This window comes from Pisolithus orientalis (genome assembly GCF_024613125.1).
Source record: "Pisolithus orientalis strain OTSU chromosome Unknown F5J12scaffold_76, whole genome shotgun sequence".
In the NCBI taxonomy this organism is placed as follows: Eukaryota; Fungi; Basidiomycota; class Agaricomycetes; order Boletales; family Pisolithaceae; genus Pisolithus; species Pisolithus orientalis.
Genome location: NW_026260857.1, coordinates 1 through 72,089, shown reverse-complemented (window position 1 = coordinate 72,089; position 72,089 = coordinate 1). Strand labels below are relative to the sequence as shown.

The window sequence follows — 72,089 nt, the reverse complement described above, 5'->3', positions numbered from 1 at the left end:
TTTCTCATGTGTGACTGGCAGTGCTGATGGTTCCTGTGCATTCAGCAATTGCTCAAGTAGATCCACATTCATACCATCTGCTGGGGAAGCAGTTGGTTCCTGTTCATTCAGGAACTGATTCATCAAGTTGTTGTGTGGATCTATTACTAGAAAATTAGTTTGTTCATTAGCTTGAAGGGCAATTGTGCCAACTCACTGGCCATGATTCTGCCCTCTGCCAGAGTGGTTGGCACCCTTTCCTGCAGGAACTGATCCAGCAAGCTTTTGCATGAATCTATAGCAAAAGAACATTTGTTGTTGAGCTTGGAGAGAAATCATGTTCACTCACTGGCCATGATATCCATGTTTGATCCTGCCATATCTGCCCTTCCACTTGAGACAATTGGTGGAGGGGTTGGCTCTCACAACTCATGCAGTTGTACTAGTGTCTCCTCCAGATTTTTGGACTGCTTCACATGGGAGCTAGATTGCCTTGGCTTGATTGGTCTTACATTAGCTGTGGATGGCTTATGTCACTGGATCCAACAATGAAGACTACCTCACCTTGACAATGGAAACAAACTTGGTGGGACTGTTCAGTGGACATATTTGATGATGATGGGTTCACTGATAGGTCAATGATCAATCAAGATTTAAACTTGTAGGAATGATGGCAAGAATATCATTCACACCATGGGAAGCAAGGTTGGACAATGGCAGATGGAGCCAAATTTTGGGTAACAGCAATACATGGGAGATGAGCAGCAATATCTCCCTACATAGATAGCTACCAGTCACATCTGCATGGCAAATACATAGACCTGTCCTGCTCAGCTCTCTGCTCAATTGTCCTGCTCAACTGTCCCACTTAACTATCCCTCTCTCTGATATCAAAGATGCCTCTCACAACCACCATGGTGTCATGAGCTACCATACATGCCATACACTTGTATTCTAATGTGTCACACTAGGCTAAGCCCTCTATAGACCATACATGAGTTCCAAAAAAGGTTTCCACTCTGACTGCTTGAGGGATTTGACAACTACTTCTGCTTCTGATTGCTGCCTGTTTGCTTGTGTGATCTCTTTGCATCAGGAGATGGAACATCTGCATCTGGCCTTGCAGGGGCCTTTCTGACACAAGGTGACTTACAGGTGCTCCCAGGGATTCCCTGTTTCACATTCATGGATGCTGCATTGGTGGTCACAGATCCATTATTGTTGGACTTGGATGAGTATTTGGCCCCAGGTTGACATCAATTCATGTCTGGCTCACTCAATTCTGACAGAGCCTGCTTAACATACAGTGCAAACTTGTTAGCCATAACAGCCAATTCAACATGACCAAACTTGCCTTGTGTGTGCACTTCAGGGCAGATTTCAGCTTTCTGCCTTTTTTTCTGCTCATTGACCCCTCCTCAGTTGGGTGGTCAGTGAAAGGAATGCTCTCCAATCCATCTTCATCTGCATATTCTGAGTGGTCCTGTAGTTCAGTTGTGTACTTGCTCCCTGAGTGCAGATCAGGGTTTGCTGTGAATACAAGTTACAGCAGGAAGCTCACTATTCAGGGATGTTGCCAATTTCTTTGAATTGGATAGGGTGGGCAAATAAGTGTCTTCATCAGTTTCATCATCAGAATCATGGCTGTTGCTTTCCCTCCCATTATTGTCAGTTAGTGCTTTATTTCATGGATGATGCACTGGGGTTTTTGCATGGGCTGGAGGTGCAGAGAGCTGCTCACTATGGGAACCATCAGCTGGTGGGGGATTTGAGCAGGAACAAGAAGGGAATGGTATCTTGGCATGGTTTTGCCTCCTGCCAGATACCTGAAAACCAGAATTGCATTAGTGCTGATCTGTTGTGCATGAAAATCACACATGGCACACCTTTTTAGTGGAGGGACCATCTGTTCCAACATTGCTCACCTCAGCCTCACCATGATCATCCAAACTGTCATCTGCACTGTTGTCTGTGCTATCATCTGCACTATCATCTGTGCTATCATCCACACTATCATCCACCACTCCCTCTTCCTGTGCTTTACCCTTGCCCTTGACATTTTTCCTTCCAGGATTCTTTTTGCATTTGGGGGCAGGTGTCTTTTGGTATTTCTGCTGCCTCACAACCTGGAGGGGTACCAAAGTTCTATCCACCAGTGGCTGCAGCTCACCAGATTGATCAATCCATTTCTGAAATCCAAACACATCATTCAGATGGGATTCCTGTTGCTTGTGCCAAAAGGACAGCAGCTGGGTAGCTGTTGTTGTCCACATGTGACTTGGGTTGTGGTCAAAGGTAAATCCTTCAGGAAGATGGCAGGCTGCTATCATTTCTGCTTGATGATGACTGAAATTCTTGAACAGCACTGCTGATGAGGGATTTCTGCATGCTAATCCTGATAGCACTCATCAGAGATTGAGGACACTAAATACTCTGGCCACTCACAGTAGTGAGCAGTCACAAATCTGCAAGACACACAAAGCATTGGGCGCGATGTTTTATTTTCAACCAGGAATGGCGATGCCTCAATTTGTCTGATCGCGACTCGGAGCGCAGAGCTCACTCGTACAACCTGCCGGGCGCTGAGCAGCTTCCCAATATGTGATCCTTTCGTGGGTCTGTTAGGTGAGAGACTGATAATTAGCACCTACCTCAAACACGTGTACGTGGCAACGCCACCGTCATCGGGCAGGTCGTCATCCTCGAGTTTGAAATGTACGGGTTCGTACTCAATATTGGTTGCAAATACCTAGGGACCATGTAACGAAGTAGAAATACGATGGGGCATACTTCGTGGAAAGTCGAATTCTTCAGGCTTGGTCGTTATCGCCACGACTGCCACGTGTAGGAGGTGAAGCCAACCGTTACGAGTCACTTGTTGTGCCCAAAATGTTCGATAAGACTTAAAGTACCAGTTATCCATGCAACTGGAAGTATAAAAGAATGATAAAATCCTCACTTGAATCTAGCAACCCCCACAAAGTGCAAAAATGCAACTCACGACAACATTCGTTCTCCTTGCCATTGCTGCATACGTGCACGCAGATGATACGTGTATTCCATGTCCAGCGACGGTAGATGGCCAGTCCCTTCAAACCATTTGCAGTCTCGGGGGCGAGACCACTTGCGCGTGAGTAACCCATTTCGCATCGCATGGGCCCAGGGAGGGTTGCTGAAATGTATCTTTGTTCAGTTATACCGGGGGTAATGAAGTGTATACGGGCCCATTCTGCGTTTATTGGGTGCGTGCACGAACGCAGTCCGATATTTCTTGTGGATGACAAGCATCTAATAACGAGTGTGACAGAACTACGGGCAATACCTGGGCTACTGTGATTACGGTAACAGTGACCCCAATTGCCCGCTTAACATGGGACAAACCTTGGTTACCTGCGACCCAACTTATTCAGTATGCTGAGAATGCATGAGTGGGGATATTTCACTTTGAAGTTGTTGAGGTTTGATTAGAAGTGGCGGGAAAAAATCCAAGTGTTATGTTGTATGTAGCGGTGCCATTCATATGAATGAGAACGAGGAAGGAGTACAGTACTTCACACTGGCGCAGTGACGGAAAGACAACAGTATAAGTGGTAAAGAAAAAAAAAGAAAAGAGAGTACATATGGAACGGAACGCGATGGAACCCTGATGTGTTACGGAAGATGGGTTTACAGTGTAGGTACAAAATATAACGATGACATGGGTGCTGTTACCATGGGCTCATGTCATCGCGCAGTTCTTCTTGTGCGTTTTCCAATCCTTTACTTGACAATCTTTCGAACAGTACTTGACCCTCTTGCACCTGGAGCATACAGACAACGGAACGCCCCCTTTTCCACACGCGGCGCACCTTTTCAAGGGGTCAACCGGGTCGTCTGTCTTCACCTCTATTTTTTCCATATACGAGACAGCGAATAACGGACTGATTGCTGCCCTCGTCGCATACTTGGCCGAGACGCTGCCGTACCGTTCCCTCAACACTTCCGTCCCGATGCCCATCCCACAAGAGCACCACGGCACCTTGTTTGCGTCCGACCCGGCACCTGGGTAGAGAGGAATAGAGTTATGAATGAGGTACTCGCAACTTGGCTTGTGCTTCCAAGTGCGGCACCGCTCGATTAACAACGGAAGCAAATGTCTCCATGCTTCAGATTCGTTGGCATCTGTTTTGATAAAAAGTTTCCCTGCTATCTCTCTCAACAATTTGTCCCGAATACCATTCGACCCCGGTATGATCCATGAATCAGCTACGACCGTGTGGGAGCCAACATCAAGTCGGATATCGGTAACGAGAATCATTGCGTAGAATCCTTTCTCTTCAGGGTTCCACAAGGTAAACTCAGTATGAATGGGCCCTTCCAATCCGGTGGTGGAAGTGAAAATAGTGTAGAGGGAGTCCTTCAAATTCATAAATGTGTCAGGAGTAGATCCGGGAAACGCGCGCCGTTTACGCAACAAGCGCTCCCTTTGCGAAAACATAAATCGGACGTGGGTTCCAAGCCAGTCGAACGCTTTGCGACCCGTGGAGAGCTTGAAGGACGGGCAACGGTCCAAGTTCAAGCGGTGCATACTCCAGGGTGTCGGAATGCCACAATCAAAGGCCGTTCTGAAATTCTCCGAGATATTGGATTCTTCCTTGACGTTGAGTGTCAGTATCATTGGCGCAACCACCTGTTCCAATGTGAACCACGGATCATGGAATGTGCCTATGAACCTCACCTCGACATACTTTGACTTCCGTGCTATGCGAAGTTTGGCATTTGTTGCGTCGACGGGGAGAGGGAAGGGGATGATATGTTGATATTGATCCACGTGTATCTTGGCTTTATTCAGAGACCATTGTTCCACAGTAACTGCGCAACCGCTGGAAAGTGAAGCCTGTCCTACAGGGTCTACGATGTCGACGTGTGCGGTGAGGGACTGTATTCGGGTATTGGACTGGTCCATTTCTACATGGATCGGATGTCTCCGAGTCATCGCGTGCGATTCAGGAGGTACAAGCGGGGGCTCCCAGCTGATCCTATCATTGGCGGATATTGGTGCACTTGTTAGGACATGGGCATATCGTTCATCGGTCAACAGAGCCTTGAACAGGCACATTTCTAGCCCTAACTTTGACACCAATGGAGCAGTTCCGACAGTGGGACGGACGACTAGGCCAACTGTCCCTCCCGACATAACCATGAGAGAGATAGAAAGCATAGGAAAGGAGACGATCAAAGGCGACATGCCCTTGATCCCAGCTGTGTCTTCCACGACGACTGCCACCTTATTCTCGCCCTCGCCTGATACCTCAAGCTTGCCAAACGAAGCAGAGATACATGCGAAGGCACTCCAATTGAGGTTGAATTGTATTTCGCATTGCAAAGTTGGCGTACCAATGTCCGAAAGGTCAGATTGTATCTTGGCGATAGCGTGACGTGGAACGACTAGCACGACCGTTACGACTTCGGGAACCGCGCTCCACGTCCTGAAAATGGGGGGGTCTTCATTAGAGCGACATTTCTGTACTTCCGTAGGGTTAGACCACGGAAGGCGGAAACCTGCGAGGTACAGATGACAAGCCATTTCATGAAAAAAATTTCCTCCGCCCATAGGCGTACGGTCGTTCAGAATCAACTCCTTTAGATCATTGATGACTCGGTTCCAGTCGCAGCGGACTCTTGTGCTGATATGCGCGATCAACAGAGCAAAGCTGCGGCGGGTATAATGGATAATCCCTGAAAACTGTATCTTCTGCGCCATCTGAGATTCATCAAGAGACATGATGGCCCTCTGTTTTCCTAGATCTTGATCAGAAAACATCCTCGAGTATATGTCGAACAGAGTTCTGGCCAGTTGGGATGGGGTAAACGAAAGTTCGGCTTCTTGTAAACTATCGGAGGAATGTCCAAAACTGATACGTTTCCAAGCAAGACGTTCATGATACTGGGTGTAAGAGCGCAAGATGGCCTGTATCATGGTCTCGGAGGTGTTGGAACGTGTGTTGAAACGGGAAATATATGCAGAAGGGACGACACCTAACAGGAGCGATATGGTAGAGAGGTTACCGCACACTTGGTCCAGGATACGTTGGGCAGGTGAATCACCTACAGGAAGTAAAGCTTCTGTGTAGAGTGTTGATGAGGGAGAGTCGGAGAGGAGGGGAATGGTAACCGCGAGCAGGTTCAACAATCCGACATGATCAATGAGATTAGACGTGTCGATTACGTTGAACGAAGTCGGAGCAGGCGAATGGGCGTTCGGGGAGTATAATGTGTCGTCAAGCTGTACCACTGATCGCCTCCACGGCGCGATGAATATCGGAGTATGCCCCACGGAAGGCCTGCTAACAGAATAGAGTGCTTGACAGAACGCAAGTGCCTCGCCAGCATACATCCGCACCGTCAAGGATGCTGAGGACGCACTTGTATTGTGGACACGGCGTATGACGGCCTTGCACCAGGTGTTAAACTGCTGGCGAGCAGTCCGCACGATTTTGGGGATTACCAACCCTGTCTGGTTAGATAACTCCGGACCAGAAGATGCTAGAGCTTCAGCAAGATGAAAACTCGAGAGGGGGTCTGTACCATAGTGTACAGCGAACTCGTCTCCGAGCAGAGAGAATGCGAAGGTAGGGTTGAGGTGGTTTGCTGGCTTCACGTCTGGGAACCCGTCGTCCGTGACCCCAGTCGCCCAAAACTGCTTGAATTGTTCCGAAACAGCGAGTAGTGCTACTTGTGCGAGAGGTCCCGCTGAACGCACAGGAGTCACTACCATGCTGGCTTCAAATCGCTTCTGTACGCTTTTCATTCCATTCTGAAAGTTCTCCTTGAAACGCTTAGCTTGCGTAGCATTGAAGTTCGATGTCCCAAGCCAAAGTTTCCAGAATCGACCAATCTCCGAAAGGGTATCTGAGTTGCACATGCTGACGATGTGCGCATAAGGACCTTGTCTCCACGAATCTAGACTTTCCGCAAGCGGAACCAGCTTGCGACATTGTTCGATGAGCAACGAGAGCGATGTTTCATCCAGCATCATGTGATAAAATACGTTCCAGATGCTGGAAAGTCTATCTTCGGCGCCATGGTCGGCTAAGAGCGTAAAGAGTAACGTGTTGCGAGCTATTAAAAAATGACATGGGCAAAGTGATACTTGCTCAAATTTCCAGCACTTACCAAGGACAGCTGCCTCGCAATCGCAGCAGGTGATGTCAAGTTTGCGAGGTTCTATTATTCTTAAAGTCAGGGGCAAAAAAATTCACTGCATGATACGAGACCGTACCATTCGACAGCGAAGCATCAGCGTACACCGTGTACAAAATGTTCCTAGGATCTCCACCACCAAGGAACAGCACAGCCGCCTTGCGTTCTGGAGGCAATTCCTCTGTGAGGCAGATAGCAGAAGTGTTGCCGAGCGGATAGAAGTAAATCCGGCCTGGCCAGTACAAAACATGGGACATGGTTTGACTAGAATCACCGCTGTCTATGTGGGAGCTGGTGCAGCGCCAGCCACTTAATTTATCTTAGAGTTTGAGGCCTTCTATCGACGGCCTGCCTCATTAATACCATATGGCATGGTCACCAGACTAGGTGGCCAGACGGCGGTGGCACACTAGATTCACCTAGACTCGCCCGGATTAGAAAGGATGGAGGGACTGACTTACCGTTGCGTATCGGTGAGTTCCATAATCACGGACAACGTAGGCTGGCTATCATGCAGCGTGTATGTGACCAGTAGAAGGTATTTCACTTATGTAAAGTCACAAGCCAGATAGAGGGCTTAGGGTGGTAAGTCGAATAGGTCTGAAGGGCGAAGGGGGTTTCACTGCCGAATTCTGTAGGTACCATCTCTTTTCTTTATCCCATCTATCACTTTGTGCGCTCGCTGGTTAATCAAAACTCCCTCAGAAGTGGCGATCCTTGGGTGAGAGTAGCACGCCGTAGCACTGAAAAAGTAGCTACGAGACGTGGGGACCGCAGGTGGTCTCAGAGTCCTTGTGATCCATTGATACTATTTGATTAAGTATTGCATTGGAAGAAACACGAGCGCATGGGAAGTAGGAAACCTTTCCGTCCAAGGAGCTCAGATAAGCATGGGTGAAAGAGTTAATGCGTGGCTACCGCAGCCTACCGGAGACTGCTTATCGATTACCTATCGTCGAAAGCTTCGTAATACACACCTTCTGCGCCAGCTAGAGTCTGTGTCACGTCAGCATACAATGTTAGTGCAGCTCTTGCAAAATCCAACTAGAGTTGTTAGAAGGCACAGTGGAAACCAAGTCAAGTGTTGATGGTGTCGTCGGAGTCACGGACAGCCAAATAAACCCAAACTCTGGGATATCATTTTCCCACGCATTGTCCACCCCACCCACCATGCCGAGGGCACGCGTAGCCCGCACTCGCAATGTACAACGACGAACCCGGTCCCGCGACGAGGAAGAGGAGGAGGAGGAGGTAGTGCAAGCCACAGAACCTGTTGAGGATGAGAACGAGTCCATCGTGAATTTGTCAGACGATGAGATAGAAAACGACGAGAACACGCCCATCATCAACATTGACGAGGACGCGAGGCCCCTGCCTGCGCTGTCCTTTGCACCGCGTTCGTCGTTGCTGCGCACGCCAATGTCACACCACATCTCAGAGGATTTGGTCCTTCGCGACATAACAGACCAGTTCTTCTTCCCACCCACACCGTCGCCCATTCGCATATCAAAGAACACGCTCAAAAGACCTGCGCAGAGCACACTCGAACCACCACGGAGACCAAAGAAACCAAAGCCACCCGCGTACCCAGCCGACCCACCCAACTGGATACATCCCACTCTACCGTCGTCTTCTCTCCCGCCCAGCTCGCCCCTGCCCACGTCTGATAACGGACGAGCCCACGGTCATAATTCCAGTGCCCGATATGAATATGAACTCACAAGCACTCCCATTCGCCCATCCGATTCAGACCCATTTGGGTTTCTTGCCATCGAGCGCGTGCTCAAGGCACAGCGTGCTGCAGCCCCTCCACCTGTACGCAAACCCACATCGAGGGCGGGTATACGCGCCGTGAAGTCACCTCCGCGCAACACGGTTATCTTATCTAATACCCCCACCGCACCCGTACAGTCATCTTCTGCGCGGCCAGAAGAGCCCATACCCACCAATTATGAAGATATCGACGACTTGTATCTCGACGAACCCGTCGCAGGGCCGTCGTCTTGTCCACTCATACCTGCTGCGCCATTGTTGGGCCAGCAGAGTGCTCATGAACCAATGCCAGAGCCCCGCACCACACACTCTCAGACTACATTCCCAGACCCACTGCGCACACCGCGCAAGCGCAAAAGGGTCGCGTCTCTGACGCCAGAAGAGAGTTCAGCAGGTGGCAGTCAACCTTCTAGTCCATCACCTGTCAAGGTGTCCATTGTTTCTACGAGCGGGCCTCGTATAAGTGGACCAGTGCAAACTCGGACAATGGCGCAGAATGCTACCCCTGTGCGGAAGCATACGCGAGCTCAGACTGCCAAAGCTCGAGGTAAGCAGCCGATCGGAAAGGACAGCCACAAAGTGGCACCGGCTTCCAAGCGTGTCAAGACAAAGGCACGCAATTGCATACCTACACCATCTTCGACACCATCTGTTCATCATCAGAACACCGTCGAATCATTGCCGTCATCACACACGGCTACCCCTATCCGCCCGCGACGGCGGAGTGCGCGGCAGGCCGCAGCAGCCAACCATCCAGCACGAGATCGCAGTGAGACTGAACGAGGTAGTGGTGGCATTGGGAGGATGCGAACGCGGTTGAGATCCGCGACATCGAATGCAGAGACGAAGTCTAAGTCTCCCGTTGCGAGACCGACCACGCGCTCTGGTTCTCAAGCAAACACGGCAGTGCCTGCTAAACAAGTGAAACCTGCCAAGGTGACGAGGAGTACCGTGAAGACTAAAGAGGGCACCACCACCCGTGGGCGCGGTCGGGGTAAGACGGTCGGTGCAAAGAGCAATAAAGATGCCAAGGGGAAGAGGAAGTCAAGACCGTTGGGGGATGTACTTGGAATGTCAGATGATTCACGCGAGGTGGGAAACTTGTCTTCACTTTTCTAAGCTATGTCGATGCTGATGTTGTAGCAGAGATATGAACAGGAACGACGTGATCGGCTGGAGTATTTCAAGCGATTGGAGGGATATCAATTACAGAAGGAGAACGTGTATGTTGTATGATCATATGTACCACTACTATTAGGATAATGCGATGCGATTGGATTATTAGTCGAGTCTATCAAGAGATTTGAGTTATCTTTGACTGTCCGACTACGACGATGCTGTACATCATTGGGCTTGGTCTCTGCGATGAAAAAGACATCACCGTGCGTGGACTGGAGGTACGCTGGAAAGGTCGCATTATCACTGCTGAATAGCCCTGATGGGACCTGTATCAGGCAGTGAAATCGTCGTCGCGGGTATATCTGGAAGCATATACAAGCATCCTCTTGGTCAACAAGGAACGTCTGGTGAGTGTACCGTCCAACAATAACGTGCATGAATCTGGAATGACCACACTAACTACAAGGTATGAAAGGAATCGTTCTATGGAAAAGAAGTCATCGTTGCCGACCGCGACATGGTCGAGACACAGGCAGAGGAAATCTTAAAAGGGGCAGATAAACAAGACGTATCGCTACTCGTTGTCGGCGATCCTTTTGGGTAACGTCCTGCGTCTCCTCATCTCTGTCCATCTGTCTATCTAAACTATGCCCCGCAACCAGCGCAACGACTCACATCGACATCGTCCTTCGCGCACGCTCATCTGGCATCCCCGTTCGCGTGATCCACAACGCATCGATCATGAACGCCGTCGGTGCATGCGGGCTCCAACTATACAACTTCGGACAGGCGGTCTCTCTCGTATTTTTCACCGACACCTGGAAACCCGATTCGTTTTACGATCGCATACGCGAGAATATGGGGTTGGGATTGCATACGCTCGTGTTGCTGGATATTAAAGTGAAAGAACAGAGCGAGGAAAATCTTGCACGGTACGTTACGTGTTTTCTTGGCTTGGAAAAATAGGAATGACAGGAGAGATAATAATAATAATAAAGAGGAAGGAAGATATACGAACCACCTCGGTACATGTCCATTCCCCAAGCCGTATCACAACTCCTAGAGATCGAATCTCTCCGCGCCGAAAATGTTCTCTCACCAAAGACAACCCTTGCCATCGCACTTTCGCGCGTTGGCTGTGATGATGCTGGTCCCGATAATACGCGGCAGCGCATCGTGTGCGGGACGCTCGAGCAACTTAGTGAGCAGCCCCCGGAGAGTTTCGGAGAGCCATTGCATAGCCTGGTTATCATTGGAAAAAGGCTCCATCATTTGGAGGTGGTGTATGCGGAGGAGTATGCAGTGTGTAGGGAAACGTGGAGACGAGTTGCACGCGAGGTATATGGATGTGTGTTAGACTACACGGCCACACCTGAGATCTAAATGGAGCTAAACATGGGAAATAAGATGAATACTGTTGCATGCAGTGTGGGTTTGGCTCATTCTGGATTAGGCCAGGCAGCATTTACACAATCAGTTGCAATAGACACAATCCTAGGGACCTATTTTTTCTATTAAAAGAAAACTGCTGTGGATGCAAACAAAAATGCATCTGGATGTTCAGAAGCAGTGCTTGAATGTAAGGGTTTGGTCTGACACTGTTGACCATATGTTCAGACAGTGAATTCTCTATGACAGTCTTACTTATCTTCTCATTTGCTTCTTGATCCTACTTTACCTGTATGAGTACTCTGACATACTTTGTGCCTGTTCCCTAACCTATAAAATGGCCCATGTTAACCAAGGTATGAGTTCTCAGTGCACAAAGTAGTCACTATATTAGTACCTAATGAAGGTATGAGTTTTATGCTACATCAGTACCAAGTAAACAAGTGGAAATATAACTATGCTCACCTCAGTGCATGAAGTAGTCACTGAGGCAGAAAATAATGGTGCAGAAAATTTATAGTACTGTAATTAATAAGCAGAGTGATGTCAGAATTTAATTCTGAAGGTCAGGGAGAAATTCTGAGCCCTCTGGGCAAAATTCTGAGACACTACCATAATTCCAGAAGACATTCTTGACACTCCCCCTCAATCAGAATGAAGTCCAAGTGGGGATGCAAAATGTTTCACCTTGATGCTCAGTAAAGGGTATCAGCAAACATGTCCTCAGTAGGACAATAAATAAGGTGAAAAGAATGATTTTCCACAGCAAAATGAATGAAATGGTATTATATGTCAATGTGCTTTGTGCAAGCATGGTAGCTGCCATCTTTGGTGAGTGTGATGGTGGATTGGCTGTCAGAATACAGCATGATAGCATATTTGAGTGGGTGGAAAACTTCCCTGATGAATTGTTGAAGCCATAAGCCCTCTTTGGCTGTGTGAGTTGCTGTGATGTACTCTGCTTCTGCAGTGGAGAATGTGATGAGTTCTTGTTTCTGCAAAGCCCAGCTGATAGCTCCTCCATCTAGTAGATATACATATCCACTGATAGCCTGTCAATGCTCCTGCAAAGCTCCATCTGCATCAGTATAGCCCTCAAGGCCTTGTTCTGTATTTCCAAATGTCAATGTGAGCACTTTTGTGCCTGAGATATGCCTGTAGATTCATTTTATGGCTTCCCAGTGAGTCATGTTGGGTATTGAATTGCACAACTGTGGAGACAGTGAATGCAATGTCTGGGTGCATTCCAACAGCAAGGTGCATGAGGGAGCCTACAGCAGCACAGTAGGGTATGTTTTTCATGTGTGCAGCTTCTTCAGCTGACTGTGGAATTTCCCCACAAGAGAGTGAGTTTTATTCCAGGGTCCATTGGGATTGTGGAAGGCTTGCAGTCAGTGAGGTTGTATTTCATCAGAATTGCCTCAATGTAGGACTGCTGGGACAATGATATGGTGCAGGCTTCTCTATTCTGTGTCACCTTCATCCCAAGTAGCCAACTGATGGGCCCTAGGTCAGAAATTTTAAAATGAATGCTAATCTCCTGTTTGAATGAGCAGATTAACAATGGTGAACTGCCTGTTACAGTGTAGTCATCAACATGGCTGGTGAGAATAAGGATTTCTGATCCAATGCAACCATAAAATACTCCCTGGTCCACATGTGCTCTAATAAGTCAAAGACCTACAAGGGTAGCACATAGCTTCTGGTACCACCAGAGTGTGCCTTGTTTTGAGCCATGTAGTGTGACATTTAGCTTCCAAACTGGGCAGGAAAAATTCTGCCCTACAGCATAGCCCTCAGGGAGCTCCATGTACAGTCTTCACCATCTCTGAGTTTGCCATTTAGGAATGCCAAGTGAAAATTGAAGACATCAATGTCCCAGTCATTGCATGCAGTGATTGCAAGCATAGTGCCTAGTGATGTGAATCTTGCAATGGGAGCATAGGTTTTGTTGTAGTTGACACCCTGTATCTGAGAGTATCCCTTGGTGACTAAGCAGGCCTTGTACTTCTTGATTTCTCCTGCAGCATTGCATTTGATCTTAAAAACCCATTTGCATCCTACAATGTTTGCACCTTTTGGGCACTCAATGACATCCCAGGTGTGTGCTTCCTCTAGGCTCTTTAATTCTGCATTTATGGCATTTTTCCACTTCAGCCAATCAGCTTGGGAATTTGCCTCATGTACTGTAGATGGATCCAGGCTTTCAGCTTCAGCCATCCCTGCCACCATAGCATACATAATGTTAGTGTCATCTTCATCAGCAGCTAGTTCATCATCAAATATGTAGGTAGCATTCTCTTGGGATTTCAGGCTGTTAGGGTTGCTATTGCTCTGTTGGAGTTCTTTTACAAAGTCAAGAGGGATGTGTCCATCATGAGTTCCTTCACTTGCATGTAAGCACCTCATATAGTCTGATTTGAAGTGCTGGTGAGTGGAATGATGAGGTTGAGCTGGAGGTGTTTCAAAATTATCTCTGAGTGGGTCCAAAATGGGTCTTGGAATTTCCAAAGTTGCTTCTGGGGGTTGCTTGACTGTCTGCATAGCCTCAAAATTTCCTTATGAAGCTTTGGAATTTCCTTTTGAGGCTTCAGAATTTCCCTACTCCCCCTTGAGCAGCACACCATATGGTATGGACACATCTTGGCACTCAAAAATGACACTTCATTCAATTCCAATTGTTCATGTGTCAGGCCAGTAGCTGCAGTGGCCATCACTCTCAGGGTCAAAACCTACCCAGTGTCTGTCTCAGGCTCACATGTCTAGCTTGGAGCCAGAGGTGTCATGGACCTTGACACAACATCCCCAGACTGGGATTTTTGAGAAGTCAGTGTCACACACCAAAGGTGTTTGGTGACATGGACATGGATAATGCTGATGAATGGAGATGAAGACTATAGCCCTCATGTGTAGAATGACAGCCAGGAACATTGGCAGTCATCCTTCACACAAGAACAAGTCATCAATGCCAAAGAAAAAGAGGAAACCAAGTTCAGCACCAATAAAAATTCTTAGCACCCATGTACAGCATTGTAGTTTTCAATATATCTCCACCATTTCAACAGATACTGACATGATTCCCCCACTTGCTTATAGTGCTCAGGAATTGATCCTACCTTCCAAAATTGGGAAGGATTTGCACACTCCACATGTTTCTACAGCACTTTCTCCAACAGATGCTCATTTCACTAATTCTTCTGATATGGCCACCTTGTCAAGTCTGGGCCTACTCCAACCAACTCCAACACTAGACAAAGTCTGGGGAGAGGTTCAGAAGCCAGTCTGACACAGAGGAACAGAACTCCAACTGGCAGAGTGTCAGCAGGGATGAAGTCTGCCAAGACAGAGGCAGAGCAGGTGAGGGTGTCAGGTTTAGCTCATGTGCTACCCCCTTGCATGATCTCAGCCCTTGTATTTCAGAGGTAGAGACCAGATGGATAGTTGGAGGTAACTCTGACAGACAGAAGACAGAGAGAGAGGGAGTAGGAACTAAGTTGATATTCAAAGAATGCTCCTTGACTCTGCTCCACATGGCACCCTGACCAGGACCCTGAGAGAAATTTTTTCTCTGGGACTCATTGCACCAGCTAGGAAAAAGTAGAGCCCATTGCAGGAATAGTGACAATAAACAAACAACCTACCAGTCCTCAGAACCATAACCCATACTGTCACTCACATCCTGCACTCTCAATACACCACAACCCTCACTGCATGACCTTGACAGGATGGATGTCCTTGAGGTCAAACTCCCACACCATACCAGGACCCCCACAAGCACCTCATATGTCAGGCCCCAGCCTAACTGGTAAATCCATCAGGAGCAGTGGATTCTCCTTAGATGACATTATCAATGACCTGGAAGCTGAAATAAAAAACATAGAATTGGCCAGATCATATCTGGACTAACTATACACAGTCCAAGGCAAACCAGCCACCACTGAACACATCTCATATGTGCTATTCTACATCTCACAAACAAAAGGAGTGAATAATACACTAAGGTCAGCCATCAGAGCCACAGCATATGTACTTAGTTAGGGAACTAGCTGTATTGGTGATTGCCAACACCATTGTCAAAGCCATATCAACCAGCATAGAAAACTCAGTCATTGTGGCCATCTCCCCACAGATAACCAAGATCCTATTGACCACCAACAAACTAGAAAAAACAAGAACACAGACTCACTGAACAACAACCTCATGGAAAAAATGGAGTTAATCACCAACATGACCAGTAGTGCAGATACCCACCATCTGGAAGGGGAGGTTCAAAGCATAATTGCAGACATAAACACAATGAAGACAACAATGGAAGATATGAAGAATCTACTCAAGAACCACATGCCTCCCCCTACAATCTACATGCCATACAGGGATGCCCTAGCAACAACAGCAACTAACTCCAACCAAATCCCACTGGGCAAATGTCTATCACCAGAATATGCTAAGGCCCACACCACTGTAAAAGAGAGACAACTACTGATCAACCCCAGCAGCAATCACCTCACCCTCAATGACTCATTGTCAAGAGAGTCCATAATAGAAGCAATCAAATTAGCATTGGAGGCAGTAGAACAAGTTGACAGCCCTGACCTACAACTCAAATCAATCATGCAGCTATGCAACAATGGAATACTCCCAGAGCTCAACACCAAAGAAGCCATAGTGTGGATTAAAGAACCCACCAATAAAGCAACCTTCCTTGCAAAACTAGGCAGCAAGGTCATGATCAAAAACTGCCACTTCAACATAGTAATCTTGTTCCTCCCTGTCTCAACCAACACAGAACTACTGGACACCCTCCATGAAATGGAAAGTATTCAATAATTAATTTAGTACCTTTAAGACCATTATTTTGGTAACTTAATTGAAACTGATTTAAAAATTAATATTATGCAAATAATAAAAAATAGCAAGAACAACATATTGCACAAATCAATCACCCATATCAAATGGATCAAGATCTGGCCAAATGCTCCCCCAACCAACAAGTAGCACTGTGAGTCAAAGTGTGGAAAGGTGGTGAAAACCAACCAAAACCAACACCAAAGACAAATATGAGTGAGTGGTGGTTTACCTCCATGGAACCTGGAGGGCAGAGAAACCTGAAGTGGGGGAAATTTTGATGGCAGGTGCTCCTAGTGCAAGTCAATGACAAGTTACACAGGAGAAGATGAATGAATGCTGATTGAGAAGGGGATGTTGAACAGAGTGAAGGTGTTCAGCCAAAAGTACTTGGGAGTAATGGACTTCAATAGAATATGCTCCTGGCACAAGTCGATGATGAGTTACACAGGAGTGGATGGATGACTAAGCAGACTTGCTGACCAAGTGTGGATGAAGCTTCAGATAATGATGGAGGTAGATAGACCCCTTTGTAGAGCCTCAACTACCAATGATATGAATGAAGACAGATAGACTCTTCTGAATGAGCCTCAACTGTCAATAACGAGTTATGCTGAGCTGAGCTGAACTGACTGCTGAGTGAATGGCTTCTGGTTCACTGGGGGTGTAGCTAAGTACATGGGGGGTTATATACTGTGGGGGGAGTGCAGCTTGTGACAAACAAGGCACAAACAATTGGTAAGTAATGAGTAAGGACTGAGTAATCATGATGAGTAAGCAAGAAATGAAAAGTAAGCAAGCAAAGAAGATTGGTAAGTATTGGCAATAAACAAGTCAAGGACAGTCAAAATATCACAGAATGAGTCAAATGGAGTCAGAAACTGAGTAAGCACACTGATATCACATTAGGGGGTGGTGATGCAAGTCAGATCTTGGTGGAGACATCTCTAGATCCAAAGATGGCATGACAGATGGATGGTGTTTCCAGATAGGGAAGTATTAATTCCAGAATTGAAGGGCATGAGTCAGGTGTCAAAGGGGCTAGGGCATTGGGGGTCTGTGGGGCAATGGGAGCATAAGTGATCATGTCTCCCACCCTTTCATCCTCTCAGCAAAGTCAACAAAAGCTTCATGAATGGGGCTCTAACAGAGGAGGAGGAGAAGGGGGGACATCTTCTGCTGGATCTTGCAGTAAGAAGGCAAGATGCACATCATACTCATCATGAATGTGATCAGGGAGGCTGGAGAACAGTAGACTATGCTGCAGCTGTCACAATGCAGGAAGAATGATGGATGAGATTGGAATAAAGACAGTGCAGGGAGCAGGGAGGAACAATCCATATGCTTCATCAAGAGGGGAGACCAAAATGACCACATAAGACCTTTCTAACCAAGTGACAGACCTGAGGTGACCAAAGAATGTCCTTCTGGAAGTCATACTGACAAGGAGAACACACTGACCAAGCTACATGGGATGAGATGGGTCTGACAATGATGGGATGAACCAGGGGGCTTCAGGACAGAAGCTGGTGGGAATGCCTGGCAGATATACATAGCCACTGTCTCTGGCAAATGAGACAAGTGACACAATTGATGAAGAGGTGGCCATGATTGATGGACTTAGCAAAATGAGTGTCTGATGGATGGAGTGCTGTAGAAACACACAGGGTGTGAGGATCCTCTCCAAATTTGGAAGGCAGAACTGCATGGCTGAGCACTTTAAGCAAGTGTGAGAACAGAGTTGATATCTTTGGAAATGGTGGAGATATGATGAAAACTGGAATGCCATACATGGGTGCTAAAAACCTTTAATGCATGCTTAACTTGCTTCCTCTTTTCTCTTTAGCACTGACAACTCATTCTTGTGTGAAGGATGACTGTTAACATCCAGCAGTCTTTCTACACATGAGGCCTTTAGTCTTCATCTGCATGGCATGGGCATTGCATGCAACTCATTGATGAGTTAGGCAGAGTCAGCTGTAACCATGTCCACAACACCTTTGGTGTGTGACAGCACATGCACTTTTTTCCCTCTCTTCCCCTGAAATTGCTAATCAGCTACTCAGAGACAGCCTCTACTGGGGCCTTGACAGGCTACACCCACACAAAGACAAAAAAGAGCCAATTAGATGCCTTAGATGCTCACCAGGGACTGTAAACAGACCACAGACACATGTGGCATATGTGCCAAGGATCACTGCACACAAGACTGCAATTCCATCACAAGCTACTGCATCAACTGTCAGAATGATGCCCACACTAGCATGACAGAAACTGCCCCAACCTTGCCAGAAGACATCATGCCATGGACAAGTGCACCCCAGAAAACTGAATGCCATACTTCCCAACCACAGAGGAATGGACCCACATTGAACTACCCCCACAACCAACAAATCCCATTGTACCAACAAGACCCCAAAACCTGCAGCCTGCAACCCAGGGCCAACTCAGACAGACAACATTGGGAGAGGCAGCAGTTTTCCACACCATACCACTTAGATGCAGCCAAAACAACATCAGAGGAGGAAGAGGAGGCCCCCTCATGTGTCACCACATGCAACATAATCTCCCACACCCCCCAACCCCTGCCCCAACCCAACCTCCCCCCATCCCTGCCCCCATCACAAACCCTCCACCAGGCAATGCAATCCCCACCCCTCCCATAACCAATGTCTGAACACCATATACACAATAATACACTAACAAAATTATGCATCTGGCAACAGAACCTCAATACCTCCCACATAGCCATGCACTCATTAATTAATAGCCCAATAGCAGACAAATGGGACATAATATCTCTACAAGAGCCACTGATCAACCAGATAGGCAACATGCAAGCTAACACTCACTGGAGAGTGGCATACCTGACAACCAAAGTGACACAAAATGCTAAGCCCTGAGCAGTAATGTTAATCAACTCCCAAATAAGTACTAATGCCTGGGAACAGGTTCCCTTCCCATCCCCAGATGTCATCATAATCTGTATGGGAACCATGAGAGGCACCTTCATGCTCTTCAACATATACAACAACTGCAAGCATGATTGCACTGTAGACATGCTGAGTGCATACCTTGCTGCCAACATCAAGGACCTATGCCTGATGGAGAACAACCAGATGTTGTGGCTGGGAGACTTCAATAGACATCACCTGCTCTGGGACAAAGATTGCAATCACCACTTGTTCATGGTGTAGGGAATGCAGAACTTTTCCCTATGAGAAATCGCTCCTCTAGTGTGTTGAAGGGAAGGTTTGAGGATGGAGAGTGTAGGTGAGGGTTGAAGAGGGTTTGGACTTAGGGGTTGTGGCTGAGGGAACTTGGTGTCAAAAGGTCGAGAACTGACTAAGCACATGAGTGGTCACAGCACATGCCACATCACATGGATGCTACAGTACAGCATGGATGAGGATTACTGTACTACATGGCACTGTCTATTCTGTGGTCCTTCTTTGGAGAGCAAGAGTCACTGCTTCAGCTCTTTTGTCAAGTTTTCTTTTTGGTCTAGAAAATCCTCCTGGATGAGTTCCCTTTTTTTCATCTAAAGTACTTATCCTGCATCCAGACCAAAGCCCCTTCAGGGTTGACCTGACTCAAACAGAACCTAGCTCTTCTGGAGTCAGAGTTCTCAGCCATCAGAAATCAATTTCTTACACTTGGAGCCCACCATGAGGGGCTTCCAGGATATCAAGTACAACCTCAGGCAAACAGAGGCTAGGATTGCCCACAAGGAGAGACACAAGAAAGTGAAAGAAGCACTCAAATCAAGGAAGAAAGTGATGCCTCTCTGTTTAGCTAAGTCATCTCTAGAGATTCTCCCTACTGAAGTTCCTCTTCCAGAATCCCCAGAACCAGAAGAGCTGAAACAGACCCAAGAAGCTAGTTTCACAGAATACCAAACACCAATGCCAGTTATCAGATCAAACTCAGAAACATCATCTGGTTTGACAGAAGAAGCAGTGAAGCTCCTACAAGAACCACCTTTGCCACTCATGGAATTGCCTCTCACAGTATCCATAGAGGAGCCTGCAGAAGTTCCATTTTCCATTCCTACATTTATAGGTGCAAAAGTTGACACTACTGGGATGACAGGTGACCAACAAGCTTGTCAAAGTTTGTGATGCCTAGGAAAGAAAAGGAAGAAGAGTTACTGCCATTTATAACCTACTGGGACAAAGGAAAGGAAAGGGCAACAGAGCAGTTGCCAGACAGAATCTATGTTAACAACCCAAAAGTTGCAGTCCACCAAGGACAGACCAGAGAAAGGTTGACAGCCAGAGGAAGGTTGCTCTCAAGGTCTAGGATGAGGTGAAGTTGAGACATAAGTCAGGATGTAGGGAGAGGTCATCCTTGAGGTCAAGGTCAAGACACAAGCCCAGGTACAGATTGACTCCCAGGTTGAGTTACAGGACAAGGCACAGGTCAAAGTCCTGTCACCATGGACATAAAAGATCAGACAAGTCGAGAAGTAGACACCATAGGAGATCCTATTCCACAGACAGTTTGTTGAGTGACTCAAGTGAGGAGGAGGAAAGGAGAAGAAGGTATTACAGGTGCAAGGAGAAAAAGCATGAGAAGGAACATTACTTGAGGTATAGGTCTCTGTCTACAGAAGCACAGGAGCTGAGGAAGAGAACAGCCCAGCCAGAAGAACTATCTGAAGGGCAATGTATCCTTAGGCTTCTTGGACAAGGTGCCCTTGCATCCAACAAGCCCAAGCCACTTGAGAAAATGCACTCTAGATCTTCAGATAAAGTGCCCAAGTTCTCAGGGAAAACAGCTGATCTGGTTTGCTATCTGGAAGAAATCCACTACCTGTGCAAGAAAGCAGGGTGTACAGATGAGTATGAGTGGCCAAAGTAGGCTATCTGGTATCTAGACAATGATACAATGAACCTGTGGATGCAACTCCTGGAAGAGATGACAGGTAAATGGGACAAGCTCATGGAAGTGCTGGCAAATGTGTACCCTGGTGCAGGAGAACAAGAGAAGAGATACATTAAAGTGGACCTGGCTGACCTCATTTGAGTGCAGTCCAGGAAGATTATAGTGACAGAAGAAGACCTTGGAGAGTACCTTTGGCAATATGAGACCATCACAGGCTATCTCAACAAATGCTACAAGCTCACCCAAGAAGACTACAATAGTTACTTCTGGGAGGGCTTGGACCCAGAACTTCAGAAAGACATGCTCAAGAACTTGAAGTTTAGGAACAGCTTGTATGATTTAGATGACCCCTGGCCTATGAACAAAGTCCTACAGGAAATAAAAGAGCTGTTGAGGCACAGATACCATACAATGAGAAGCTGTGCTGCAAGGAGAGGCATTATTCAGTTATCACCCAGGGAGGAAGCCAGGAGGATAGCACACAAGTTAGTCCAGAGGCAGCCTCAGGTTTGAGCAGAAGCACAGGCCCAGCAAAGGGCAGCACTTGTACAGGCCAGAAATGTTGTCAAAGGAGCACATGAACCACCTCAAGAAATAATCTGCTTTTTCTGTTTCCTGCAAGGACACTGCACAAGAACTTGTTGCATACTGGAGAGGTGTCTCATGGCTGGCAGATGTGTCATTGAAGATGATAGGGTAAAGTTCAACAATGGCATGTGTGTTCCTTGAACAGATGAACCAATGTACCAGCTAATAGATGAGTGGATGGCAAAAGACAGGAGGAGGAGAGAAGAGCAACAAGCACCCATCATCCATATTGAGCATGAAGAGGAAACTCCAACAAATGCAAATATGTTTGTAGCAGCACATAATGCTTTCCAATATGTTGGGAGAGCTAGGATCAAAGAGTTGGCTTCAGAAGGAGAGGACATGGCTGAGGAACTCATCTCAGAAACAGAGTATGAAGCATGACAGGCAGAAGTAGAACAAGCATTTGCAGCAGCATGAAGGGAAGAGAACAAACTGCAGCAAAAGGCCCTGAAGTTCAATGGAGTAGCAGTACCTGGAAAAGAGAGATGTACAGTGACCATGACAGCAGAGCAGGCAGGACCTAGTTGGTCTGGCTCAACAGATGCTCCCAAGGCAAGTTCAAAGGATAAAGGGAAGCATCCAGACAGAGGTGCTGGTGGGTCACTAGGACCTACCTCTATGCCAAAAACCCAGCAGTGTGGCACAGAAGATCAGGATGTGGGAAGGAAAGGCTATAGGTATATGAGTCTGTTCAAAGACCCTACAGCAGTGACAAGGGCTTTGAACCAGTACTTGGGCCAGACCATTATGATTCCTGGCAGAGATCTACTCACTATAAGTCCAGACATTCAGAGGGAGTTCAGGGACCAAGCAATGATGAAGTGAGTGGTGCTTTGTGCTACCTTCTCAGGCATGTTGGGGATGCTAGAAGGATTGGTGCAGTCAAATGATGTGAGGGCTTTTGAGTGTGGTGTGAGTCAAAGTGTGGTTCAGTGGTGAAAACCAACCAAAACCAACACAAAAGACAATAAGAGTGAGTGGTGGTGTGCCTATGCAGTACCTAGATGGTAGAACCTTCTATATGGGTGGGATTTTTCAAGCTACAACACTCAAAGATGAGTGCTGAGGGTTGGGGGGTGCTCCTGACAAAGAAGGAGCAGGAATGTGAGAGGAAGCAATAGGGTAGACTGCTGTCAGCCTACAGAAGGATGGATGATGACTTAATTCAATGTTCTGAGCTGCACTGAGCTCAGGGAGGACTTGGAGTGAAGCTGATTGATGATAAATGATGATAAGCGAAGTAGATGATAGTTAGACCCTTGATAAAGTCTCAACTATCAAAGCTGCTGAATGAATTACTGAGATGATGAATTGTGAGCAAGAGGGGCTCTCTGGTGTCTTCTTCTTATTCAGCTATCTAAGTACAGTGATTTATATACAGTACAGGGGTGTTGCCTATGGAAAACAAGGTGCAAACACTTGGTAAGTGATTGGTAACTGATGAGTAAGGAATGTAAGCAATGGGTAATCATCTTAGAAAGCATTGGTGAGCATTGGTAAGCATAAGTAAGCCAAAAAGTGAAGAATCAGTAAGCAAAGTCAAAAGATTGGCAAGTATTGGCAATAGGTGAGTCAAGGACAGTCAGAATGTCAAAGTATGAGTCAAGTAATGTCAGGAACTGGGAAAGCACACTGGAATCACATTAGGGGGAGGCTGTACATGTTACATCTTGAAGAGATCACTTCTAGGCCAAAGTGGGATGACAGAGAGGCAGTGCTGATCTGATGCTGATATAGTACATCCAAAAGTGTACAGGGTGAGTCAGATGTCAACAGGGGTCAAGCTTTGGGGGTCTGTGGGTGACAGGAGCATAGGGGATTGCAACTTTCCCCCCCCAAACCATCCTCTCAGTGAAGCAAACAAAAACTTCATGAATGAGGCTCTGTTGGAAGAGAGGATAAAGGGGGAGCATCTTCTGCTGTATCTTGCAATAAGGAGGCAAGATGGGCATCACACTCATCATGGATGTGATCAGGGAGAGTGGAGAACAGTAGATTATACTGTAGCTGTTGCAATTTTGGAAGAATGACAGATGAGACTGGTATGAAGACATTGCAGGGAGCAGGGAGGAAGGATCCATATGCTTCTTGGACTGGAGAGACTGAAACAACCACATAAGACCTTTCTAAGTGAGTGACAGACCTGAGGCAACCAAAGAATGTCCTCCTAGAGGTCATACTGACAAAAAGAACACACTGTCCAAGCTGGATGGGCTGAGAGGGGGGAGATGAGGGTGGGATGTACCAGGATGCTTCAGGATGGAAGCTGGTAGGAACTCCTGGTAGATATACATAGCCATGGTCCCTAGCAGAGGGGACAAGCAAAATGACTGATGTGGAGGTGGCCATATCAGAGGAATTAGTGAAATGAGCATCTTTTGGAGGGAGTGCTGTAGAAACATGTGGAGTGCACAAATCCTTTCCAAATTTGGAAGGTAGGATTGCATGGCTGAGCACTACAAGTGAGTGTGGGAATGGTTTTGGTATCTGCAGAAATGGCAGAGATATGTCAAAAACTGCAATGTCATACATGGGTGCTCAAGAATTTTAACTGGCACCTAACTTCTTCCTTTCTTTTTCTTTGGCATTGATGATTCATTCTTGTGTGAGGGATGACTGCTGACATTTCTGGCTGTCCTTCGCATGAGGGCTATGGTCTTCATCTCCATTCATCAGCTGTATCCATGTCCACCTCACCAAACACCTTTGGTGTGTGACAATGTCTGAGGGCTTCTATGGCTGTCTGGGTGCATGGAAATGACCTCCTTGAACTTGTCTCTCATCTGTGGTAACTTGTCTCCTTTTTTTAAAGAAAAAAACTGTACACAAGTAGAACTACTGCTGACTAAGCAACCAAAAAAGCAACATCTAAGTACAACTCATAGAAAAAAGTCTCTAGGAATGAAAACCAAGTAAAACAAGGAAAATAAACCAGTTCTCCTGGTAGGGAAATTACATTCCCTACAGTGTTCTGTTTCTCCATTGGTCTGGGGATGGTATGCCATTGAAAGGGTGAGGGAGTATCCCAGAAGGGATGTGAGTTCTTTTGCAATTGTTGAGGCAAACTAAGGGCCTTGGTCAGATATAATTTTGTCATACAACCCAAAGTGGGAGTAGACCTTTTTGAAAAAGAGGGCTGCAATATTGGCAGTGGAGGCAGTTTTCTTCATAGGTGCTAAAATTACCCCCTTTGTAAGCCCATGGTCTACCATGACCAAGAGGGAATCATAACCCTTTGAAAGGGGTGGGTCAGTAACCAGATTGCAGGAGATCTGTTGGAATGGGCAGGTCAAGGTTGAGGGGATGGGCATGAGGGGTGGTGTTGTCAGGTGGGCATTTACTTTATTTTGCTGGCATGTAGCACAGCCTTCCACATATTTTCAGATGTAAGAAGTGAGTCCAGGCCACCAGAACTCAGAGGAGACAAGTTATCAGGTTTTCAGGACACCAGGGTGTCCCATGGAAGGGTGGTCATGGTGGTTGGACATGACAGTCCATTGAAGGGTAGGGTCATTGGGGATGTACATCCAGTTCTTGTAGAGTAGCACTCCATTATTGAATTTCCAATCAGAGAGGTGGGATTTGAATGGAAGTGGCATATCAGTGTTTTTAATGGCTTGAAGGGCTGTTTGGACCACAGGGTCTGACATGGAGGATGAGGCAACCTTCTGGGTGAGGTTGGTATTGGTGAGGTTGACAAACATAGTTTGAGGGAGGAGGGTTACTCCTTTGTCATCATCATCATCATCATCATCATCATCATCATCATCATCATCATCATCATCATCAGGGATATGGTTGGGTTGACAGGAGAGTGCATCAGGGACTGCCAGGTCTTTTCCTGGGATGTGTTTGAGTTGCAGATTGAAGTCTGTGAGATCAAGAAGTGAGCAAGCCTGGCAACAGTTCAAATTCTGAGGGGCTTTGAAGTAGGTTAAGTTTTTGTGGTTGGTGAAGACCTTGACTGGGAATGGAGATCCATGGAGATAATGTCTCTGGGTCTTTAGTCCTCAAATAACCCCTAGCAGTTCTCTGTTGTAGATGTCATGGTTTCTTTCTGCAGGGTTAAGCAATTGAGACATAAAGGCACAGGGTTGCCACTGGCCATTTGAGTCTTGTCTTCTTGGAGGAGAACCCCTCCAGTTGCATACTTAGATACATCAGTGGTAATTGCAAATGGCTAAGAGGTATTGGGCATTCAAAGGGTTGGTTGAGCCATGAAGATCCTTTTCAGGAGTTCAAAGGCATACTGACATTTCTTTGACCATTCCCAAGCAATGGTCTTTTTGGTTAGGTCAATTAAGGGTCAGGCAATGTCTGAGTAGTAAGGAATGAATCTTCAGTAGAAGTTGGCAAATCCTAGGATGGATTGCATGTCCTTGACTTTCTTTGGAACAGGCCATTCTGCAATGCCTTGGACCTTGACAGGATCCATGGTGACAATGTTTTCTTTGATGATCATACTGAGGTATTCCACCTTAGTGAGATTAAAATGTCATTTTTCAAGTTTGAGGGGTAGAGATAGTTCCCTCATTCATTAGAGGACCTGATGGGTCCTCTGTTTATGTTCTTTGGCATTGGTGGAGAAAATGAGAAGATTGTATTGTCTATGTAGAGGACCAGCCATCCTTCAGTGATCATGTCTCTAAAAGAGTCATTCATGAATCACTGGAACATGGCAGGGGAGTTGCACAATCCAAAGAACATGATGGTGGGTTCAAAGAGTCCTTTGTGTGTGATGAACACAGCTTTCCACTGATCTCCTTCTTTGATCCAGATGTTGTTGTATCCAGATCTCACATCCATTTTTGTGAAAATAGATGCTCCTTTGAGTTTGTTGATGAGATCTGAAATTAGGGGAAGGGGGTATGCATCCTTTACCATGTTCTTGTTCAGATATCAGTAGTCCTGGAATGGACAAAGGGAGCCATCCTTTTTCCCAACAAAGAAGAAGGGTGCAGCTTAGGGGGACTTTGAGGGGCAGATCTTTCCTTCTCAAAGGTTTTCTTCAATGAATTTCTCTGCAGGCTCTCTCTCAGAAGGAGAGAGTGGATATGCTTTGGCCACCTTGGGGACAAAGTCCTTTACAAGGTTTATGGCATGGTCATATGGTCATGATGGGGGAAGTGTCCCATCAGATGGTTTCTCAAAAACCAAGGCAAATTTGTTGTATTCTTCAGGAAGGACTGCCTTTGGTTTCTTCTTTGCTTCTTTTTGGGCCAGTTCCATGGCAGTAGTGATTTTTCTAAGAAGGCTATTCTTTGGGTTGACCTTCTTAGCTTCTTCAATGAGTTTTCCAAGTGCCATCATGAAGTGAGCATGTATAGTCTCATCTTCTGGTTCTTTTTTTCATAATCCATGAATTTGTTTATCCCTTTCATTTTAACAGGGGTAACAAGATTTACAGTGGGTTCTTTGATAGGAACAGAGGTGATGTTTCAAGACAGGTCCTTTGGCCTGTTGGTTTTCTCATCAATGGAGAGAGTTCCCATTCTCCAATCAACAATGGGGTTATTTTCTTGCAGCCAAGGGAGACCAAGAATCACATTTTCTGACCCACAATTTATGACATGAAAGAAGGACTGATGGACAAGTCCTTCAATCTTGAAGTAGAGGGTGGCAGAAAACAAGATTTTTCCCTGGGAGTTCTGGGATCCGTCTGCATTTTTAGCAAGGATGGGTTCAGCAAGTCATTGAGTGGGGATTTTATGCTTTTGCATGAAGCCCCAATCAATACAAGATATTTCAGCACCAGAGTCAACCAGTGTGGTAGTGTTGACAACATTTCCAGTTCTTTCTGATGCATGAAGGGAGATGGGAATTTGCATAGTATGATCTGGAGTTGAAGATACTAGTACAGGTGCAACAGAAATAGAACTGTCCTTTTTATTGGGAACATCTGGTGTCAACACAGAGTTCCCTTCTAAAAACCCTTCCCAAGAGCCCTAGCAAGGGGTAAGGCAACAGAGGGTCCAGCAACTTTTTCTTCATCATCACTCTCTTTGATTTCAATGATATTTCTTATCTTTTTGACCTTCTTCTGGGGGGTCTTCCCTTTGTCTGGACATTCTCAGGAGAGATGTCCCTTGTTTCCACAACCAAAAAATCTTCCTTCTTTGATGTGTTGGTCTCTTTCTTCTCTGGAGAGTCTCACTCCATCCATGTCCATAGCATTTGGATCTTTTTCTTCAGCAAGGCTGTTCTTGGGGTAGAACATCCTCTTTTCTTTCTTTCCAGAAAGCTCATTTACCTTCCTCCATTTGGCATCAAACTTCTGTGCCTGTTTGTACCCATTGTTGATCTTTTCCAGGGTGGTTTCCATCATGTGGATGCAGTTTGCAATGAACAATTTGAGTCCTTGAGAGAAAAACTCAATCAAGGTGACATCCTGGGTGATGGTGAAATCAGTGGCAGTGGTGCAGAAGTCAGTGATTTATTGTTCCACTGAGTCTTTCTGTTTGAGGGTGCATAATTTGGAAATTGTGACACCAGTGGAGTCAGGGGAGGTAAATGACACCTTAAAATCTTTGATAAAATCAGCAAAAGTGCTGAAACTTGAGGGGGTCTTTTCCAGAGACACCTTCTGGAAGGTTGTTGCCCAAGAGCAAGCAACCCCTTCCTTTATATACAACAATGTGTAGACCACCTTTTTGGTGTCAGAGTCATATACTTCTTCATTGACCATGAGATAGGTCTGGACTGAAAACAGCCAGCTCATGGCATTCTTCTGGTCTCCATCAAAATTGGATGGGGCACCAATCTTCAATTCAGTTGCTTTAACAGTGGTAGTGCCTGTTGTTGCCTTTGATGATGAACTGAACATTGTATTCTGGGGCAGGGGCAGGAGTGCAGGGGTTGTGGTGGGGGTAGGTACTGTGGGAGTACCAAGAGGTGCAAGGGACTAAGTGAAGAGGTTTGAGAGGATACCTGAGGTAAAGCCTCTATCCAGTTGTTTGGGTTTGTTGGAGGAGGTGTCTGTGACAGTGCTCTCCTGTTCCTCATCAGATGATGATTCTTCTGGTGTGGGTCACAATGGGCCCAACATCAGTTATTTTGGGGGTTCATGGTGGTATGCTAAACAGTGACCTTCAGCCAATAGGCTGTGGAGACTTGAGCTTTTGTTATGCTAAGACTGCAGTCAAGGTGTAGGTTGAGCTCAGTCACAGACTATGGTTTCTACCTAGCAAATGGCTAAGGTAACCTCTGTAAATGACAGAGGATTTGGCAATTCCAGTAAGAGTGGCCTGGGTTAGGGACACTGAGGGAAAAGTTCTGAGGAACACTGTGTATGATTGAGCAGCTCAAGTCTGGGGATCCAGGGCTTGAGCTGGCAGTCTAAATACTACAGGAGAATGGACCATGAGGGATCCACATGTAATGAGGTAACTATGCCATTGGTTGAGCAATGATGACACATTTCCTAAGCATGTTGCAAGATATAAATGCTAGTGGTGGAAGTAAAGGGCTGTTGGATCAATGAGAAGATGGCCAAAAAAGAGAAACAAGTCCAACAGAACCAAAATGAGGCAGGAGCAAGGTGAAAATAGGGGTGAAATGTAACACATTGTCCCTCAGTAATTCATTCAGCAGTTTCAATAGTTGAGACTTTATTAAGGGTCTAAGGTAGGGCACAAACAGTTTCAACACATGTCATGTGACAAAGTGTGATAAAACATGACAAAATGAGGGAAAAACCATAGGAAAACAAACACTAGCTAGAATTACAAATTGCAAACTGTCAGATTGTCTAAATCATCAGTACTGAGATTTTGACAGTTTCAGAATATCAAAATTAGTTGCAACAAAGGAGATAGTTTTATAAAGTAAAAGTAGTATTGTTAAGTCTAATATCATGTACAAATATTGTCTGAAGCATTGCCACACTCTCCAGTGCATTGGTTGGCCCAATGCCCAAGCATTTGAGGGAGGGCACAAGTTGGCCTTTCCAACCTTGGATGCTGGGCAAAGAAGAAGAGAGTGTCAGACTCCATTGAGGCTGAGGAGAAAAAAGATAATGTAAGTCTACTCACCACATTGTGCAACTAGAGCTGTACTGGTGTAAGATTCCCCTAGATCTCTGTGAAATTTCATGTGGATCAACTAAACTAATTCTAATGCAAGTACCATAGGTTAGATGAAGTATCATACAACAGTAATGCTATGATCTTCTAATGGACTACACCAAAAGTCAGAGCCTTGGGTTTCCTATTATGGAAGCAACACTCCAGAGCTGCCACACTCTGGGCCAGTGCTAACTTTTTGCGAACTCTCTGTCACACTCTGTCACATCATGTGATATGCATCAAAACTGTTTGAGCTCTACCTTAGGTATTGTCTACTTTGCTTATTATCATCTATCATCAATCAGCTTTGCTCCAAGTCCTCCCTGAGCTCAGTATAGCTTAGGACATTGAATTAAGTCATCATCCATCCTTCTGTAGGCTGACAGCAGTCTACCCCATTGCATTCTTGCTCCCTCTTTGTCAGGAGCACCCCCAACCCTCAGCACTCATCTTTGAGTGTTGTAACTTGCAAAAACCCACCCAAATAAGAGCTTCTACCATCTAGGTGCCACATAGGCACACCACCACATGCTTTCTTTGTCTTTGTGTTGGTTTTGGCTTGTTTTCACCACTGAGCCACACTTTGACTCACACTGTTTCACTCACACTGATCCTGCAAAAAAAAGATATTGAGAAACTCAAAGGTGTATACCATGCATCAGAAATCCATGTGCAAAAAGATGCTTGGCATGCAAGGGCAAACACAGATCATGTTGAGAACATTGTTTCATTGGGAGAAGCACATCTATTTTCATGGAAGGCAATCCAGCAGTGGTGGGAGCACCAAAACTTTGCACATTCTACATTAGAGCTATTGGAAGTGGTTTAACTTGGAGATATAAACTGATAGGCAATATGTGCACTTAAACAAAATATTCAGCAAGAACATTACATGAAGAAAACATGGATACTAGAAAAAATTCAGTTGCAGCATTGTAATGGGAGTAAGTGTTGTTCATGTAGCATTTATGAGCTCAATGGGAGCAGGGATACTCAAGAGTATAGATTGCAAAGTTGATAAACTGTCCAGTTGGCAGTAGGCTGGCAAAGGAGGGTGCAGGTGCAGGTGCATGTGGCAGTGTGAGTATGCCAGGTACAGGTGTGTGAGGAGTGAATGTGTGTGCAGGTGCTACCTGTGTCAGAATGCAGAGTTCTGAAATATGAAAACTATGTAGAAGTCAGTGGACATAGTATGGAACAGGTGTCAAACTATACACCTTGATGTTCCAAGTATTTGATATCCTTTTTCTTTGCCTTTGGCAGGCTGCCCTCACCCTCACACACCACCACTAGTAAGCTTACCATCTGCTTTCTGGTTCTGAATTGCTTTGGCAGCCTCTGTGGCCTGATGTTTGGCCTGACAGTTGGTGACTGCCTTCATAGGCCAGATATCCTTGTTCTTCATCCCTCTTCTTCACCAGTGTCAGTACCTCTCCACCATAGACTTCAACAAATGCCCAGAATGTGCTAAGCATTGTTTGCAGGTCATCCAACACCTTCAGGCAATGATTGGAAGTGATGGTGGTGAGTGGACCATCTGGAAGTAATGCAATGCCAGTGAAACAGGAGTCAGGATAGTCTTGATTGTAGGCATCAGTGTGCCATCAAAATAAGGTCTAATGAACACAAAGAAGGTGTTCACCTACCCAATCAGTGCTTTCATGGGCCACAGACATCATTAGCCATTTTCCAAAAGCATTGAGTTGTTGACTGGGCTCATCCTTGATGGTTTCAATTGTGGTGGTCAGCTGAGCCATAGCACTGTTGGGGGAAGGACAGGATTTAGATGACATGGCTTTGCATGTGCAATTGTCACAGCACTGTCCAGTAGGTGCTGGAAGTGGCATGTTGAGCTGGGCATGTGGGAAGATAGAAGTTGACTCACACAAACAGCCAGGTGGGTTATCAAAGAACTTATCAGTGATTTCCTGCTGGCATCCTTAAGTCTCAACCCATTCATGCAGTGCAGGTTCCACTTTCTTATGGTAGGCCATGTCTTCCTCTTCATTATTTTTGCCATCAACAATTTCCACCTCATTGGAACTGACACATTGCAAGGCAGATGACTTGACTAACAGAATTGCCCACACTTGTACATGAGAAGACTGCCCTACATGACCTGCATGCTGTTGCCATATGGTCAAAGGACAGCAGCACACCAACTGAATGGTGAGAGTATATGTCAGGTATATCAAGCCCCTAATAGTTTTATTTATCTTTATCATTGCTGATAACATACTGGACGTGAGCTTACCATGCCACTGATCTCCATCACAATGAGGACTCTGGTCTGACCACCTTGGAAGTGCTGTAGTACTAATTTCTTTGACCCCAATGATCATCAAGTGTTTAAATAGTCTACACTCTGTCAAAGGTGTGCAGGTAGTATTTCCTATGACCTTCTCCATACTAGCTAACTGTCTAGAACTTTATTGATGAAAATCAGAGTGTGCAGAAGATCATTGCTGCTCTCCATGCCTTCACAAACAAAGTCCAGAGTGCTGATATTGGTAATATTTGGTATGATTTTGCATTCTTGTGTGACATTGATCCAATGATTTCCTAGATTGAGATAGAATGATTTGGCTGAACTGATGTGTAGAATGTGGCAGACTTCAGCAAGGACAGATGGGCTCATTCTAGCAGATGTTGCATATACTGGTATGTTGAGTGGGACAAATGACCACAATTTGTCTAACTCACCATACACAGGTCAAAAGTCACCACCCCACTGTGAGATGCAATGTGCCACATCATCAACATTGCTGAGCATATGCTTATGGTATGCTGATGTCACTAGCAGTGAGTTGGGCTGACTATTCTTGAGCACCATCTCTGGAGACATGAATATAAATTGATAGCTCATTTCCCTCAATTCTTGTACTGATCTTCAGTGATATGTGCAGGGAAACCATAGGTTCAAATGTCTCCTGAACATCCCATCCTTGTCTGCCCCATCTCAGCCTATCCAGCTTGGACAGTGTATTCTTTTTGTCAGTATGACCTCCAGGAGGACATTCTTTGGTCACCTTAGGTCTGTCATTCAGTTAGAAAGGTCTTATGTGGTTGTTTCAGTCTCTCCAGTCCAAGAAGCATATGGATCCTTCCTCCCTCCTCCCTGCAATGTCTTTGTACCCATCTTGTCCATTGTTCTTCCAAAATTGTGACAGCTACAGGATAATGTACTGTTCTCCACTCTCCCTGATCACATCCATGACAAGTATCATGCACATCTTGCCTTCTTGTTGCAAGATACAGCAGAAGATACTCCCCCTTCATCCTCTCTTCCAACAGAGTCTTGTGCATGAAGTTTTTATTTGCTTCACTGAGAGGACAGTTGGGAGGAAAAGTTATGATCCCCTATGCTCCCATCACCCCACAGACCCCCAAAGCTTGACCCCTTTTGACAACTGACACCTGACATCCCCTTTTGGATGTCCTATATTGGCATCAGATCAACACTTCCCCTCTGTCATCCCACCTTAGCCTAGAAGCAATTCCTTCAAGATGTGACATGGACAGCCTCTCCCTAATGCAATTCCCATGCACTTACTCATTCTGACAATGCTTGACTCATACTTTGGTATTCTGACTGTCCTTCCTATTGCCAATACATACCAATCTTTTGACTTTGCTCACTAATTCTTTGCTTTTTGGCTTATTATCCTTACCAATGCTCACCAATGCTTTCCAAGTCAATTACCCACTGCTTACATTCCTTACTTAACAGTTACCAATCACTTACCAAGTGTTTGCACCTCATTCTCCCCCTAAGAAATGCCCCTGTACTGTATATAAATCACTGTGTTTAGATATCTGAATAAGAAGAAGACATCAGAGAGCCCCTCTTGCTCACATTTCATCATCTCTCAGTAATTCATTCATCAGCCTCCATTAGTTGAGATTTTATTGAGGACCTAACTATTGTCTACTTCACTTATCATCATCTATCATCAATCAGCTTTTCTCCAAGTCCTCCCTGAGCTCAGAATAGCTTAGGACATCAAATTCAATCATCATTCATCCTTCTGTAGGCTGACAGCAGTCTACCCCATCCCAATCTCTCACATACTTGCTCCCTCTTTGTCAGGAGTGCCCCCAACTCTCAGCGCTCATCTTTGAGTGTTGTAACTCACAAAAACCCATGGTACTGCATAGGCACACCACCACTCACTTTTGTTGTCTTTTGTGTTGGTTTTGGTTGGTTTACACCACTGAACCACACTTTGACTCACAGCATGCCTCTCAGAATTGGTATGCCTGTGGACTCCATGAGCAGCAGTTATAAATGGAACCAAGGTACAGTAGCAGATCCATCCAGCAGTCTGATGTGAGTCAAAGCATGGAAAGGTGGTGGAAACCAACCAAAACCAACACCAAAGACAAATACAAGTGAGTGGTGGTTTACCTCTGTGGAACCTGGAGGGCAGAAAAATCTAAGGTGGGTGAATTTCAATGGTAGGTGCTCCTAGTGCAAGTTGTCAACAAGTTATGCAGGAGTAGATGAATGGATGATGACTGGGAGGGGGATGCTGACTAGAGTGATGAGCTTCAACAGAATGTGCTCCTGGTGCAAGTCATTGATGAGTTATGCAGGAGTGGATGGATGACTATGTGTGTGTGCTGACTAAGCACAGATGATACTTCAGATAATGAATGGAGGTAGATAGACCCTTAATGGAGCCTCAAATACCAAGGATGATGATTGGTGACAGATAGACCCCTTCATGGAGCTTCAACTGTTGATGATGAGTTACTTCAGAGATGAACTGAACTGACTGCTGAGTGACTTCTGATGATGATTGACTTGGGTTGTGGCTAAGTACATGAGGGTTTATATACTGTAGGGGGAGCACAGCCTATGACAATTGAGGCACAAATGCTTGGTAAGTAATGAGTAAGGACTGAGTAATCATGATGAATAAGCAAGAAATGAAAAGTAAGCAAGCAAGGAGGATTGGTGAGTATTGACAATGAATGAGTCAAGGACAGTCAAAATATCACAGAATGAGTCAAGGAATGTCAGAAACTGAGTAAGTGCACTGATATCACATTAGGGGGTGGTGATGCATGTCAGATCTTGGCAGAGACATCACTAGATCCAAAGATGGAATGACAGATGGATGGTGTTTCCTGATAGGGAAGTATTAATTCCAGAATTGAAGGGCATGAGTCAGGCATCAAAGGGCTAGGATATTGGGGGTCTGTGGGGCAATGGGAGCATAGGCGATCACATCTCCCACCCATTCATCCTCTCAGCATTCATCCTCTCAGCAAAGTTAACAAAATGCTTTATGAACAGGGCTCTGATGGAGGAGGAGGAGAAGGGGGGACATCTTCTGCTGGATCTTGCAGTAAGAAGGCAAGATGCACATCATACTCATCATGGATGCAATCAGGGAGGCAGGAGAACAGTAGATTATACTGCAGCTGTTGCAATGTGGTGAGAGTGATGGATAAGATTGGAATAAAGACATTGCAGGGAGCAGGGAGGAATGATCCATATGCTTCAGCAAGTGGGGAGACTGAAAAGACCACATAAGACCTTTCTAACCATGTGACAAACCTGAGGCAACCAAAGAACATCCTTCTGGAAGTCATACTGACAAGGAGAACATGCTGACCAAGCTGCATGGGATGAGACAGGGCTGACAACAATGGGATGAACCAGGGGGGTTCAGGATGGAAGCTGGTGGGAATGCCTGGCAGATATACATAGCCACTGTCTCTGGCAAGAGAGACAAGTGAGATGATTGATCAAGAGGCAGCCATATCTGATGGATTTAGCAAAATGAGCATCTGATGGATGAAGTGCTGTAGAAATGCATAGGGTATGAGGATCCTTTCCAAATTTAGAAGGCAGAATTGCATGGCTGAGCACTTTAAGCAAGTGTGAGAATGGAGTTGATATCTTTGGAAATGGTGGAGATACAATGAAAACCAGAATGCCATACACAGGCACTAAAAACCTTTGATGCATGCTTAACTCACATCCTCTTTTCTCTTTAGCACTGATGATTCATTCTTGTGTGAAGGATGACTGCTCATGTCCAACAGTCTTTCTATACATGAGGGCTTTGGTCTTCATCTGCATGGCACCATGTGCAACTCATTGATGAGTTATCCAGAGTCAGCTGTAACCATGTCCACAACACCTTTAGTGTGTGACACCACTGAGAGGATCAGCAGTGATGAGGACACTTAGGTAGATTCTATGTAAGTTTACTTTTTAGGATTAAACCAAAACAGGTGAAATCCTGCCAAATTTGGATTTAATGTGACTTGATCCCCTTGTGACCAGGGAAAAGTCTCCAGACATTCTGTAGCATGGAAAATTCCAACACTAGCTAGACAGTGCCAGAAGAATGTCTTGATACTAACCAGAGAGATGATTTCTTGAATTGTGGTAAAAGAGAGAGGCTTAACAGTACAAGTCCAATGTTTGTCATTGTTTACATGATGACAAATCATCTGGAAGATCATGTGGTTTATTATGTAATCATATTTTCCTATCCCTCCTGAGATCTCAGCTTCTGGTTCTCCAAATACCTGTCATGACCATGACATTGGCATAAGCCCCTAACATCTACTCCACCCTCTTCTGATGCATTCCTGTGCTCCTCTGACCCTCCTGACACATCTCCACACCTCTCTGAGGTCCCCTGCCTGCATTCCAACCAAGTCCACTCACCTCTGCTCTCAGGCCAGTCATGTGGAGGCCAGACCTTCATCTGTGCCTCCTCTGAGACCTTGGTTGGCTCAGCAGGTTGTCAGACTTGCAACCCTGCATTCCAGATAGGGTGCTGCCCTTGTATCAGTTTTTCTCTGTTCTTCCACTCCTTCAGTATATACATACCCTCTCTCCCTCATTGTAGTAGTTTCCTTGTCTCAGTTGAGGTCCCCATCATCCCTATCCTCTGTCCCTTGTGTCAGAGGTACTGCTAACCTGTTATATGATTATTGGCCTGCATTTTACATGGCCCCACCCTTGACCTACATCATACAGTGGCTCAAAAAACTGACTGCATATTTGGACATTTTTCACTAAAGTCAATACTGCCCCATATCCCCTAACCTAGGCCCTAACCTATAAGTGTATGAAACAAAGCCCTTACCATTGGCTCTCTATTGGTGCAGGGGTCAAGGGTTTTGGATAAGGTTTGATCAAATGGCAGCCATTTCAAAATGGTGACTCATGCAGTCAGTTTTTTGACTTTATATCAATTTAAGTATCTAGTACTTCATATGAGCTCCTTCGGCCCTAATAACTGCTTCAATCCTTCTAGGCATGCTTTCTATCCATTTTTGACACTGCTCCTCATCAATCTTCGCCCACTCTTCCACCACTCTTTCCCACAGTCAGTGAATGACTGTAGGAGCACTCTCATAACCTGAGAGGCATCTCTTGAGGTGATTCCAAGTATGTTCAATGGGATTACAGTCTGGAGATTGTGCAGGCCAGTCCAGAAGGTTGATTTCCTGTTCTTCCAACCAAGTTTGGGCTCTCCTAGAGGTGTGCTTGGGGCCATTATCTTGTTGAAAGATTATATGACCTTCTGGAATTCCAGAATCTTCCAAGCTTTGCAGCAGTCCCTGCTCCAAAATGGCCACATACTGTTCAGCATCCATCCATCCTTCCACCTCACTCAAAACCCCTTCTCCATTCCACCTTCTGCAGCCCCATTCCATCAGTGAACCACTTCCAAACTTAACTGTATCCTTGACCTCTCTAGCAATTAGCCCTTCACTCTTCTGTTTCCACACATACTCTTTCCCATCTGACCCAGTCCTACATATTTAGGTCTCATCTGACCATATAACTCTCATCCAGTCCTCCACAGTCCAATTCTGGTACTTGAGAGCAACAGCTAGCCTTCTCTTCTTGTGTCCATTAGAAAGCAAGGGCTTCTTTTTCTTGACCACACCCTTTACAGAGGCTTCCTTGAGGCTATTTCTAACAGTCTGTGGCAGACAGGAGTATCAATAAGAGAATTGATGAATTGAATGGCATGGACAGCATTTTTGGCCTTGCCAGTAATGATTTGCTGAACAATAGCCCTTTTGTTGGTAGGGGTAAGCTTTAATGGATGGCCACCACAAAGCCTAGTCCTCTCTGGCTGAAGTTTCAGAAGGACCTGGCATACTGTAGACTGCCCTAAGCCAGTTTGGGAAGCAATTTTCCTGGTAGAAAGATCAAGAGAGGAGAGAGATATGTTGCTCTTTCTTTGAGGTGCAGAGATGGGTTTCATAGTGATGGTGGGGTTTATTTATAGTGTCTGACACTCAATTACATAAAGGTGACATAATAGAACCATTACCAAATGTATGCACTAATATTACAGTATGCCAGGGTCTAATATATGTAATTGGAACCTAAAGTCAAAAGACTGACCACATGAGTCATCATTTTGAAATGGCTGCCATTTGATCAAACCTTATCCAAAACCCTTGACCCCTGCACCAATAGAGAGCCAATGGTAAGGGCTTTGTTTCATACACTTATGGGTTAGGGCCTAGGTTAGGGGATATATGGGGCAGTATTGACTTTAGTGAAAAATGTCCAAACATGTGGTCAGTTTTTTGAGCCACTGTATATCAGGCTGCATAGTACCCCAACATAATTAGTATGAATATCAACAATAAAGTCCCCACTTCTGACTCCCTCTGAGTTCCCTCCAGAGTTTCATCTCCACTCCTCTGAATCTGCTCTGCCTCTGAAATACAAGGGCTGAGCTCACACAAGGGGGCAGTGCACTAGCTGAACCTGATGCCCTCCCATCCAACCTCCAAACTCCAACTCTGACCTCTGTCTCTGAAACTTCCCTCCATATTCCTCCACTCCTTGTTCATTGGATATCTTGCCACCCAGTGGTCAGATTTGCTTCAGACTTTTGACCCCTGTACTCTGCAGCCCAACCCACTCCTACTCCACCCCAAGAGGAAGTCAGGGGTGTTGTGCAACTTTGACAATATCCTTTTCAATTCAAAAGTGAAAAAACCCTTTCAATGGTATTGCAGTTTTAAATCAATGATATCTCCACTGACTTTCAGCTGAATCACATGACAAAGGTACCATTCTGTAGCCAAGAGCAAGTACTAAATTTGGTCCTAGAGAAGCAAAGTGAAATTTTCACCCCTTTTTGTGCTACACTCCACAACCCCATTTAGAGCAAACAATGAATGGGTTTTTGGAGTCACTGTACTGATGGTCCAAGAAACTGAAGTTCTGATTTCACTTCAGGTGTTTTGATGACTTGAGAAAATCTGATATCAAAAATTTCAGACCAAAATTCAGAATGTCAGAATAAAATCAGAACTTTAGAATTTCAGATCATCAGAATGCCATAAGTGAAAATCAGAGCTTCAGAAATTTTGTCAAGTTGCTGATGTTTTGATTATTTTTCTCAGTTTATACCTGCTAAGTCCATGACAAAGGTCAGAGGACTGAAGACCAAAGGGTGACAACTCTGAGTCTAACATGTGTGCTAGACTCCTGCACAAGTGAGGTCAAAGTCAGAGGTTGAAAGCCAAGGGGGTCAGATGTGAAAGTTGAGAGTCAACTTGTACTTAAGCCAGAGGGTTCAAGGGGAGACTAATTTGATATTCAGACTGAGGTCTAAGTACAGAAGTAACTATGATTTATATACCAAGGACCTGTAACCCAAAGACTGAGGTTACCAATGGGTCACTAAATAACAGTGTAAAGTGTCAAGCTTAAGGGATAAGCAAGAGTGGAAGGAGTTAAAGGTCAAGGGTCAATGACAGGTGCTGCCTCAGCACAAGCAAGGGCTGTGCAGAGAGCTAACTGGAAAGAGAACAAAGAAAACCAAGTATCACTGGCATTCAGCATGTGGTCAGTGTTCACATTCCAGGGCCAAAGTGCCAATTTGTCAGCATATGACAATACCTCACTTGTATACCCACCTAATATGCAAGCTTTGGGAGAGTGAGATATTGGCACCTAGGTGGTGGCCATATGAGATGGAGTCATAAGGATTGCCAAGAGTGTAGATCATACAGTTCATTGCTTAATCTATCATGTACAACCATGCTTTGGCCGAAAGTAGGGAATAAGAAGAGGTGAATATGTGAGGTAGAGGGCTTGACATCCCTACAGCAGTTTGAGCAGCTCACTGCCTTCCAGAGACATACCCCTCATGGCACATCAGGAGTGTCAGATATGTATATTGATACAGCATTATGCTCATCAGGTGACACAATTGAAAGTGAGATGGTGAGGATGCAATTATTTGAGGGAGGTTGGGCTACATTGTCCTGGCTGTTGCTATTGCCATTGGGCAGGACAGGTTAGATTCAAGATCAGTGAGATGTCCACATGGAACTCATGGGCAGAACTGTATTTTGGGAGATTTTGTGCAAATTGTGATGATTTCCATAACATAATATGTATCATGTAAGTGAGAATGTCTGTAAATATTTATTACTGATACATTGTATGTAGGTCAGACAAAAACTAAAGAATTGCACTGAAGCATTGCTGCCACTTGTTGCCATGAACCATCTGGCTTAAATCCAGCTCTATTCCACCCCTTGGGATGACCATAGTGTTCCAAATTGAATAAAATTTGTTCCAGAATGTTGGAGGTATCCAAAGCAACAATCTGCCCTTTGGACCTCTGATCCAGCCATTGTTGAAAAGTTTAACAGGTTGATACTTCACATGCACATCTTCCTCCAGAATGCCATCAAGCAGTTGTTGAGTGTCATGCAATGCATGCAAAGAACACAATGAAAAATGGATTAGGAATGCTGCATTAGATTTAAGTTAGCTGAGTAAAGTCAGAGGACATAACAAGTGGAGCTACTCGCAACTGACAACCTGTGGAGGAACATTTGCACCACTTGGGTTGGAGGGAACAGTTATCACCTGCCCATCTTCATTGCTACAAGTAGCTGCCACCCTGACCTCTGACCCCATGACAACCCTCTTGCCATCAGAGGAGAATCCAATTGAGTACACCCTTCCAGTATGCCCCTCAAGAGGGCCACCAATCTGGACACCTCTCTCAGCATCCCAGATCCTCACAGTGTTGTCCCAAGAGCCTGAGACAATTCTCTTGCCATCAGAGGAGAATCCAACTGAGTACACCCTTCCAGTATGCCCCTCAAGAGGGCCATCAATCTGGACACCTCTCTCAGCATCCCAGATCCTCACAGTGTTGTCATCTGAGCCTGAGACAATCCTCTTGCCATCAGAGGAGAATCCAACTGACTTGACCCAATCAGTATGCCCCTCAAGAGGGCCACCAATCTGGACACCTCTATCAGCATCCCAGATCCTCACAGTGTTGTCATAAGAGCCTGAGACAATCCTCTTGCCATCAGAGGAGAATCCAACTGAGTAGACCACTCCAGTATGCCCCCTAAGAGGGCCACCAAGCTGGACACCTCTCTCAGCATCCCAGATCCTCACAGTGTTGTCATAAGAGCCTGAGACAATCCTCTTGCCATCAGAGGAGAATCTGACTGAGTAGACCACTCTAGTATGCCCCTCAAGAGGGCCACCAATCTGGACACCTCTCTCAGCATCCCAAATCCTCACAGTGTTGTCATAAGAGCCTGAGACAATCCTCTTGCCATCAGAGGAGAATCCAACTGAGTTGACCCCTTTAGTATGCCCCTCAAGAGGGCCACCAATCTGGACACCTCTCTCAGCATCCCAAATCCTCACAGTGTTGTCATAAGAGCATGAGACAACCCTCTTGCCATCAGAGGAAATTCCAACTGACTGGACTGAGCTAATGTGTCCCTGCAATGCAACCTGAGCAGCTGGCCATTCCTTTTGCCTTCCTACAGCAACACTGACAAGGTGTGAAAATTTTGGCATGAGCATTCCAGAAATCTTTGTGTTTGAGGGTGTAAAATGCAATGCAGAAATATAACAGTGGGGGGTGCTGTGGGAGATCACACTCCCAAAGTTCTGCACAAATTTGATCCCATCTTGTGCTAGCATAAGGGCATCCTCAACATCCTCCTTGCCCTTGTATATTATATTAGATAGCATCATGCACAACACTACTTTACCCACCTGTAGCCATGATATAGCAGAGGCAAGTGCACTCGCAGCATGTCCAAGTCCATCAAGCAGACACAATGCCTCGAGCCAAAATAGCAGCTTTTCACATCCAACAAAGGTCTTTACCAGCATTGCAAGTCTTGAATCATAGTCAGCTCTCTGCAGATGGTGTGCCCAGCACTGACATGAGTAGGATAGATGAGGTGTGATGTTTTTGCTAACTCTCTCCTCCAAATCAGCAACTTCCAAGTTGCAGGAGTAGGAACTTTCTAATCCACAGATATTGAATTTCAGGTCATTGCAGAGGGTGTGCAACAATGCAAAGGTGAGGTAACTATGAACACCAGTGCTAGATGCACCAATAAAGTATTTCCCACTTCATGAAGCATCATCAAGGAAGTCATAGAAAGATACATGGAGAGGTCGAACAACAGTGTGCCTGTCTGATATCCCACTCAATAGAGGTGCCATAAATTCAAGAATGATGATCATGTTGAAATGATCTTCCTCTGAGGGGAAGTGACTGCACATCTCATTTAAGGTATCGAACCACAGAGGTGCAAACATTGACATGACCTGCTGCATCATGGAGTGGAACTGTGCCAGCATAGTTGTCAGCATGGTCTTGTCCACAGGTACCATATCCTCCAGGATTGTTTTGTACATGACATCCAACTGGGTCCCCCCACCTCTGACACAAGGGAAAATGATCTCCTTGCAATGCTCCATGACTGTTTGACCCAGCCTATTTGGCTTAATGAATCTGCAGGCCAGATGAACCCACTCAAATAGACCATTTGACTTCTGAGCAATAGTCTGGACTTCCAAAGCTCCAATCTCTGGAAGATGTTGAAGCTCAGTGGAAACATACAATCAGATGTCACACTCAGTGGATACTCCAGAAATGGCATCCAACGAGGCAGCTTTAACATGCACAACGGTACTCAGGACATGCTCAATGTCTGGCAGTGGCCTAAACATCAGAAGGATGCAGAAATTGGAAGGCAGATGAGCAGCTTCTGGCGAAGTGAAGAGAGATAGGATGTGCTCCCTCGATGTGTCCAGCCTGCTTTCATCCAAGGCATCAATCAACATGACCACATTGCCAATGATCTCCCCATTGACCTTAGACAACAGCTCCAAAACAAGCTGCTCCCACTGCTGCACCACATCTGGAGTGGTTTTGAGGGAATGGTCCTTTGACATGGCCTCTGCCAATGCTCACTGAAACACTGGGTCACGATCAGCCAGATTGCAAGCAATCATGGCCAGAATCTTCTCCTCAGTGTTCAGCCTGTCTCTCATGAGTGAAGCAAAAGCAAGACCTGAGTCCTCCCACATCTTTGATCCACAACACAATTGTATGAGCAATGGCTGATTTCCCCCTTTCCACCTGTCCATGAAGCCACAAGATATGAGGAGCATCTATGTTAGGATTGCTGATCCAGTTGATGATCTGCTGTAAAATCTCCTTCCTTGTGCCATTGAGGCATTTCTTCATCTTGTTCAGCTCCATGCCCCCTGCATAGGCCATACCATTGAGATTCAAGTCTTCAAATATGTGGTATGTGTTAACCTGAGTGTCCCAGATGGCGTGGTCACAGTACTGTTGCATCAAGTTGTCTAGAGTCTTAGAGTAGCCATTCATGACAGTCTGCATCTCAGAGAAAATGTTCTTCGCAGTTCTTTTCCCTGAGGGCATATTATATCAGGACATGGTAACCGAGACAAGGATAGGACCTACAGAAGCTTTTTGTTGCAGAATAGCTGTTGATAAACTGCACAGAGTCACTTATCGCTCATGCAATCTTCGCAAGGGTATCTTTCATTTCATCAATTTTGTTTATGCTATCTTTTTCTGTAAGGAATTCGTAGATGCTTTGTACCCTGTCAAGAAGACCAGATATCATGCTGTCTAGATTTGCTTGATTTATGAACTACAGATGGCTATGTCAGATGCAAAATGCCCATGGTAAGCACAAATGAACCTGAGCAGCAGACATTAAGATTCCTAGCACAATCTGGGCATAGGGGTGGACCTGGCATGCACATGTGATCATTGTATGGATACAGAAAGTGAAATACTTATGTTGGCAAGAGTGGAAATGACTTGATTGAAAACTTTGAAAGGTTTGAGATACATATCACTCAAATTTTGAATCTCAGAGAATGTGGTATCAGCATTACCAATGGCATCAACAGCATCTTGAGTGACACACAGAATGCAATCAATGCTGCTGAAACTTTCCATTGCAGCATCAACATCCTTCCCAGCCGATGTTGGCACATGTTCAGGATCAGGTTTAGCAATTGACTTTTCAACCTGTCAGGTAGAATCACTTAACCATCATAGCAGCTGCACATCACAAAGCACACACATTCTTGGTTGAAACTGTCTTGGATGTTTCCTGTTGGGCTTGAGCCCCACCACCAGAACTTGTGGCTGCAGCATGTTGAGCAAATCACTCAGCATCATGGCATCCAATTGGATATGGCAGATCACATACATCCAGACCTGGAGCTGCATGTGACTGTTCCCGTTCCTTCTGAACTCCCCCGCTGGAGCCTGAACCAGCAATTTCTGCTGCAATGGTAGTTGAAGGACTTTGGTTCAATCAATTGAAGAAGCATTTCATTCTGGCAAGCATACCCAGAGAGGCCATGCCTATTGTTGCAGGTACAGAGGCAAGATCCCCTGTGTGAGCCTCGGAGCATCCTGGTGACTATTTTTTTGCATTTTGATAAAATATATTTCTCAGATGAAGTGATAGCTACATACTGAAGCAAGGCTGGAGGTCAAGTTGGACGATTTCACAAATCCCAAGAGATGATGTTTCTGTGACTGCGTTCTAGCCATCGAGAAATGGATGTGACTGTAATGTCATGAATTTGAGCTTTGGTTTGAAGTTGAGGGTGCAGTTGAGGTGGTGGTAATGGTTAGTTCAAAATTAGGTGCCATCAACATGTTGCAGCTGGTGCACAGACTGACTGCCAGATTTAGAGTGCATTTCCCCTGTGTTTCTGCCAGCATGCTCTATGATCCCTCACTCTGAATGACATTGATCCCATGCCAACCAGACCAGGTACCTTTGTCAATGATTTCTTCAGCACTCACCTCTCCACCATCCCCAGCACCAAACTCAACCCATTCACTGGGTCCATCACCATGCCACCATCTTCACTCCCAACATGCAGCTCATTACATTTGTGAATCATGATCCCAACAATTACTGCAGTTTGCAAAAATGATGACAATAGTCAAATAATTGCAAGTCGAATCATGAGGATTTCCAAATTAGGAAATGAAATGCATGCAATGTATAGGAGTGCTCATACTCTACAGTAGTCCAGGATTCTGTCAATATAGGTTTGTTCTAGTCCCTGCCATGCCCTATTGCTACATCAGCAATGACCTCAAAGAGTGTGCACTGCATTTGTGGAATTCCAGATGGGAGTTAGAAGATGTTTGTGTTGCTCTTGGTGTCTTGCCTCGCAGCTGCTATCACTGGCAGTCCATCATGGAAAGGGACAGCACTGTAGAACGACCACCTTCACCACTGAGGGGACATGCTCGGACAATAACTAGGGTGGTGCTCAATGCAATGGAAGACCTTTTTATGGAGGATTCTGACCTATTTCTTGACAAAATTTCTACCTGCATCAGGAAATTAACACTTTTACTATTTTTGACCTTTTTGTGACTTTTTTTGACTTTTGTGTGACTTTTGTGACTATTTGTGACTTTTTGGGAAGGAACCTACTATCTGTACTTTTTTTTTTGACCATATACAGCATTTTGAAGAATGAAAAGAGAACAGAATCTATTGAGACAACTAAGTGATGATATATCTAAGCCAAGAAGACTAGAAAATGTCTGAAAATTCAGAGATATTGAGCCATTGGTGTGATGCACACTGTCTGAGAGAAAAATCACAATATCTCTTTGGAACCTCCATCAATTTGAATGTATGTGGTATCGACTGAAAGCTATGAATTAGGTGGTTTGAACAAGACCAAAATCAGCAAGAAAAGTGCAGCCATGCCTGCAGGACATGGGTAATGATAGTAGATTCCTTCCCAAAAAGTCACATTAGTCACAAAAAGTCAAAAATAGTAAAGTGTTATTTTCCTGATGGAGGTATGAGAGGTATAATGTTGGCAAGCTAGTCAATCCCAGCTTCAAATATCATCATGGCAATATGAGGACTACATTTTTCAATCATCCTGAAGTTTCCGGAAAGCAGGTTAAAGAAAGTGAGCCTAAATCACTTTCACACATGGAAATCCACTACAGTTATCCCAATCCCCAAGCTCTCCACTTTGGACACTACATACCTCACAATAGCAACATCCTGTAACCCAATGCCTACTGATTTGAACACTGTCACGTCACTTTTCCTCATTTGAATCTCTCCCAGCCTGTCTTGACAATCCCATTCCTCTACCAACTGCCCAGTCTCAATCATATCTCCAGCACTTAGACTGGCAGCAATGAGCTCTCTGGCTTCAATCACACATGCTTCAATTGAATCAACAATGATCATCTCTGCCCAGCTAATGAGACCACAGTCTACTTCAACCATGCCTGGCTTGAAGCTCCCCATGAGATTTAGGTGTGTTCCAGGTGATACCCACTCAGAGGGGAAAAGTGGTTGGGTGGATGATGTTGCCATGCAGATCACATTCACATGACCTATGGCACTTCAGATGTTGGTTGTATCATCCAATGCAAGTCACTTGAGTGAGATGAAAGGGTGAGATTGATGCAATACAGACAACAAGTTCTCCAAACATGCATTTGTTGAACAATTGACAATGGTGCATCACTTGAGAGACAGAAATGCGCAGATATGAAGATCTATGTGGGCCTCAATCTGTTTCCCAGTGCTGAAAGCAACCAACAAGCTAGGCAGTTCAGAGAGGAGTAAGCATGTTGTGAGGACAGATCCTATTAGGTGCCTGAGTGTTGCTAGAAGTTTAGAAGATGCATATATGAGATGAGTCCATACCAGTAGCAGTCCTCAAGGCTGTCAGTGCACCTGCATTGATGATCACCTCCATGCACTGTGAGTCAAAGTGTGGTTCAGTGGTGAAAACCAACCAAAACCAACACAAAAGACAACAAAAGTGAGTGGTGGTGTGCCTATGCAGTACCTAGATGGTAGAACCTGTTCTTTGGGAGGGTTTCTGTGAGCTACAACACTCAAAGATGAGTGCTGAGGGTTGGGGGTGCTCCTGACAAAGAGGGAGCAAGAATGCGATAGAAAGCGATAGGGTAGACTGCTGTCAGCCTACAGAAGGATGGATGGTGACTTAATTCAATGTCCTAAGCTGTACTGAGCTCAGGGAGGGCTTGGAGTGAAGCTGATTGATGATAAATGATGATAAGCGAAGTAGATGATAGCTAGACCCTTAATAAAGTCTCAACTATCGAAGCTGATGAATGATGTACTGAGAGACAATAAATTGCGAGCAAGAGGGGCTCTCTGATGTCTTTTTTTTTTTTTTTGCTACCTAAGTACAGTGACTTATATACAGTACAGGGGTGTTGCCTATGGAAAACAAGGTGTAAACACTTGGTAAGCGATTGGTAACTGATGAGTAAGGAATGTAAGCGATGGGTAATCATCTTGGAAAGCATTGGTAAGCATTGGTAAGGATAAGTAAGCCAAAAAGCGAAGAACCAGTAAGCAAAGTCAAAAGATTGGTAAGTATTGGCAATAGGTGAGTCAAAGAAAGTCAGAATGTCAAAGTATGAGTCAAGCAACATCAGGAACTGGGAAAGTGCACTGGAATCACATCAGGGGGAGGCTGTGCATGTCACATCTTGAAGAGATTGCTTCTAGGCCAAAGTGGGATGACAGAGAGGCAGCGCTGATCTGATGCCAATATAGTACATCCAAAAGTGGACAGGGTGAGTCAGATGTCAACAGGAGTCAAGCTTTTGGGGGTCTGTGGGGTGACAGGAGCATAGGGGATTGCAACTTTCCCCCCCAAAGCATCCTCTCAGTGAAGCAAATAAAAACTTCATGAACGAGGCTCTGTTGGAAGAGAGGATGAAGGGGGAGCATCTTCTGCTGTATCTTGCAACAAGGAGGCAAGATGTGCTTCATACTCATCATGGATGTGATCAGGGAGAGTGGAGAACAGTAGATTATACTGTAGCTGTCACAATTTTGGAAGAATGATGGATGAGACTGGTATGAAGACGTTGCAGGGGGCAGGGAGGAAGGATCCATATGCTTCTTGGACTGGAGAGACTGAAACAACCACATAAGACCTTTCCAAGCGAATGACAGACCTGAGGCGACCAAAGAACGTCCTCCTGGAGGTCATACTGACAAAAAGAACATGCTGTCCAAGCTGGATGGGCTGAGAGGGGGCAGATGAAGGTGGGATGTACCAGGATGCTTCAGGATGGAAGCTGGTAGGAACTCCTGGTAGATATATGTAGCCATGGTCCCTAGCAAAGGGGACAAGCGAAATGACTGATGTGGAGGCAGCCATATCAGAAGAATTAGCAAAATGAGCATCTTTTGGAGGGAGTGCTGTAGAAATGTGTGGAGTGTGCAAATCCTTTCCAATCCTGGAAGGTAGGATCACGTGGCTGAGCACTACAAGCGAGTGTGGGAACGGTATCAGTGTCTGCAGAATTGGTGGAGATACGTTGAAAACCGGAATGCCATACATGGGCGCTTAAGAATTTTACTGGTGCTTAACTCGCCTCCTCCTTTTTCTTTGGCACTGACAACTTGTTCTTGTGCGAGGGATGACTGCCGACATTGCTGGCTGTCCTTCTTCACATGAGGGCTATGGTCTTCACCTCCATTCATCAGCTACATCCATGTCCACCTCACCAAACACCTTTGGTGTGTGACAGCACCCAGATTCCTCATCCAGGAGAATGGTCGAAGTGGTGTCACACACCAAAGGTGTTTGGTGAGGTGGACATGGATACAGCTGATGAATGGAGATGAAGACCATAGCCCTCATGCGAAGAAGGACAGCCAGAAATGTTAGCAGTCATCCCTCACACAAGAATGAGTCATCAGTGCCAAAGAAAAAGAAAGGGAGCAAGTTAAGTGCTGGTTAAAATTCCTAAGCACCCATGTATGGCATTGCAGTTTTTGACATATCTCTGCTGTTTCTGCAGATACCGGGATCATTCCCACACTCACTTGTAGTGCTCAGCCACATGATCCTACCTTCCAAAATTGGAAAGGATTTGCACACTCCACACATTTCTACAGCACTCCCTCCAAAAGATGCTCATTTCACTAATTCTTCCGATATGGCTGCCTCCACATCAATCATTTCGCTTGTCCCCTTTGCTAGGGACCATGGCTACATATATCTACCAGGAGTTCCTACCAGCTTCTGTCCTGAAGCATCCTGGTACATCCCACCCTCATCTCCCCCCTCTCAGCCCATCCAGCTTGGATAGTGTGTTCTTTTTGTCAGTATGACCTCTAGGATGGCATTCTTTGGTTGCCTCAGGTCTGCCATTCACTTGGAAAGGTCTTATGTGGTTGTTTCAGTCTCTCCAGTCCAAGAAGCATATGGATCCTTCCTCCCTGCTCCCTGCAATGTTGCTCCCTGCAATGTCTTCATACCAGTCTCATCCATCATTCTTCCAAGATTGCAACAGCTACAGTATAATCTACTGTTCTCCACTCTCCCTGATCACATCCATGACAAGTATGATGCACATCTTGCCTCCTTGTTGCAAGATACAGCAGAAGACACTCCCCCTTCATCCTCTCTTCCAACAGAGCCTCATTCATGAAGTTTATATTTGCTTCACTGAGAGGATGGTTTGGGGGGGAAAGTTGCAATCCCCTATGCTCCTTTCACCCCAAAGACCCCCATAGCTTGACCCCTGTTGACATCTGACTCACCCTGTCCACTTTTGGATGTACTATATTGGCATCAGATCAGTGCTGCCTCTCTGTCATCCCACCTTGGCCTAGAAGCAATCCCATCAAGATGTGACATGCACAGCCTCCCCCTAATGTCATTCCAGTGTGCTTTCCCAGTTCCTGACATTACTTGGCTCATACTTTGACATTCTGACTGTCTTTGACTCACCTATTGCCAATACTTACCAATCTTTTGACTTTGCTTACTGGTTCTTTGCCCTTTGGCTTGCTTATCCTTACCAATGCTTACCAATGCTTTCCAAGACGATTACCCATCACTTACATTCCTTACTCATCAGTTACCAATCACTTACCAAGTGTTTGCATCTTGTTTTCCATAGGCAACACCCCTGTACTGTATATAAATCACTGTACTTAGATAGCAAAAAAAAAGGAGAAGACATCAGAGAGCCCCTCTTGCTTGCATTTTATCATCACTCAGTAATTCATTCAGCAGCTTCAATAGTTGAGACTTTATTAAGGGCCTAACTATTGTCTACTTTGCTTATCCTTGTTTATCATCATATACTTCACTCCAAGCCCTCCCTGAGCTCAGTGCAGCTTAGGACATTGAATTAAGTCACCATCCATCCTTCTGTAGGCTGACAGCAGTCTACCCTATCGCTTTCTATCGCATTCTTGCTCCCTCTTTGTCAGGAGCACCCCCAACCCTCAGCACTCATCTTTGAGTGTTGTAGCTCACAAAAACCCACCCAAATCAAAGGTTCTACCATCTAGGTACTGCATAGGCACACCACCACTCACTCTTTTTGTCTTTTGTGTTGGTTTTGATTGGTTTTCACCACTGAACCACACTTTGACTCACAGTGGGCAAACCACACTTATCATTGGCAGATGTAGGCACAGAAACAACTTTGATTGCAGTTCTGATGTCTTCAATCCATGAAGGCATAAACAGAGCTATGTGATGGGACATGGTAATGCTTTCCCTTTGCAGTAATGCATAGTGCATAGTGTGATCCTGATGAGAGGCAACAAAATACAGAAGCCATGAGGGCCTCAAGCTCTGCAGATGGCAAGGCAGCAGTGATTGTGTTCACATCCTGAGCAGAGAGTACAAGAAGCAACATCATGGGGTGCAATCAAAGTTGCCAGCTATCCCTAGTGGATGCCTTCCATGTACTATCTGCTGCAAGTGCCAGCATGATGCAGGAGACAATCATGATCAAAAAGAATTTGCAGGCTGGCCAAGGCTGTGCTGTGGGTTTCGACCTTCCACTGTCATTTCATGTGACATGCCAATGTGGACAACACAGTAAGACAACTATTACTGGTGATTCCATGTTTGTGCCATAAATATAATGGATGCAAGTCATGCCATGTCTCTCACTTTTTGCAGGATGGTGGTACTCAGGAGTGGCTTCCTGTTTACAGCTAACTACAGAGCAATAGACCTGATTTGAGCAAAATTCATATAAGTGCTTTTGTCTAGTTGTGGAGCCAGGTGGCATGAGCCAAACAATGTTGGTCAGTCATGTGAACACAGGTTGCCAAAATTGGCTACTGCATGCACATCCTATGTGTGCCATAGCCTGTCTCAACCCTCAGGTGACCTGTGGCCCTCTAGTAGGCCCAGCATATCAACCAGTTCACTGTGTAGTGGTGAGTCCTCATTGTTCTGACCAGATGCTCAGTGTTGTCACTACTCCAGTGAGATAGCAATGGCTACTGCCCTTTTTCTGGGCTGGATTGACAACACTGAAAGTTTGTGCCAGTATCACATCTACTCAAAGTCATTGCCCTCACAGCAACAACTTACATACACTGCCTCAGTGTGACCCAATTACAAGCAGATTTGTCCACCAAAACCAGTTGCAATGGGTGAAAGTTTTCAGCAACAAAGAGCTGGTATTCATTACACATGCATTCACTGCATTCAAGTGCAATCCTTGACACCTAGAGCCAGTGAACAATGTGTGACACAACTGGTGTATGGATGCACCTATTTTTGTGGGAAGCCATGCCTCCAAAGTGTATGCTTGATTGTGGATTCAGAGACACACACACCCCTTGCTTGTTCACAGTGATACTGGAGCTCACTGAGATACATATTGGGTGTATGGTCAATGCATGAGAGAAGATACTGCTTGTAGTCAGAAAATCTATGCTGCAGCATGTTTTCTACATGTACACTATATCTTACAGCTTACCTGGACATCATGTGCTGTCAGTGAATGAGGGTGCCCACTGCCACTACATGGCTTCTTCATAACCAAGCCTGTAAGTTGAAATAGCTGGAAGACTCAGTTAACTGTTCTGTGGCTTGTACCAGTAGCTTGTGCTATTTCTCATGAGCTCACCTGTGCTGATATTGTAACCCACTGTTGCTTGACAACTTCTGGTATGTGTCAATGATTGCCTGGAATCAGAATCCTGTTGTAGCTGCAGCTGCACAGTGAGGCTGCCAGGCACTTTCCAGGCACCACACCCACCTGCAGTAGCCAATTTTGACAACCCATGTTCACATGACTGACTGACATTGTTTAGCTCACATCACTTAGCTCCACAACTAAACAAAAGTGCTTATATGAATTTTGCTCAAATCTGGTCTATTGTTCTGTAGTTAGCTGTATCATAGGATCTTCCCAACATGCCAAGCAGTTCCACAGTTATTTGCATTTTTATGGGAAGGTCCAGGTCTTGTCACTGTATCTCCCATGTTGCTATGCTGTTTCTCTTGCTTGTTGGTTCATTTGTTCTCCTTGCTTGTCCCTCACTGGGAATGCCTCATTCATCCAATTCTGTGCAGTTGTTACAGAGATATGTCCATTTTTGTGTTTTGAGTGCTGTGTGACACTTTTGTGCATACCCATACCTCATGACTGGGCAGTCAAATCACTGCAGTTTCCTTTTCTCTGCACTTGTCTAGGTGTTGCTGGCCATCTCCCAGTGTCTTGTGCTGATCTCCCCAACCATTGTGTTCAGGTGACTCTCCTCTCCCCACCTTTGAGGGCTTGAGATCATATCTCATGCATTTCTCTGCCATTCCTCCTGCTTTTTGGGCAGTTTGTCTTGAAGGTAGGCAGAGATGAGGGACCTAGGAAGGAGACTCAGGCTTCAGTTAGAAGAAGTCTATTCACTGTTAACCTAGGAAGGAGACTACAGTAGTAATTCAGTAAGGTAGCTATTAATTAATAAAAACAGAGCTGTTACCTCAGGCTTCAGTCAGAAGAAGTCTGAGGTACACCTGAAGGAAAAAAAAAACATCCTAAGTGCGAAGATTTATTATGTAAGCTTGTACAATGTAAGCAAAAGTCAAGTGAAAAGGTCAACACTTCAACACACCCTGTCAGCATAACAAGTCTTAGAAAATAATGCCCATACCAGAAGAGAAATGTTCGTGCTTCTCATGTGATAGCCCCTTGGTGAGGACATCAGCTACCTGCTCATTTGTAGACACATACTGGACTGCCAACTCTCCACTCTCCACCTTTTTGTGAATAAAATGATGACAGATTGCTATGTGCTTGGTGTGATCATGAAACATGACATTGGCTGTCAGTGCTATTGCAGATTGATTGTCAACTAGGAGGGGAGTTGGTTGCATGATCTCAACTGCATCTAGTTCACAGAGTAAGGTGTGAATCCAAAGAAGTTCCTTTCCAGCTGCTGAACCTGCCATGTACTTGGCTCCTGTGCTCAACAGAGGTCTGCTTCTTCAAAAACCAGCTCACAGCTCCACCAGACAGGGTAAAAACATAGCCTGAGACTGAGCAACAGCCATTTACATCTGCAGCCCAGTCCACATCAGCATAACCAATGAGGGAGCCACTAGGGTCCCTTGTGTACTGTAGACATGCACATGCAGTTTTGCAGAGGTACCAATAGACTTGCTTCAGCACAGACCAATGTTGGTCTCCAGGTGTAGCTGCATGCCTGCTAAGCACACCTACAGCAAAGGTTGGGTCAGGTCATGTCACCAACATGGCATACATTAGTGTGCCAAGTGCTGATTGATATGACTGAAGATTGCATCCAGGGGCATCAAGTTTTTCAAGTTTTAGGTTTTGCTCAATGGGCATAGACACTGTCTGGCCATCTTGCATGCCTATGCATTTGAGAACCAACTCTACATAATGATGTTGGGAGAGTTCTTTGGTTCCCTTGTTGTGATCTCATATAATCTCCATCCCAAGTATCCAACAAGCTTCTCCCAAGTCTGAGAGATCATACTCAGCTGACAGCTGGGTTTTTAGGTGTTTGATGGCCTCATGACTCTTTGATAGAATTAATTTGTCACCAATGTACACAGCTATGATGATTAAGACACCATCTTCAACCTTGAAGAACAGACTATGGTCTGCATTGCTGTGCATGAATCCATGTGACTTGAAGACTTCTTGAAGTCTTGCATACCAAGATTTTGGAGCCTGTTTGAGTCCATAGAGTGCATGATAAAGGCACCAAATGATGTCACTAGAGTCTCAAAAGCCTGGAGGGGGATGAAGATAAATTTCTTCCTCAAGTTTGCCATTCAAAAAGGCAGACTTCACATCCATCTGGTAAACTTCAAGATTGTACTTAGTGGTGAGGGCAAGTAGGATTCTTATTGTAGAGAACTTGGCTATGGGTGCAAATGTCTCTGTGTAGCCAATACCATGCACCTGCATGAATCCTTTTGTGATGAACTGTGCCTTGTATTTATCAATTTTGCCTGTCAGTCCCTGTTTTATTTGTAGACCTATTTTGAGTCAATGATCTTTCAATCAGATGGCCAAGGGACCTCTTCATATAATCCTATATTTCTAAATGTCTTGAGTTCATTGGCCATGGCTGCATACCAGTGATCAGTGTCAGGATGCCACATTGCATCTGCAAAGGTTGCTGGTTTGTGATCACATGACATGTTTACTTGGTAAGCATTGTCATGTTGCTGTTTGCCATGAGGCCTATCACTGCCTTCACTTGCCATATCCACACTTTCTGGTGCTCTCTTGCCACTCTCACCACCTTTGTCCCTTCCCACAGCATCCCCCACCACAGGTAGTGTCTGTCATTCATAGGCATTGACAAAATAATGTTGATCATCATCTTTTACAGGCATTTTTCAAATTCAAGATGATCTTCTGACACCTGGAGGTGGAATTGGGAGCAGGTATGATCCTGGAGGTGGTTGTGGTAACCCAGGGCATTGACCAGGCATAGGTGTTGCCTGGCACCTTTGTTCCAAGGTGTGTTTGTCCCTGTCATTCACATGGTTTGACTCACTAATGCCTTTCTCATTCTAGACTTAAACTCCAGGCTCAGGCATTGAAACATCCTGATTGTTTGTGATCACTTCATCACAGTTAGTAGCTGTAGTGTTGTTTAGGTCCCCCCAGTCATGTACTAGGTTATTTCCCCCTTCTGTGGCTGCATCCAAGCTGTCAGAGCCATTACTTTCCTCTGTAGGTTGGTACTTTTGCCCTTGAGTGTTCTGATCACTGATAGCAAGTGCTACAGGCTTCATTTCCTTGGCTACAATGTCAATCTGGACTTGGGCCTTGTCTGTCCCATCTCCCTCATCAAAAATGACATTGTGTCTCCATGATCCAACCTGAAGTCTTGTGTACACAGGTGTACACCTTCTTGTTCTCCAAGTAGCCTAGGAACTGACATTTGGGGGACTTAACTCCCAGCTTTTGCCACTTTTCCTCAGGTATGTGGGCATGTGCTGTGCATCCAAAGACCAGTAGATGAGAGATTACTGGTTTATTTCCTGTGTATGCTTTGTAGGGGTAAGGTTTTGCTTGAGTGCCCTTGTAGGCAGGCAATTTATTATGTGCACTGCATGGAGGATTGCATCTCCCCAGTGCTTGTTGGGTAGGCCAGCATCACTTAGCATAGCACACATGGATTCTACAATGGTGCAGTTCATGCACTCTGCTAGAGTTCAATTCTCCCTTTGCTGATGGCTTGGATTGTTCTGCTGTTGCCAATGATCACTGGTTGTGAGGGGACTAGTTTTCTGAATGTCATGAACCATGACTACTGGCAGCACATGTGTGCAGAGGCCCCAGAGTCTACAACCCACTCTGATGCACTAGTTTCTGGGCATGTGTGAGCTACAAATAGATGAAGAGGGCCCTCCTATTCTTCTGCCATGGCTGCAATCTTGGCTGTCAGTTCTGACCTCTCCTTTGACTTGTCCTTATCCCCATGTGAGGTACTTTGGGATGGAGGTTTAGCTGCTTCATCTGCTTTCTTTTTGTAGCATTTGTCCTCTGTGTGTCCCATCTTGCTACATGGTGCATAGGCACACTTCTTCTCTTTCTTCTTCTTGTCTGCCATTTTTGACTCCTTGCCTTTGTTCATCTTTGCAGCAAGAGCAGAATGTAATTTCAAAGTTTGTTGTGACTTTTCTTTGACAAGAACTTGGGAAATGACTGTCTTAGGCATTATCTTGTCATTTAATGGCATTAGGATTGTGCAGAGGGTATAGTATGATGGCAGAAGTGAGTCCTCAAGTGGTTGGCCAAGTGAGGTGAGAATGTGGGCCTTCTGATGCATTGCATTCAGCTGTGTTTCTATTAGTTGGTCATCTGCAAGTGTTCCTTGGAACAACTTGCCAATGAGGCAGGCAATAGTCTGCTTGCCTTTTCCTTCATATCTCTCACCAAGTTGCTTCCATGTCTCAGTAGCAGTTTTCACATACAGTACTCCACTAAGGGGTTCATCCTTGAGCATGAGTGTGATTTGCACACATGCTTCCTGGTCCTTGAGGAGCCATTCCTCATACTTGTCAGGATGAGTTTTCTGGTCTGGAGGTTTTACCTCCATGTCTGTACTGGCAACAATGGTCCAGAGGCCTCAAACTGTTAAGACTTTTCACATTCAGAATTTCCACATTTGACAGTTTGAACCATCATCTGCAAGTGGAGCTATGTCATAGAGTCAACTCAAGCCTTGTGAGATTCTCATAGAAGTAGAGGCTGATGTATTCACACTTGTGGATGAGCCTAGATCCCAAGACATTGATGCTGAAGGTCCAGATGAGATGTCTTTTGTATACTTGTGGTACCACTTGGTTTGAGTTTGCTACTGTAAGGTTAGAGCTGCTCAGGGCTCATAACCTCTTGAAGGTAGGCTGAGACAAGGGACCTAGGAAGGAGACTACAGTAGTAAGTCAGTAAGGTAGCTATTGATTAATAAAACAGAACTGTTACCTCAGGCTTCAGTTAGAAGAAGTCTGAGGTGAAGGAAAAACAAACATACTAAGTGCGAAGATTTATTATGTAAGCTTGTACAATGTAAGCAAAAGTCAAGTAAAAAGGTCAACACTTCAACAGTTCATCCCCCTCACTTGACCCTTCCTGGGGATTCCTTGGTCATCCAGTTCCATGCAGCCATTGTTGAGATATGCCTGCTTTGTATTCAGAGGGTGGTGAGGCAGCCTTGAGTATAGCTCTGGATTGGGTGGTCTAAATGATGTGGTTCATTTTTTTCCATGTACATACAGTGAGGGACAAAAGTGTTGCAATGTTTGTGAGGTGTGACTTGCTGCTGATGTAGCTCAGGCTATTCTACACAGATAATCATGATACCTATACCATTGGAACAGGGTGACTCTAAGCTTTCCAGAGCACTAAGGTTCAGTCCAAAAAAATCAATACATGCTGAGATACACCCTATTCTTTCCAAAAAGTGCATTGCAATGCTTTTGTCCCTGACTGGTGAAATAGTGAAAAGTGACCTTTTGATGGGATTGAGGGCATGAAGGATGGGAAAATTGATTACATAATAAACCACATGATCTTCCAGATGATTTGTCAGCATGTAAACAATGACAAACATTGGACTTGTACCATTAACCCTCTTTTATCACAACTCATGAAATCATCTCTCTAGCTCACATGGTCATTTTCTCAAGGAATGCTTATCAAATACTGGTGGCCACCACAGTGTCATCAGTATAACATGCTCTCAGAACCATCAGTCCCTTAAAAAACCTGCTGTCAGTCATTCCCTGGACTGTTTCCCCCCCCCCATGCCTGATGTGTTCTGGGACTAATCAGTACTTGGAAGGCTGAAAATGTTATGGAGGTCAATCTGGCACTTTAGAACATGATGGACACACCAGTCCCCTCTCAACCAATGCATTTCTGGCACAGGAACACTGGCATGGAAGTTATTCAGGGCTGGATGGAAGCACAGGATTCTGCTCCATGGCAGTTCAGTAGCATATCCTTCTGATGACACCCAGGGGTAAAGAGGATTTTGTTTTGCCCTAACTTCCATACCACTGTCCCTGTGCCAGAAATGCATTGGTTGAGAGGGGGTTAGTTTGTCTATCATGTTCCAAAGTGCCAGATTGACCTCCATAACATTTTCAGCCTTCCAAGTACTGATTAGTCCCAGAACACATCAGGCATGGGGGGGGGAAACAGTCCAGGGAATGACTGACAGCAGGTTTTTTAAGGGACTGATGGTTCTGAGAGCATGTTATACTGATGGCACTGTGGTGGCCACCAGTATTTGATAAGCATTCCCTGAGAAAATGACCATGTGAGCTAGAGAGATGATTTCATGAGTTGTGATAAAAGAGGGAGGGTTAATGGTACAAGTCCAATGTTTGTCATTGTTTACATGCTGACAAATCATCTGGAAGATCATGTGGTTTATTATGTAATCAATTTTCCCATCCTTCATGCCCTCAATCCCATCAAAAGGTCACTTTTCACTAATTCACCAGTCAGGGACAAAAGCATTGCAATGCACTTTTTGGAAAGAATAGGGTGTATCTCAGCATGTATTGCTTTTTTTGACTGAACCTTAGTTCTCCAGAAAGCTTAGAGTCACCCCTTTCCAATGGTATATGTATCATGATTATTTGCACAGAATAGCCCAAGCTACATTGGCAGCAAGTCACACCTCACAAACATTGCAATGCTTTTGTCCCTCACTGTTTAAGCCCCCCCTGTACTTAGCTACAAGTCAATCAGGTCAGTAACAAACCAAGTCAGTCATCTCAGAAGTAACCCATCATTGACAGTTGAGGCTCCATGAAGGGGTCTATCTGTCATCATTCAACTTCTGTGGTATCTGAGGCTCCATCAAGGGCCTATGTTCATTGTCTGCAGTCTCATCCTTGCTTAGTCATCATCCCTGCTTAGTCATTCTTCTGCTCCTGCATAACTCAATGTTGACTTGCACCAGGAGTCCTTTCTGCTGAATACCTTCACTCCATTCAGCATTGCCCTCTCAGTCATCATTCATTCATCTACTCCTGCATAACTCATCAACAACTTGCACTAGGAGCACTCCTCTTTGAAAAACACCCCACTTTAGATTTTTCTGCCCTCCAGATTCTGCAGAGGTACACTACCACTCACTCTTTATTTGTCCTTGGTGTTGGTTTTGGTTGGTTTCTACCACCTTTCTACACTTTGACTCACCATTACTAAATTGGTGGGCTTTGCTTGCCCCTGACCATAGTCCAAATATGTCCACTCCAAGTCACAAGAATCACCTTCCATTCTAAGCCTTTCATACATCTACATTATTGTTGTTCACACAATTAACTTTTGCACCCTTATGCTTATTGCATTTACAGTGTCTCACACTTATGTGTCTGTTGCTTATTACTTATGAAGAATGTAGCATTTACCCTGCCAGAGTGCTGCCCTTGTGGCACATGCCACACAAAAGAGATGTACAACCAATGTACCCATAGCACAGCCCACATGCATGATGATATAGTATACAGTGGCTCAAAAAAACTGTCTGCATGTTTGCATGTTTTACATTAGCTATGACTAAATCCAATAATCCCTAACCCTAGCCCTAAACCATGAGTGTATGAAATAAAGTACTTGCTCTTGGCTTTCTATTGGTCCATAAATCAAGTGATCTGCATAGGAATCGATAGAATAGCAGCCATTTGAAAGAGACATGTCATGCAGACAGTTTTTTGACTTGAAGTTTTGATTATATATATTGGCCCTGGCATGCTGTTATATTGTTACATACATCCATCAAGGGTTCTATTATGTTACCTTTATGTAATGAGTATGATCCAACATATATAAATGCCACCACCCTCTGCTCATTTTCTCATCATCACCATGAAGACAAAACATCATCTCTCTTGCCTCTCTTGGCCTGTCCACTAGGAAGATTGCCTCACAGACTGGTCTAGGGAAGTCTACAGTTTCACAGGTTCTTCAGGAAATCCAACCAGAGAGGTCTAGGCTTCATGGTGGTTGCCCTTCCAAGCTTTCCTCTGCCAACAAGGGAGCTATTGTTCAGCAAATCCTTACTGGCAAGGCCAAAAATGCTGTTCAAGCCACTCATTTCATCAACTCTATTGTTGATAGTCCTGTTTCTTCTCAGACAGTGAGAAATACCCTCAAAGAAGCCTCATTGAAGGCTGTGGTGAAGAAGAAAAAGCCAATGCTTTCTACTGGTCACAAGAAGAAGAGGTTAGCCTTTTCTCTTAAGTATCAGCATTGGACTGCAGAAGACTGGAAGAGAGTTATATGGTCAGATGAGACCAAAATCAACAGGATTGGGTCAGATGGACAAGAGTATGTGTGGAAAAAGAAGGGTGAAGGGCTTATTTCCAGAGAGGTCAAAGGTACAGTCAAGTTTGGAGGAGGTTCACTCATGGTTTGGGGATGTATAGAGTGGAATGGTGTTGGGGTCTTGAGCAAGGTTGAGGGAAGGATGGATGCTGAACAGTATGTGGCCATTTTGCAGGAAGGGTTGCCTCAAAGCATGGAGGAGTCTGGAATTCCAGAAGATGACATTATCTTTCAACAAGATAATGACCCCAAGCATACCTCTAGAAGAGCCCAAAAATGGTTTGAAGAGCAGGATATCAAATTTCTAGACTGGCCTGCACAATTTCCAGACCTCAACCCAATTGAACACACTTGGAATTACCTCAAAAGATCTCTCTCAGGTCATGAGAGTGCTCCTACAGGAGTTCATCAATTATGGGAAAGGGTGGTAGTGGAGTGGGGGAAGATTTCTGTGGAAGAGTGTCAAAAATGGATAGAAAGCATGCCTAGAAGGGTTGAAGCATTTATCAAGGCCAAAGGAGCCCATACCAAGTACTAGATAGTTGGATTTTTATAAAGTCAAAAAACTGTCCACATGACATGTCATATTCAAATGGTTGCTATTCTATCAATTCCTATCCAAATCACTTAATTCTTGGACCCATAGAAAGCCAAGAGTAAGAACATGCAAACATGTGGACAGTTTTTTGAGCCACTGTACATTACATGTTCACAATAGCAGTCAATCTCATGCCTACACAGTGCAATGGTGCTCAACTCTGATCACCAGTGGCATCTCATTTAAAGATTGCCACACATTGTCTTCTCTGCACCTTTCATGAGAGTTGATGGTACTGCACATATACAAAGCAACTTGTTCAAGGCTATAGTCTTTCTCATTTCTTGCACATTTGACCTGTTGTTGGATGATTCTCTCCAATGTCCAAATCCCATAGAAGTGGGAGAACCACAAATGTACATTGTTTAGTATGGAGACAGAGTCCATACTTTGTCCTTGGACAACATTCATCCACCCAGACAATTGTTCTGTGAGCACACTTTTTCCAACCCATGAGGGCCTTTCCACTCTGCTTCCAGACTCTTGCCAGCTAAATGTCTGCTTTCAGTATTCAATGGAATGCTAACCCATCCATGTCAAAAAATGTGAACTAGTGTCTTGCTGGAAGCTGCCTTTACCACTGTCTTCACATCTCTGGACTCACAACCTCACACCAGACCCATGCACTCCAGATCCTGCAAAGGTCTCCTCTGATAGCTTTTTAGGACATAGAGCATCTGGCACTGTACAAGACCTTTGTCTCCTGAAGTACATTTTCATATGTGAACCCAATACCTCTTGAGTTTCCATATGAAATTGCACTGCCCAACCTGCATGAGGTCATCCCAGACAAGGTTGAGTACATCAAGAATAACCATGAACCAAAAAATCCTAGCAGAAGCCTCATCCATGCCTTTTGACAACCACTTGCATAAATATGTATGTCTCCCCAAGTCATGAAACTACTGGAGGGAACTCATGGCATTGTATGAAACATGCTTCAATGATTGTCGGCCATTCATTGACTGTGGTGACACATTTGACACCCTGAATATCCACTCACAAAGATTAAGAGGCCCTTTAAAGGTGACAGCCACACCAAACCTTGCAGTCTGAGTTGGGAAATCTACTTTCTTGCCCTTCAAGCCAGGCATAGAAGATTGCCATCTACTGAAACTCAGAGTGACTGCTAAGAGCCCATAGATATCCCTGGTAGTCATATTTCTCTTACATTCCCCAACAGATCAGACCAATCAGGTGAGAAAGGACTCAGTCCTTGGTCTCTGAGGTATGGTGGCCACCAGTTTGGTGTCTGGGCAGGCCAACTCTGATGGATGAGCAATCTTGATCTGTAAGTGTATGAACTGCATGTTTCAGTCAGTCCTTGTGTCTCTCAGCCACCATGGGGCAAAGTTTTCTTGCACAGATCATTCTGCTTTGGCTTTGTATGGGAGGATTATTTTTGAACATGGATAAGAGTTACTACACAACACCTCATGACAGATCTGTCTTCACTGCCTGCCATGAACATGTGATCCAGTTAAGACAATCCTCAATATGCCTATCCCTTGCACACATCTGTAACCACCAGGAGGTGCATGGCCAAGCATCATACTCACATTCATAGTGAACAGGGCTGTTGCTGCTGGCAGGCACCTTGTTTACCACTCCAGCCCTATGATTGGCATCACTGGTGGAATATGCCATGTGGAGTTGATTTAGAGGCATATGCACAAATGTCAAAAAAAGCATCTCATTTTTGGGCTGGAGTGACCTTGTAAACAAGGTGATTACTTATGAAGAATGTAGCATGTCCCATGACAAAACTTCTCTTGTCATGTAACTCTGGATTCAACATCCAGATGTCTTAGTATTATTATACTTAGAAGTATTTAACCTTGCACCATACACTGGTCACCTCAGACATTGTCACTACTTGCATGCAACTGAGCATGAGTACATTTTACCCTTATGTCACCACACCTAACCATATATAGTTTATCTGCATATAAGTGAATATTATAGACGTTGTCACTACTCGCGCGCGAATGAGTTTATCTGCGTATAGATCTTTTACATACATCTTGGTACTAAAGCTAGTCGATCGGTCGTAACCGACACTACAACTCTGGATAGTTGTCCTTGGTTACCTCGAAGATTACATTGCCTTCCTCAAACGCCAACGAAGACCCATCCCGATTCGAGCCTCGCTTCATTGTCGCATGCACCCATCTCCCCTGCAAACCAAGAAAGAAACAACATAACAAAGATTGTCTATCAAGAGAAAGCCAGACTTGCTTACGGTGTAAGAGTTGGCCCCCAATCTGATGGCTCGCAATTTCGATCCTTTCTGAAGCATCAACGCCATAGCCTCCTCCGCACTAAAATCAACGGGTTGGTGGCAACTCGGATAGGTGTGGTCGCCATACAAGGTTCGTTCACGAAAATATCGACCGACTCGGCCACTTGAATTGACGGCTTCGTCTTCGGTCCAGTGTACATTCAGTTGCAACGACCGAAGGTTCTTCGCCGATTCCGCAACCTTTGCAATCACGTGCTGCACGATATCTCGTAAGCCCTATTCAAAGAAACCTGCATGAACATACCACATTTGGACTTGGACCAGAACACTCTAACTCTTCCAAGAGCGGGCAATCTCGAGATAAATACAGCAGGGCATCGGGAGTGATCTCAGCTGCAGCAACAGTGAACCGTTTCAAGGACTTGCCATGTAGTCGTATTAAGCGAATGATGAAGGGATGCGGGATGGCAATCTGACCCTGTACTGCGAACGACGCCAGAGAAAATGACTGCAAAGATTCTCCATGTGGTATCAATGAAGATATCCATCTCCACAATTGGTCCGGTCCAAGGACGTCCACCGAGCTCGCCTGAACAGTCAGACTCCGTAAGGATGGGAGCGGCACATGAGGTGAACGATATTTGCCACGCCCGTTGTAATCGGTGTCTAAGGCCGTCAGCTTTGGAAGACAAGCCATAATGGAAGGAATAGCAGCGCTCGGTACCCCTCTCACTCGCAAATCCCGCAGAAGAGGAAGCTGCAGGAACACAGATATCAAAACGGTGGGTGGCACGCCGGCACAGCGCTGCGTAGTTGTATGAGATGAGTAACGCGTGCACAGGTCAAGTGCTGAAGCGACACATACGCCAAGCTCTAAATGTGTTAGAGTGGGACCAAGTAACTCTGCCCAGCCTTGTAGTACCCGCGGTGGACCCCAATCCAGCGACCAAACTGACAACCGACGTATACCGCTCATTTTGTTGAGGAGTGCCCAAGCCCTATCCCCGATATCATACTGCGTATGCAGATTGAGCTCCTTCAACGGAAGGGTCATCAAAACTTCGAGGATGGGCATAAAGTTAACTTCCGCAGATTTGGAACGGTCCCACCAGGTCACTGAAACCAGGTTGGTACACAGGCGGAGCGCCGCAGTGATATCTCCCATGACATATGGGTTCTTCCGCACAGTATCCCCTATCAGACGCTGTCAGTCTGTTCCTCTAGTGTATGTAATTCATATACACGTAGAGGATACATACCCGTCTCCGTGACATGCCAGACGTACTGCGCGAGTTCCGGTCGTCGGAGAAGGGTTGCTGATGGATGTAGGACGTTCTATTGAACCCGGCGACACAGCCTACGTTTAGCTACTGTGCCAATACATACTAAGGGACGGGGACGTAAACGCACGCACCTTGTCTTTGATACCCGCATCGACCGTCCTGTATATCAACGGCGTTGCAGCATAATTGAACGACCTGCAGACGATAGCTGCCACAGTCAGATCTCGTCTGTCATCCAGTTGACTGAGAATGGGTTGAACGAGATCAACCGGTAGCTTTTCGAAAGGAAACATTAGTACTAGTGTTATTATGTGGAGCTGGGACGACGTCCGTGCAAAGTTCACAGTAATTGTACACGTGTACCACCAAGGCTACCAAGCAACAAATCCAACGATGCGGTTACCGGATGCCCGTGGCAGCAGTCCCCTCGCAGCCAATGAAGTACATAATGGCCGACCACTGCGAACCACCCGCCTCGCTGAATTTTGTTGTCTGCTCACACATGGAACCGACTACGGCGCAGCAAAACGCAATATTACAGTAGTGACGCGGATGATTAGATGGCAGTGGCCACTACATCTGCTGCCCCTGCTGCGCACACTCGGCTGCTGTGTCCCATCACCTCATTATAACTGAGCACGCAACAATCTCGAGGCCCATCCAGTAGTCTCGTCCTCGTAGCAAATGGCCCAGTCTGGCGATCACGTCTACCACGCATGCTCCAACCTCGAGAAAGGCTGTGAATGTCAGAACCAGCCTCTCCTCGAAGGAGAGCTGCCTGACTTTTCACACTACGCTCAACAACAACCACACTGGGAAGAGGAGTCGAACCGGCCAACGATAAAGAAGATCTTGGTGGCCTGCGGTAAAGGCCTGGTTCTAGGACTTGCCGTGTCCGGATTCGTCCACTCGTTCAGGTTCTTCCGCAGGCACACTCATCCTCATTTCGTACGTTGTCCGTCGTCCGCGGTCGAGAGTGTACTAACAGTGTCGTGTTGTCTGTCCAGCGACCTTCTTTCCCACCTGCGGAAGGCTTCGGTGCCCCCAAGGAACCCCCGCATCTGCAATGTGTCCATAGCCATAACTGGACGGACTACATCGATCAACCGACATGGAGCACCGAACCTTATGGAGCAGGGACCTCGTTTTCGCTTCCCGTTGACGCCGATTCGTTGTACCTACTTTCCCGGGGTATAAACCAGATCGGCAACTTGAAGATCACTCAATCCGATAAGGAGTCCGATTTGGTGGATGTTGATGTTCGGGTGGCATACAAATTCGAGGATGCCCTTCATCTTGCCTCTGTATGTCTTAGTGGGAGTGCGGAGAATAAATACGGCGTTAGCATTCTTGTGCGTAGATCTGGATCGTTTATCCTCAGTGCACTGACCAAAGTGATCTTCAGACTCCCCCGCACAGGAGGCATTGGTCTGGCAAGGAGCTCTTGCATTTCGACGTGGAACTCACTCTACCTGCTGCGAAAGAGGGCAGCAGTCTGAGCATAAAGAATTTGAGGACTCACCTCCCCACCTACTCCCAGAACATAGCAGACTTGTCAGAGACCGTCTCCTTCGGTAGAGTCTCCCTTGCGTCTGTTGATGGCCAAATCACCGTCGATGTGAGGCTTCTTGTATCACCGCGTAGTTTTAGGGTTTTGACTTCTAAACGTTATAGTCCGTCACCGCGGGCATGGGTTCGTTCGTGACGTCCAACGGTGCTATTTCTGGTCATTTCGAAGGGGAGTCCCTGAGGTTGGCGACCGTCAACGGCAACATCGATGCAACTGTGACCCTGCTTAACCGTGAAGAACGCACGCACCCTTCCCAGCTCACAATGCACACTACCAATGGGTATGCATATGTTCATTCTCCGTTCATCATAATACAATGAACACTGATCGGGCTTTTAGACATGTTGCCTCAGAAGTTGCCTTGATCACCGATGATGCGAGCGCTGGTGGGAACTTTGATGTTCGCGCATTCTCTACAAATGGTTTTGTCGACCTTGCATTTACTGAGTCTCCCGTGGGATCCGTCCTAAAGGCCGAGGCTGCGACGACAAATGGAGAGGTCAAAGTTGCCGTACCGAGCACATACGAGGGCGGCTACTCTGGTACTGCATTGGTAGGAAGAGTCTTTGTGATGGAGCAGGACTCCGTCGAAGATCCAGAAGGGAAGGGACGCCATAGGGAGATCATAAAGAACAGAGTGGGGAATAGAGTGGATGGGACTGTGTTCTGGGTCGAGAGCGACGGAAGCCATGCGGAGAACGAGAGTCTCGTGAGAGCTTCGACCACAATTTCCTCCGTCAAGCTCGTGATTTGATGGGCCCATTCATGTGTTTTTCTTTCTCTTCCGTCACTGCGTTTTTAGCCTGCGTGTATTCATACTACTCTTAAGTTAACAAATTTTACACGTTAACGTTGACCCATGTAATTAAATGCTCGCAGTGAGCGTGTTCAAACGTTTAACGTTCAGGGGTGCACCTCACTTTCTGCACAGCCACAGAAAACGCCGAACCCGACCAACTATATCGCGATCGTTGATCGCGTTTTAACACTTGACTTGCAACAACAGACCAACATGGTATGCACACCGTGCCAAAAAAGCACGACCTGTCTAAAACGAAAACTGATCGAAAGCGTTCCAGCTCCCACTATCGCTCTTGTCAGCTGCCCAAAATAAGCCCATGGTAAGTCTCCCTCCCTTCTCACTCACACCCCCGAATCCCCACCAACATGATACTACACGAAAGCTTGTTGAATTGAAAAACGGGGAGACGTTCAACGGCCACCTTGTCAACTGCGACAACTTCATGAACATCACTCTACGAGAAGTCTATCAGACGAGCGCAGATGGCGATCGGTTCTGGAAACTCAAAGAATGTTATATACGCGGAAGCACCGTGCGTGTCCTCTTCTTTTTTTTTTTTGTGATTCTCGAATCGAATATGAAGGTCACATGTGCACAGATAAAATACTTGCGTGTACCAGACACATTGTTGGATAGTGTGAAGGAGGAGCAGGCACGCGCACGTGAGGCAAGTCGGAGCGCCAGAGGGGCCGGCCCTGGTTCTAGAGGAGGTCCGTGTTTGTGTTTCCATGCGCTCCCGCGCATTTTAACGTTAACTGACCAACCTGCTCTTTCTCTCTTTCTCTTATCTCGCTATCTCGCTGGTTCCGCGCGGTTGGCACGCGGTTCGTGTTTGGTCCATCACGGAACTTTTCATCCATCCAGGTCGGGGAGGTCCGGCAAGAGGAGGTGCGTTGTTCATTCTCCACACCCTACTCCCCCATTTTTTTCTTCGTCACGTCTTAAACCGCACTTGTAGGTCGTGGTTCGGCGCGAGGCGCACCCGTACGCGGTGCAAGGGGACGAGGCAGGGGTTAAAAAACAACAACGACAATTGCGAAAGTTACCCCACCCAGTCACTGTTCACCCTCTCCCAACCCACCTCCTCCACCAACCACCTTTATTCACTCACCCGGTCACTCACTCACTCACTCAATCAATCAACCGATCATTCAATCACTAAAACGTATACACCCATCGCCCTCACCTTGAGGTGTTTTCTTTATCTCCTTCCAATGTATATCTTACGTACATAAGTAAAACAAATTGCTGTCTCTTGTGGAAGATAATAAACACACACATACGTCAAGGGGGTTCGGCGTTCGATGCTCTAGGCGGGTATGACGCGATGCCACTACTATTAGTACATACATACGTCTCGTCGGTCTAGACTTTCCTTAGGTACATATGTAGATAAAGTCGATCTGTAGACCGCTCTCAAAAGAGAATTCCATGAGCGAAAGATTTCGACAAAAGAGAAAAAAGCCCCTGGCCACATGATCAGTACAAAGCTTGCTGCCGCCCATTTCTTAACCTTAAGCTTCAGAACCACTCAAGGCTAGTCGAACGATCTAATCAACGCGGCAGCTTCCGATATCGCAACAACTTTTATGTAAAAATATGAAACACTTGGTCTCCAACCGACAAGGCCATCAGTATTTAATCCAAAAAAAAACACAACACCGCGCGCTATATAGTTACCACTATCGCATAAAGTCTATCTAAAATTTGCCGTGCGTGATCCAGTCCAGGTATAGGCGCAAACCGTAATCACCGCATTCACTACTGCGGAACGAAAGCAGAAAGAAAGAAAAAAGAGAGAGAACCAAATACGATAATGTAGTAGTAACACTAAAGAGTGATGGGAAGTTAAAATGAGAGTTGGATGATATTGATGCAGATGTCTTTCTCTTATAACTAGGTACAATTATTGTAAAGGAATACCCCCCGACGGGATCTTCTTCAACGCTAAGCGACTATAATCTGCAGCTAAAAACGGAGGCAGAGCGGCAGAGAGGGAGATGAGTCAGTTATATTTTCTTCGGCTGACCGAGACGATTGGTCGATAGATTAAAACTCACTGTTTTGGTACACCGTATTTCCCCACCAATTAAGGTAAACACCACCGTTCGGGTACTATATTATTGAGCGATCAGTCAGGAAAGAAGCAAGGAGAGGGAAAAAAAAAAAAAAAAAGAAAACCGATCGAGCGCGTCGCCACCGCATCAAAAAGAAGAGACAGGGAGAAAAAAGACGTACTTGCAAAGTGAAAAAGATTACAAGAGCAGATAATATGGTGCCTGTGGCACGCAAAAAAAAAGGTGCGTTAGTAACCCCCCTCCCGTGCGAAACCAAGAAGAGTGTCTCGTACGTACCACTATCCAAAGCAGCACTCGTGACATAATTGAACTTGCTCCACCAAGCAAAGTTCTTCTTTCGAATCAAATACTGAAACACAAAGCCCGTCGCAAACCATGAAGAGTAATTGATGCCAGCAGCGGGTGGTATGGCATACACGCCGTTCAGCACGACGGGCGTGCTGACAAACCTGACCCATGAATTGGGGTATCGTCGTTGCCAGAGCCAGAAGGGAAGCGGTAAGAATGCTCCGATGATGATGGCGTACAATTCGGGGGAATACAATGCGCCCTTGCCAAATTGACGAGTTGGTCCAATGAGGCCCCTGTATGTAGAAGAGAAACGCATTACATATACACAAAGGCGGATAATGTGGAAAGTTATACACACCAAACTGCGGACGCGGTGAAGTAGACTGAATTGTGCGGACAGGTAAGGAAACTCGCTTGGTCAGGGGAACATATATCCGGGACGTTGTCAAACATCCACTGCTTGACACCGACTTGAATGAGTGAGGCCAACACTGTACCAACTGCTTGGACTAGACACAGACCCATATCAAAAAAGAGCCATGCGGCAAAAGGGGGAGACGATATCCTTACCAACAAAGGTCGCTCGTGGTGGCACTTTGACGTAATGACCCAGCTTCAGATCCTGTACGAATGAATTGGCTTCCGACAGCGTCTGCGTCGAGTACGCTTTGAAAATCTAGTGTGGCAATTAACGAACGCCGAGGAGAGGTCTGAGAAGTAACAACCGACCATGTTAGCAACTGGATTTCCAGCTATGAGAGTACCCGGAATGATCTGAGCAAGCAAGTTTAACGTGACCTGGAAGAGAATCCATCAGGGTGGACCGAAGTGCGGCAGGAAAAAAAAAGTCGTACTGCTTGGCCAGTCATGGCATATATGAACCCAGAGGGAAGCACGTAGAGAGACGGTAGCATGACAGAGAGCAGAAGTGCCCAAACCGGTACCGAGGTGTGCCATACCTGAGAGGATATTGTCAGCCGACGGCGCTTGCGGAACCGCAAGATCGGCTCACCTCGACCACCACGACCATGAGAAGAAAAAAGACTACGAACGATATCCAGTACCACCAGTCGGGAACTTCTGGGTACTGTCTCATGAGTTTGGCATGAATATCGTCCTGCTCCACTCGAATCCTCTTTACGCCATTCCACAGGCTGCGGCCGTGGTACAAGATCGTATGTACGAGAACGCACGTCGACAATGCAAAGGCAAGGAGGTACGCCATTGCGTAGGTGGCCGGGAGGTAAAGGGGAGAGTAATCGTCATACGCCGTCTCGTTGAATCGATTCTGGCTGTCCAGCACACGGCTCACGTTGTAGACGTTGCCGTAACGGTCGTATGGATTATCGTCATTCATCGGGAAATAGGCGAGGTTCCATGTCTGCAAGGAGGCGGTGAGTACGGGCCACAGTGAATGTAAGCGAGAACGTACGTTGGTGTAATACATGATAGGCGTGACGATCCAGAAAAAGAGGACGAATCCGAGAAACATGTGAACTTGTGCCCACCACGGGAACATAAGGGGACTGCCTATCCATGCGATTTCTGTCCAGTCGAATGTTAGAACGCTCATACCCATCCCCGAGGAGACGCCAAAAAGCTGGTTGACCGGAATATTGTTCGGTAATATCCAACATATCCAGGAAAACACAGACAGTGCCTGGAAGAGATAACCTGAAGGGAGAGCCGTCAGTTAGCCCATCGAACGCCGACGGCGTGGAATCTCATGTCATACCCGGGATGAACCAGAAAAGAAGGCGCCTCCCAAGACGTATAGGAATAGCGGTAACGGGAGATCCCGCCTTGCTCTCTTCCTCGGCATGAAGAGTGTTGAGCAGTGTGCATGTGACGAGGTTCTGAGGCCAGACCATGCTAGGTGGTTGAACGAGAAAGCGTCTACATATGCCGGCGAGACCGAAACCCGTAAGTTGTGTGGCGACAACGAGCAGTGCACTGAACCAGTAGCTGGCCTGGAAATTGTAGTTCATCTGTGCAACGACGATGGCGTTGATGGCGTAAGGAGTTCCTATGGATACGTTTGCCATGATGTATACCAATACGTGTTCCTTGATGTTCCATGGCCCTGGGTTAAGAGACAACTCGAAACCGCCCAACCAACGGGGGAAGCGATAAGTGGAGATGGGAAGAACGAATGCGAAGAACTTTCCCATGGGATAACCGATGACGACGAGAGCGAGAGGCGTGACGTTCGCAGCCGGTTCGGAAATTGAAGAAGACGTTCATAGACCTGGAAGGACGGAGATAGATGAAGATAAAATGGAGAAAATTGAATAAAAAAGAAGCCTTACCCGCCGACCAAACTGAGAAGGAGACCGATGATCCACATGCGGAGGGTCATGACGGGCATGTCTGGGTCATCAATATTTGAGACGGAAGCGCGTACTTCCGGAAAAGGACTGTCTTCTTCGTTGATGGCGTCAAAGTCAAACTCCATTCTAGTATGGAGGCATGAGAGAGAGAGATGTAGCACGAGAAGGAGTACACACTTTATCGAACCGTCTCGGCTGTCCTGTTCCAACATGCTCGGAGTCAGACTGAGTGTGGTGGTGTCTGGACCGATTGTGGAGGAGGGGTGTCGTTTTCGGGAAGGGATCTCCGAGTATTCGACTTCGAGGGACTTTTCCCGTGGACTGGAGGGGAGGTTGACGTGAATGTCGCGTGAGGATGTGCCGCTGGGTCTTGTTTCGGCAGTGCCAGTGCGAGGGTTGCTGAGTCTGTGCATGCGGTATGGGTCATGCGCGCCGCCCTGCTGTGAGGCAGTCGAGGGGGGGCTCTCTACGGGCTGACTGGAAATGGGAGGAGTGAAACGACTGGAAGGACCAGCGGCATCCGCGGGGAAACGAGCGTAGGGGTCGAATATGGGGGAGGGATAGGCGACAGGGGATGGATCTGCCGGG

General features: G+C 45.7%; 4 protein-coding genes across 4 annotated transcripts; 1 reads left to right on the top strand and 3 right to left on the bottom strand.

Annotated features, from left to right (window-relative positions):
- Positions 1 to 31,768: 31,768 nt before the first annotated feature.
- Positions 31,769 to 32,601, bottom strand: F5J12DRAFT_907713 (uncharacterized protein; the record flags this gene model as incomplete). The annotated part of the gene is made up of 4 exons (XM_051748976.1): positions 31,769 to 31,990; positions 32,068 to 32,144; positions 32,247 to 32,522; positions 32,553 to 32,601. The coding sequence occupies 4 exons, from the start codon at positions 32,599 to 32,601 to the stop codon at positions 31,769 to 31,771; spliced, it is 624 nt and encodes a 207-aa protein (XP_051594754.1).
- Positions 32,602 to 45,251: 12,650 nt separating this feature from the next.
- On the top strand, positions 45,252 to 45,566 carry F5J12DRAFT_728233 (uncharacterized protein; the record flags this gene model as incomplete). The annotated part of the gene is made up of 1 exon (XM_051741868.1): positions 45,252 to 45,566. The coding sequence occupies one exon, from the start codon at positions 45,252 to 45,254 to the stop codon at positions 45,564 to 45,566; it is 315 nt and encodes a 104-aa protein (XP_051594753.1).
- A 462-nt stretch (positions 45,567 to 46,028) lies between these two features.
- On the bottom strand, positions 46,029 to 46,541 carry F5J12DRAFT_970605 (uncharacterized protein; the record flags this gene model as incomplete). Its single annotated transcript, XM_051750080.1, has 2 exons — positions 46,029 to 46,125; positions 46,201 to 46,541. The coding sequence occupies 2 exons, from the start codon at positions 46,536 to 46,538 to the stop codon at positions 46,029 to 46,031; spliced, it is 435 nt and encodes a 144-aa protein (XP_051594752.1).
- A 5,206-nt stretch (positions 46,542 to 51,747) lies between these two features.
- On the bottom strand, positions 51,748 to 52,048 carry F5J12DRAFT_728251 (uncharacterized protein; the record flags this gene model as incomplete). The annotated part of the gene is made up of 2 exons (XM_051741869.1): positions 51,748 to 51,888; positions 51,956 to 52,048. Coding segments are annotated over 2 exons (234 nt in total), but the record flags the coding sequence as incomplete, so codon positions are not given.
- Positions 52,049 to 72,089: the final 20,041 nt, after the last annotated feature.